Source organism: Phocoena sinus, chromosome 10 (assembly GCF_008692025.1).
Source record: "Phocoena sinus isolate mPhoSin1 chromosome 10, mPhoSin1.pri, whole genome shotgun sequence".
Taxonomy (NCBI): Eukaryota; Metazoa; Chordata; class Mammalia; order Artiodactyla; family Phocoenidae; genus Phocoena; species Phocoena sinus.
Window position 1 is genome coordinate 95841213 of NC_045772.1, and position 72089 is coordinate 95913301.

Below are 72089 nucleotides of genomic sequence, written 5' to 3' on the forward strand. Positions count from 1 at the left end.
GCAGTCACCATGTGTAGCCCAAACATAAGGAGTATGGACTTAAGTTTCCTCCTCCTTGATGGAGAAGAATCTACATAAATTATTTGGAAATCTTCTGCATGGGAGGTTTGTCTCTTCTCCTCCATTTATGAATTTACTCAATCATTGATTTATATCTTTATAGACTCATGGATATTTATTTTATACTTTGATATTTATTTTACTTTTTAATTTTTTAAACCATTTTTAATTTTTAAAATTATTTGTGTATGTATTTATTTATTTATTTGGCCTTGCCACATGGCATGCAGGATCTTAGTTCCCCAGCCAGGGATTGAACCCACACCCTCAGCAGTGAAAGCACAGAGTCCTAACCACTGAACCACCAAGGAATTCCCTTTGGTATTTATTTTGCAATCCAATACTACTTATTTATTGGTGCTCAGATTGTTGCACCTTTCAGTTGGGTCCTGTACTCCTTTTACATACCTCTAGTGATGTGTGTGTTATGGATTTTTTTTTTTAACACTTCCTTACTTTCTGGCCCTACAAAGTGCTCTGAATTTATCCTGTACATTCCCTGCCCCAGTCCTAGAATCAGCCATTTCCCAGAGGAGCTCTGGTTCCTTTTACTGGAAAAGGGCACTATAAACAAAGATCCAGGCGCAAGGCATGATCATTTGTACTGGGAGAGGGGGGTAATGTTTTTTAGGCCCTGTCGTCTGTCAGAGCAAACAAAATATGTGTTTATACTAATATATGTATATATCCTCGCAGGACATTTGGTCCTTTCCAAAACATCCATTGAGACATTTGGTCCATGATTCGTTAAATAATACAAATATTTAACTTTGTTAAAATTTTACTTACATTATTTTTATTATAAATCATGACACATTTTGGATTTCACATTTATTCTTGTTCCTCCTTGTCATTAAATTTGGTATGATTACTTTTTTTTTTTGGTATGATTACTTTTAAGTGGAAGAGCAATTGCTCTCAAGTATATATTGACCTGTTTATTGGCTTTATATTAATTATACCTGTTAACAATTTTAGTTACACAAATTTGATTTTGTCAATATTATTGTGAAGTTGGTAGCAGTATTGGAGTGTGACCACCAATAACCTGGGTGATAACTGTTCATTGCTTTGCTGTTCATCTTTTAACGTGTCAATAAATCTCCAAGTTGAAGTATGATGTATTACCATCAGCTCCCAAAATTTGCTATGTCAACCTTCCACCATGTTGTTTGTCCTGTGATCACTATTAAGTACTGATGTATAAACATTCAGTGTTTCTGGTGGAAATCTTGAGCTTCTGGTCTTCTGCCTCTGCCCACCTTCCACAGACAAACACTCTCTCAACATAATCTATTAGGTCATTTAAATTTTCTTCCGCAGGTTCCACAATATACTCAAAAGTTTAATTTATAGCTTCCAAAGGCACAGATTGAAGTCCCAACAACATGGTGTATATTTATGGTGTTACTTTCCATTGTCATATATCAGTACTTGAGTGTCAGACCCAAAGAAGATATTTCTTTTGGCCACAGTGATTGTGAAAGCGAAACAAGCATCTTTTTACTTGTTCATTTGTTAGAAGTAATTGAATCTCGAATTCACATTTGCAATCTCGAAATCCATCATGCACAAGGAAGGGTTAATGTCAAGATTTCTTTTTCATGCAGATGCAAGTACTTTCTCATTTATATCTGTGTCTTCTTACCTTTTTGTTTTTTTCACTCTCCCTCTTTTCATCTTTTCATTGTTAGTGCATGAATCAATGGCATAGGATAACCCGATACTACACGGTGCACAGTGAATTACTGAACTGTTTTGGTGTCATCTTGAAGGTGCCATCACTGAACAATGTGGTATTAGCACTGGAAGATCAAATACTGTCACACATTGTGTAAATAAGAGTACTCTCATCATTTTGACAGACTCTCCTTCTTCACAGCACCAGTTCATTTTACTCCTATCTCTGTTAAAGGAAGGGAAATGGTAACAAAAACTACTATAATGTAGCATTGGCTTTTCTTTTTTGTGAGTATACTATTTCTGCCATATTCAGCTGAGAATTTTCAAATAAAGATGTCATTCTGCCAAGCAACAGAAGGGTTACTTTTTTCTTTTGTCGCTCTCTGACTAATGGTTGGTGGTTTACTGGTAGGGAAAACCTTACTAATGTCTCATGGACATGAGTTTGGCTGGGCTGGATCAGCAAACAAGTAGGTTCCAGACAAAAGCATGGTAGTCCATGCCTAATGGCAGGTAAGTATAGGAACCACACCCACTAAAACCTTTACAAATAGTGGCAGACAGTTCTTGCAGTCTACTGCCATCATACCTCCATAGGACAAGGGAAACACTGCCCATTAACCCTGAGCAATGAGATAATTGTAGGGGGGTTAATTAGATGCCCAGTATTCCTCTCATGGTAGCTATTACACCTTACTTCTTTGTGGTAGAAGAGCCACACCCATTGTTACTCCTCCCGAACTAATGAGATGCACGTAAAATGTCTACATCAATGCCTTTGCCGCTACGTTACATAGTGACTGGACCAAACTGCTCCTTTCAAATTCTGCCCTTATTGAATGACCCAGACACATCCAACCAAATGCCCAGTGACATATTAATGCACCACACACTGAGAGATCCCATCCTCAACTTGTCATTCTCTGTGTATTTCTCTATCCGTAAGACTCTTCCTTGGCGCTCATAGCTAATATAATATAAACTCCACTCTTCTGCAAGATTTGAAACTCCACTCTTCTACCTAACCCCGTGTGCCAGCTGGGCTACCAAGGCAAAAAGGATTATTATTGGCAATACAGTTATACAAAATTATTGGACTAATAAAGCATGATAATATATATATTTTTTTTTAATCGTAAACCAAAAGTATAAATAAAACTTACGGGCTATTTGAACCCAGGTACATGTTTGAAGCATGGACGTTTTGCACAGGACCAAATATCTGCTAATCATATATATATATAAATTTTGAAATTAGGTTATTTTATGTCTTTTCAGTCTTTAGGGGTAGAAGATCAGAGGAAAAACAATGCATGGTCCCTGGATTTCCTTTCTAAAAATCAGACACCAAGGCAGAATGTCATTTGAACAATTTGTACAGGGGCATATGGCACTGCTCTGATCTCTGGCCGGGTTTTCGGAGTCCTCATTGGTTAATAGCCCCAATTATTATGCAACGCAATACCTCCTAGCTCTATTTTCACTTCCCTTTTCCAAACGATCTTCTATTTCAAATTGCTAATATTTTATTTCAATTTATTGACAGTAGGTGAATTCCCTGGCAGTCCAGTGGTTAGGAGGCAGCATTTTCACTGCCATGGGCCTGGGTTCGATCCCTGGTCAGGGAAATAGGGAAATAAGATCCCATAAGCCTTGTGGCGTGGCAAAAACAAAACAAAAACAAAACTCTGTGTAATTTATTGACACTAGAATTCTACAACAGTTGCATTCCACGAGACCTAGTGCTTCTTTCTGGGGCCAATAAATAAAATGGAATAAAAGCTAACTGAAATCAGAAAGGCATTCAAACTATATAGCTGGCTTATAAAATGGGGATAATGATGGAGGAAAGACAGAGAGCTGCAGGGAAAAAGACAACTGGCATCATGGAAACTGTGTTATGGAGGAGTTAAAAAGTACTGGTGTTTAATCTACTCACCCTGTTCTCCTTCTGGTGGAGGGGATGCTTGGTGGGTACCAGCCCTGAGGCCCTCTGTCAGCATTTGCAAGGAGCATAAGAAGCTGGTGGAAGAAGACAAAGTAAATAAGAACTATTAGGGGCTTCCCTGGTGGCGCAGTGGTTGAGAGTCCGCCTGCCGATGCAGGGGACACGGGTTCGTGCCCCGGTCCGGGAAGATCCCACATGCCGCGGAGCGGCTGGGCCCGTGAGGCATGGCCGCTGAGCCTGCGCGTCCGGAGCCTGTGCTCCACAGCAGGAGAGGCCCGCGTACCGCAAAAAAAAAAAGAACTATCAGGATGAACTGCATGGTCTAGAAGCCCCCGCCCCTCTCTCAAATCAGAAACCTTCTTTAATAAGTGAACAAAGGGCCGAACTGGAGGTCCTTCAGGGGCAGACAAAAGAAAGACCACAATCCTGTCTCTGGATTCCCTTTCTCCTAAGGAGAAGCCAAGGCAGGTCAGTGAAACAACAGGGACAAAGGCAAAGGCACTCCTTCGCTCTCTGGACTGAATTTCCAGAACTAAAATGCAAAGTGGAAACTTAAGACAGTGCCCCACCAGCATTACCTACTGCACGTTCCGTGGAAACCTATAAAGAAAGAAAACATGTCCTTCTGGAAATCTCATACTTAGGCAAACCTGGGAATGCCGACAGTATTTGCTACTCTCTTCTGATGGGCCTAATTGACTTCATGTTTCCAGATACCTCCATTCAAACTGCGAAGTTTGGGAAATTGATCACCCATACTTCTCTCTTCCCCTCTGAACCCCAGCTGGTTGTCATATTGTAAAGTCATTAAATGTTGCCCACTAAACTGTTAAAAAATTGATAACAGAGGCAGGATTCTACCCCTGGGAGTATTCTTTTCTTTTTCTTTAAAAAAATTTTTTAAAAAATATAGTTGAGGGACGTCCCTGGTGACGCAGTGGTTGAGAGTCTGCCTGCCAGTGCAGGGGGCACGGGTTCGAGCCCTGGTCCTGGAGGAACCCACGTGCTGCAAAGCAACTAAGCCCGTGCGCCACAACTACTAAGCCTGCCCTCTAGAGCCCACGAACCACAACTACTGAGGCCTGCGTCCCTAGAGGCCGTGCTCCACAGGAGGGAGGCCACCGCACTGGGAGGCCCTTGCAGTACAGTGAAGGGTGGCCCCCACTCACTGCAACTAGAGAAAGCCTGCTCCCAGCAACGAAGATCCAAGGCAGCCAAAACTAAATAAATAAATTTATTTTAAAAATATATAGTTGATTTACAACGTTGTGTTACTTTCAGGTGTACAGCAAAGTGATTCAGTTATAGGTATATTCTGTTTTTACATTCTCTTCCATTATAGGTTATTACAGATATTGAGTAGAGTTCCCTGTGCTATACAATAGGTCCTTGTTGCTTATCTACTTTATAGATAGTAGTGTGTATATTTTAATCCCAAACCCCTAATTTATACCCCCCTGGGAGTACTGATTCTTCATTGCATAATTTCAAGAAATAAATTGGATCCAGGGAAAGGCAGGCACCCGTGGGCGGTAGGGGCCAAGCAGAGGCAAAGCGAGGGGCAGTTCTGGGCCACAGTGTGTCGGGCTGCAGCCGACGGGGGCCCCATAGCAGCGCCGGTACCGGGGTGCCCACTGCAAGCCCGCACCCCGCCCTGAGCCTCAGCGGCTGGGATCCAGGGCGGATGCCTTGGAAAACTGGTGGAAACAGGCTTCCCTACACAAGGGGGGATGGAGAGTGAGCACAAAGAGAGCCCAGGGACAGGGTGGGCCTGAGGTTAGAAGGACCCAGGCCACAGGGGGCGGGGCGGCATGGGGAACCCAACAGGGCCCGAGAGAGTGCAGTAATTCATCAACTGTGTGTCTGGGAGAGTTTTCCCAAACCGCAGCCCTGGACTCTCCCTTAACCAGGCCACACCTCTCTTTGGAATACATTTCACTACCCCACCCTATATTTTGGATTCATGATTCATTGTCTGCTCCCTGAGGGCAAAAAGTTTATTTTGCCTGGGCTCTCTGGCCCGCCTGAAACCAGCCGGGCACAGCTGCATGGGAGGAAAAAAAAAATCATTCAACTGGAGAGAAAAGGTGGGCTCAACAGATAAGAGAGAAAGTGGAGCCGAGATTATCATCTGTATCCATCCTAGAGGCAGATTCGAATTTTAAAAGTATTCAATACTGTCTGGGGTCTGAAAGACTTTGCCCCTCCTCCAGCCTCTGGCAGATGAAGCCATTTCACTGTTTAACATTCCTAAAGGGTTAATTTGGTTATAAAGTCAATCTCACAGAGGCGAGTGAGACGTTAAGACGACTTCTAAATTCAGTTGAAGTTTTTTTGGGGTTTTGTTTGTTTTTGTTTTGGCCACAGCTGAGTGGCACGCGGGACCTTACTTTCCTGGACGGGGGATGGAACCTGCACCCCCTGCATTGGAAGCGAGGACTCTTAACCACTGGACCGCCAGGGAAGTCCCTCAGCTGAAGTTTTAAACTTGTATTTTGTTCCTTTCTCTCAACCTTGACATTTTTTGATGCAAAAAAATTGATGCAAAACTGGTGCAGTCTCCCAGGCCATCCTAGGTGGATTCTGAATGCCCCTTCCCAGAAATGAATGAGTCTGGAGACTCCAGGATTCCGTGCTAGTAAAGGATAAACTGAGGCATGTTAAAATGTTTGAGTTTATCTGAGCAAAAATCGATCTGAATAGGGCTGCATCCAATCTAGCAGGTAGGAAGAAATTTCACGGAGCTGTTTGGTTACGGCCAAAACGGAATGGGAACAAGGAACTTATACTAGGCAAGAAAGTGGGCTGGTTAGTACAAAGTTACATTCCTTTAGCGGGTGGCAGATCACCGAACTAGTGCCGATAAGGCGACTCCTGATTGACTGGTTCAAGATTTTATTTCCAGGAGAGCCAAAATTAATAGTTGCAGTTTGGTGACGTGGGGATTAGCCCAACCAATTCCATTTTGGACCTGTTGTCTTGTTTTTAACACTCTAAATCTGTTACTTTGCATTCCTTTTGCCTTGCTTTTTGCTGTGCATTTTAAATTTACTTTAAAAACTGAGTGAGATGAGCTTTTAAATATGGTCTGTTGGCCTTTCCTTTCAGAAACTTTGGAATAGCTTACCTGGTCATGTTCTTGTAATCAAGTTAATTTCCCACAAGACAAAGGAATCTATATGGGTGGCGATGTTTTGGACAAATTGAAAATGTTCTACACTTGCTCAATAATTTGGTTGAATACAGGATTCTAGGTTGGAAATAATTTTCCTTCAGAATTTGGAAGCTCCCTTATCTTCCAGCATCCGGTATTGTTGAAGAATCTGAAGCCATCATATTTCCTGATCTTAGATTCTCATTATCTTATATTTTCTCTTCTATTTTATATCTGCTTCTGGCTTTGCCTTACTTACTAAGGGAATAGCTTTGATTTTATCTCCAGACCCTTCTTTTCTGGTTTCTGATATCAAACTTCTGAATTCCAGGTAGTCTTGTTTTTTTATTCTCTTGAGTTTTCCTTTTATTAAAAGAGCATACTGTTTGTTTCAAAAATATTATATCTTCCCAGAAAAAAAAAAGGTATTATATGATTATTTTATCTCTGGAGAAATCAGTGATAGTTTTCATTATGAGTTCTTTTATAGTCTTTTTTCTAATTGCCTCATTCCACTTGGCTTTTTAATCTCATATATCATACTATAAAGATGTTAACTAAAATGGTGTTATAATTTTAAAACACGGATTGTGTTTTCTGAATGCTCAGCTTCCGTCAAGTTTAAGCAAAGAGAAACTCCACCATCATCTACATCCCATACCACCCTTGAGCTCCGGTTCCCTCACCATTTTCTTTTTTTTAACTTTTTATTTTATGTTGGAGTAGAGCCGATTAACAATGTTGTGATAGTTTCGGGTGCACAGCAAAGTGACTCAGCCATACACATACAGGTATCCATTCTAACCCCAAACTCCTCTCCCATCCAGGCTGCCACGTAACATTGAGCAGAGTTCCCTGTGCTATACAGTAGATCCTTGTTGGTTATCCATTTTAAATACAGCAGTGTCTCACCTTTTTCTTAAACCTGGATTTCTTGAGCGAGAGTCTATGTTGGCCCTTTTCACAATCTCACCTCTTAATCTGATTTTTGCCCTCACTTCTCCAAGGGCTCTCTGAGACTGCTGTAGGAGAGGTCCCCTGCCCCAAAGGGCATACAGCTGAGAGCAGAACCAAAGGAGTAGAACTTGCAGTCAGGAGTGCCAGGAAGAGTTGCTGCTACCGTTTTGAGCACAGGTGGAATCACTGGGGGTGGCGAGGACTTGTTAAGACAAGGGCGGCTGGGTCCCAGTCTTTAATTCACTAGGCCTGGGTTAGAGCTCAACCGTTTCTAATCATATCTAACAAGTTACCAGGTGCCGCTGATGCTGCCTGTCTGCAGGGCACACCTTTGACAACCCCTTAAAGTGTTGTGACCTGACACGCATCTACAGCTACCCCTCATCCCCTACAAAAGTAGTTATTGAGGGCTTCCCTGGTGGCGCAGTGGTTGGGAGTCTGCCTGCCGATGCAGGGGACGCGGGTTTGTGCCCCGGTCTGGGAGGATCCCACGTGCCGCGGAGCGGCTGGGCCCGTGAGCCATGGCCGCTGAGCCTGCGCGTCCGGAGCCTGTCCTCCGCAACGGGAGAGGCCACAACAGTGAGAGGCCCGCGTAACGCAAAAAAAAAAAAAAAAAAAAAAAAAAAAAAAAAAAAAAAAAAGTAGTTATTGATCCACACTTCAACTTTTGCTCTTTACTACAAACAAACAAGATTGCTTTTGGTATTTCTTCATAGTTTCCAGCTATGGGGGAGACAGGGAGGTTGCACATTGAATAGGAGACAGTAAAAAAGAAGAGTGGGGCTGCTGAGGACCTTCTCTCCCACCCTCAGCAGTTAATGTTAGGGCTCTTTGCCAGAATTCAATACAAGTTTATTTTGGGGGGTGGAGGAGAGGTGGGGGGGGTAGCAATTTATAGATGTAGTTAATTTCAGCTGCTCACCAATCTTAAAGGCAATGAAATTGATAGTCTAGAAAACAAACTAAAATTACAGATCCAAAATACACATTCATAAAATACCAAGCTATTAAACTGTTTATAACGGATCCTTTATTTCTCCTCTCCTTTGCCTTACTAGCATCCAAAGGTTTAAGATGAGTCAGGCAAAGAAAACTAAGGAAACTTGCCATTAACTTAATTGGCAGTTAATTTGCAGTTGGAGGGAAACTGCCCTCTCCTCCCTGTACTAGAACACTTAAAGCCCAGTTCACAAACCAGTAGCCATCTCCAGAAGGAGAGTTGGGGGGAAAAAAAGGATTTTTAAGGCAACCTCATGAAGACACAACCACAGAGGCTCTTTATAAAATTTCCAGCCTACTTGACAGAGGGCATGATTATTTTAATACAGAGCAGATGAAGGATTATCCTATTAGTCCACTAATTGGACTACGCCCACCAACTAGCCTTATCCTTTTACTCGTTAGTCATTTACATTACAACAGGCTGGCTGATTGGCTTATCTGTAGTTTTAAAGAGGAAACACGACCTAGACTTTTAGGTTGGATTCTTCTCTCACCACGGTGTTAGCTTGGATTTTTCTCCCTCTTTCTTAGCCCTATAGTTCTTCCAAGCTACTTTGTAGCAATTTGAGTCTAAAGCATCACCTTCCACTGGAACCCAAAGGTCTAGGGGAAGCTTCAAGCTGTGACAAGACTCCCAATGGATTCATCTGAGGTTAACCCAACCTGGACCCTGGACTCTCCTCAAATGTCCATTGATGAAAATTCCCAGGCAATTCCAGGTAAGCCAGACTTACCTGGGGTTCAGAAAGGTAAGAGGCTGCCTTCCTTTCTGTTATACTGACTTCAGTCTTTTACAGAGAAATGCAGTTAAGTAAACCTCTTCAGAGCAGAGGAGAGCCAGGGAGTGTAGGGCCCTCCTCTAAAGAAAGAGAGAGGAGAAAGAGACAGAGAAAGAAAAAAGAAAGGCAGGAAAAGAGGAGAAAAGTGGGAGGGGTGTGGAGCTGCATTGTTTGCTTACTATGCTCAGGAGTCTGTCAACCTTTTAAGGACATTTTCTGGGGAAGAGCAATCAGTTCTAGACGGTGGCTCACAGTGTCTTGTGCGATCAGTATTTCCGTCAGCGATAGATTCCAATCAGGAGTTGTAAAGGGAAAAGAATACAGGCAACCTAAACTTCAATTTGACCTAAAGGTTTTCTTAATTTCACCAACATTTCTGGGATTGGCTTTCCAGCTGAATTTACGCTTTGGGAATGTTAATAAAGAGGGAAATGGCTTTTCAGAAGAAATTGGAGGAAGGGGCGGGTTTATAAAAGCCAGTGATTGTGCTCTGTAATGTAAATAAGTAGTAGTAAAATTTACGATGGAGAGCTTAGAAACCGTGCTCCAGGAATACTGCTAATTAGGTTCCCTGCCTTCCAGTGTTCTTCCCAAATCATCTCTCCTCAGAGCCGCACACGATCCCAGGCGTGGCCTCCCAGGCTTGGCCTCGCATGAAATCTTATTACCCTAACCTCGGGCGGGGAATGGATGGTGTAGGGTGGCCGCAGATGACCTGGAGCCAACCAACACCCTCTGGGCAGCTAGGAAGTTGGGTGGGTCCTCACTGGCATTATATTCTGCCCTCTGCCTCCGAGATCTAAACTGCCTCCCCTGCATCTTGAGGATAAGAACCCTGGTCAAAGGGAAAAACATTAATGAAGAGTATATAATACCGCCAGTTTCTCCCATTCCTAGAATCTGCCTTAGTGCCTGACAGTTCCACAACTTGGAATCTTTATTTCCATATGCACAAGTCCCTAGAAGTTGAATGGATCCTGACTCAATATCTAATACTCTCACGTACAGGGAAAATTACTGCTAACTGCCTTGTTGTATGAGATGTTTATGAAATTTACATGATTGTTCGGATGGGAAGAGGCAGGAGTGGGTGGCTGTTTTTGTTTTTGTTTCGTTGGCGGCGCAGTGCAGAGGAGGGATCTTAGTTCCCCGACAGGGATGGAACTGGTGTCCCCTGCACTGGGAGCGCAGCGCTTTCATCACTGGACCCCCCCACCCCACCCTGGGGAAGCCCCAAGAGTGAATGATTTCTCAAAATACTGCATTTGAGTGGAAAGCTCTAGCAGCAAGAAAAAGCTGGGTAGAACTGGTGAGGGTAACAGCCACTTTGACATACTAGTTAAGGATAGGGGATTTCGCGAGAGGCTGTTATATTTGGGGTTTCTTTGTCTATTTCATAGATGTTCATTTTCCAGAAGAAAAAAGGTTTGTTTATAATTGTTATAAAGGTGAACTGCTGAAACTCGCTACACTGAAACATTTTGACTTGCATTAGTGCTTTATGTCCCTGCATTTATATTAAAAATCACACAAATGAAAATGGAAAAACTGTCAATACCTGGTTTCTGTTCCATGTTTTTCCACTTGGAATCATACTTAAGTACCTTTTGACCCCATGGGAAAACATCTACCATTCAGAACTACCCATAACGGAAAGAAACCACTTTTTTTTCCCCCTTTTGACACACCCCAGGGCATGTGGGATTTTAGTTCCCTGACCAGGGCTCTAACTGCGTCCCCTGCATTGGAAACCCGGAGTCTTAACCACTGGACCACCGGGGAAGTCCCATAAAGAAAACAACTTTTTATTGTGAGAAGTGTTTCCCATTACAGTGGATTCTTAGGCTGCTCTCAAGGCATGCGGCATGCTGGTTAATGCCCGAGGTATCTGGGATCTTCACCCTGAGGAAACTTCCAGGGTCCGTTGTTGAGCTGCTTAAGAGCAGACCTAGTTTGAGCAAGAGATAAGTGGCTTCTGGATATTGCACTTCACACTAATGGATCTTAAACTTTCTTTCTTTCAGTTGCCTCTGAACCTATGTCTGAAGTGTTAATAAAGAACCTCAGTAAATTGACGCTCAACCCTAGTATCAAATTGCCATTCATTCTACCAGAATGTCTACCTCAACCAACTGGGCGGTTACTTGGTGAAAACATACCCTATAGGAGAGGGGTGAGGACCGTGTTAACCGATCGGAGGGATAAGATGGAACGGTTGATTCAATCCATTAAAAAACGCTACGGCAAAGGAGTTCCTCGGGTGAGTTTATGTGGTCTGGGTAGGCAGCACTGCCCCACTCTAGGGGTTGGGGGGCACTCAACGTAAGTCAAGATGTAAATAGTGATGGGGTGGCAGGGAGGATTCCCCGGTGGTCCAGTGGTTAAGACTCCAAGCGCCCGCTTCCACTGCAGGGGGCAAGGGTTCGATCCCCGGTGGGGGACCGCGGCCCCTCCAAAACATTAAATAATATAAATAGCAACGAGCAGCAGTGGTCACTCATCCACTGTACTCATGAGTGCGGGGTGTGAATAACACTTAGGGTTTTAAGACTCACCAACTCTTCTTATGTTAGATGGGTAGCGTTAGTAATCCAAATTTTCCTTGATAGTTTGTAATATATGTATTTTTTTTCTTCCCACGAAGTCGGACTCTGAAAGAGAACCATGGCAGAATGATGATGAGGTAACTAGAAGTTCCCTTACTATACAAGTGGGTGGGTGTGTGGTTTGGGGAGGGAGGAGGAAAGGCAAATTGGCTTGGACTTTCTCAATCCTCAGAAACTCTGGAGCAATCAGTTCATATTTGTGCTTTTTTAAAAAAATATATAAAGTCATATTTTTCAAGCAGTTATAGGTCTCCAGCAAAATTAAGCAGAAAGGACATACACTTCCTGAACCCAGACATTCATAGCCTACTCTGCTGTCAACATCCTCCAGTTACGCGGTGTTAAAGCGATGAACCTGCATTGACACATTATCGCCTAAAGTCTGTAGTTTCCATTGAAGGTTCACTCTTGATGCTGTGCTGTATTCAATACCATGTAGTAAGAGGGCAAACACCTGAGCACAGAGTGTCCAGCAGCTGGTTGAGTGTCTCACGTTTAAGGCATTCAGAGAACTGACACTAGGTATATATTGATATATATGCATGTATGTGTGTGTGTGTGTGTGTGTGTGTAATTTTCCTTTTAAATTGAAGTATAGTTGATATATAGTATTATAAATTACAGGTGCATGACAGAGTGATTCCGTTTTTAAAAGTTATACTCCATTTATAGTTGTACAGGAATATATTATTGACAATCAGTAGCTGTTAGCATTACAAAATGGCAATCTGGTATTCTTTGGCAGCCATACATTTCAATCCATTTTTCGCAAAGTTTTTTGGTTTGGGCCTTTTTTTTAGTGTTCCATATTCCAAAGTCTCTTCTAATAACCAACATTAGATTTGAGGGTTGTTAACATCTCTTTGGTGTACAAGTGCTTTTATTATTTTAAATTATTAACCAATTAATCCAATTCATTCTTTTTTCCAGACTCAATCAAGAGGGCAAAGATTTAGATGTAGCTGTCGTTTTTGCCGGTTTCATAGAGATCCTTCTGAGGATAATTATGAGAATTATTACAACAACAAGTATTACAGTAATTATGACACGGAGTCGAAGGAACCATAAACCTTATTCTTGTACTATTTTTTCGTCCTGGTAATTTTAGGATCATTATGAAACTTGGGAAAGATTGTGTACCAATATTTTGATAACCTATAAGTTCTGTGTTGTCTTTTTCTCTTGCATCTCTTTTCTACCTTAATACAGTAACTTATAAGGAATCTATGTAGCTTGCATTTGAATGACTTGAATATATTTTAGTTCCACTCTGTGAAACAAATTAATTTGTGTGGAAGGAAAGTGAAGAATATAACATTGGGTGGCTTGGCCACAGCATTGTTAGAACAGCACGTTGAATTGCAATAAAAATTTTTGTGCTGTTTCGATTTTCAGTAGCAAATAAATGTCTTTATAGAGGATCTTATTAAAATTTGAGACTTATTTGAGTACCTTTTAAAAAATTCTTATTTTAGACTTGTTTTTGCTGGCGATGTATTAAATGAGTAATACTTATCCCCATCACATTCCCAGGGTGTAAATATCTGGCATTCTAATATTTTGTGATATTGTCCTGTTGGGAAGGAAGTTTATACATTTGGGTAAGGTTAGAAAACAAGGGCACAGATATTTGCACATATTAACCTCCTGTAAGAAGTTATCAGTTGGTCTTGGTTGGAGGGAATTGAAAGAATGATAGTGGTATATAATACTAAGGGAAGATGCAGCCCCAATGGTGTTTTAGTTCATTTATTTTCTTTCATAACCTAAGTGTACACAGACCTGGATTTATTTGTGGGATAAAAGAGATACATAAAACTCATCTTCTGCCCTCCAACTATCTTTTGTTCACTTTAGAAGGATATTAAAGAATTGGGTACATGGGACTTCCCTGGCGGTCCAGCGGTTAGGACTCATGCGCTTTCACTGCCCAGGGCCTGGGTTCGATCCCTGATTGGGGAACTAAGATCCCACAAGCTGCGTGGTGTGGCCAAAAAAAGAAAGAGAATCCAGTTGCAAAGCAACTAGAGACCTGGTGGTATTCAGAATGATGTAGAAACAGAACGAGCCCAAACCTGGAGGACTGTGCAAACAAATGGCAAAGAAGTTCAACAGTGATGTTAAAAAGGAATATTAAATATTAATATCCACCGAAGTAGGTCTTCAGAGGTTGTCCTACTTAGAACTACTCAAATCATCATGGTCTACAGCATGGGTGAATGTGGGTGGTCTTGAGGTTTTGTTAAACTTGCAAGATGTTCCTAGAGGCAAGGCCCTCTTGAGTACTGTATGCATTTGACAATCACTGACCAGTGAGAAAACTTATTTGTTGCAATCGTGTTTATACGCTTGTGAGGTCTAATAATGCGAAAACATGGGTGAACAAAATACATTCTACTTTAGCGTCCTTTTAAAGTTTTCATACTTTAAATCCTATGCGATGTTCTAAGTTTGTTTTATATGTATTAACCCTAATCCTCAAACAAATGAGGCATGTTATTTTTAATACCTTCGCTTTTTTTTTTTTAACTTTTTAAAAATAAATTTATTTTTTGGCTGCGTTGTGTCTTCATTGCTGCACGCAGGCCTTCTCTGGTTGTGAGCAGGGGATACTCTTCATTGTGGTGTGTGGGCTTCTCGTTGCAATGGCTTCTTGTTGCAGAGCACGGGCTCTAGGCGAGAGGGCTCAGTAGTTGTGGTGCACGGGCTTAGTTGCTCTGCGGCATGTGGGATCTTCCTGGACCAGGGCTCGAACTGCACTGGCAGGGAGATTCTTGACCACTGCACTACCAGGGAAGCCCTGAAGGCCTCATTTTAACTTAGTCACCTCTTTAAAGGCCCTATTCCCAATACAGTTACATTGTGAGGTACTGGGGGTCAGGGCTTCAACATATGAGTTTTGGGGGACACAAGGCCGCCCATAACGAGTACCTAACTCCTTCATAGAAATTAAGCATTGGAGGCCCATGACCCTTCCATCTGTCTGCAGAAGGACCTCTCCAGGACAGTTCCTGGCACATGGAAATAAACTTCCATTTTATGAATGAAACGATGAATGAGTGTGTGAACTGATTCTAGCATCAGTGGAATAGGTGACAGCCTCCTGAAAACGTTCTGCTGGCATCTCTTATGCAAGATTTACCCATAATGCAAAGAACTCATTTCTGTGGAGACTTCCATTCAGAAGTAGATTTTCATCACCTTGCAAATTGATTTGTGAGGAACATGACAAAAAGTATCGTTCCAGCCCCAGTTTCCTGGTGCAGGACGAAAACCTAGTGAAACACACCCACATTACTGGGTTCACCTGAGTGCCAAAATCTGTGAGGGAGAAAAATGATGAGGGAGTTTTTCCGGTGTTTTGGGAAGGGTTAGAGGCTGTGAAGGGGCTAGGGTTGGACAGTGTAAAAGTCAAAGTCACATGGACCCAAATTATCCCGTCCCCACTTCACCGAATGCAGGGGGTGCTGGTTCGATCCCTGGTCAGGGACCTAATATCTCACATGCTGTGGCACAGCCAAAAAATTTTAAAACAAAACCTGTGGATCTGCTGCTTACTCCCTGTTGTTTCGGGCAAGTAATTTATTCTCCCTGGTTCTCAGTTTTCCTATCTAAAAAAAAAAGAAAAAAAAAAGGGACTTCCCTGGAGGTCCAGTGGTTAGGACTCTGTGTTTCCAATGCAAGGGGTGCTGGTCGGGGAACTAGATCCCGTGCAGTGCACCCAAAAAAACAAAAATGGGGATCAATTTCCCCATATAGCTTACAGTTATATGTAAGTCAAAGGTGGTAATGTATATGAAAATGATTTAAGGTTTTTAAGTAACCACATAAGTAATAGTTATAAGACCATCAGAATTTAGCATTTTTGTTTTATGAAAAATATTGTTTTATTGGTTGATTATAGTCTTAATTGATGTGATTCCTTGTTTTGTTTTGAGATATAAATGTGCTTAAAAGCACAGACTCTGGCGTCAAAAAAATTTTTTTAAGAGCTGTGGGGTGTTTTTGGTTTAATAGCTGGTAACTGGAACATCCTGCAGGATCCAGGACCCAGGGTTCCTTAGTCTAATTCTATACTCACGTGGCACTTCCGCTGTATGGTGTCTGGTCAACCTATTGCCAATGTCTTTTCCCCTGTGGGTCTGACAGCCCCACATAATATACAGTATCTTTTTTTTTTTTTTTGGCCGCACCATGTGGCATGTGGGCTCTCAGTACCCCGACCAGGAACTGAACCCGCATCCCCTGCAGTGGCAGCAAGGAGTAACTTAACCACTGGACTGCCAGGGAAGTCCCAAGTCCAGAATATTTTACTCCTTCATGTTCCCTGGAGAAACAAAGTCTAACTCTCCCAGTACTCTATTTTTACACATTTAATACTATGATTAGAATGTGAACAGATAATCACCGAGGAGTAGATTTAGGAGAGATAAGGAAAAAAAGAAAGCATGTTTTTATTAGGAAAGGGTTGGGGAGACTCAGGGATATTGACACACTGTTAAGCTCATATATGCTCCAGAATTGCTTTCAGGTATTTGTCGTGAGTTTATGGTAGCACAGAAATTAAAATCTCCTCGAGAGCAGAGGAATAGGAATTATCACATATTTATATCCTGGTTTATTCACTGATTTGGGGAAAACAGACATAATTTCAGAATCCTTAAAGCAAACAAACAAACAAAAATCCCAAGAGAATGGAATCCAGAATTCGAGCACTGGAAGTGGCTTGGCAAGAAGTGGACACTCCCTCCAAAGTCACAGAGGGAAGATGAGGTGACTTGATTGCTTTCATTTTCAATCAATGGCACGTTTCCATAATATGGTTTTTGAGTACTGTAGCTGGGTTATCTGATAGGATGATCGGAAACTACCCTGTGATAGGTGACAACAAATATACCAGGACTCTGCCAGCCACTCTCTGTCACACTGATGCCAAATCAGGCCTAGCACCAAATTTAATCTTGGAGACAAGAGTTCTGGGTGAAGTGGAAAAAAATAGTTTTATTGCTTTGCCAGGCAAGGAGGGCCACAGCGGGCTGATGCCCTCAAAACTGAGTGTCCCAACCAGGGGGAGCCTGTGAGGAGTCTTATAGTCCAGGGGCCGGGTGCTGATAAGGATCAGTGTGTGTGCAAGGCCTGCATTCTTTCAATCCAGAGATCATCTGGCATCAGGTGGTGATGGGCAAACTGTGACCTTCTCTCTGGAATGAAGGGTGTGCTTCATCAAGCAGTTAACATCTCCCATTTGGTGGGAGTTTTAGTTCTGCAGAAGAGCTCAAAGATATTATTATGTATATCCCTTGAGGAGGAATCAGGACCCTGCCCCAAGGCTTGCACCATTGTTTCTTGACTCTTCCTCCCTTGTCTCTGCATCCCCTCCTTTCCCTAATTAGCAACTGTTTGAACCTGCCCTTTGGAACTCAGGGAAGGTCATGCAGGCTGAATGAAGCCTACTGCTTACACACAAGAAGTGGGGGACACAGAATGGCTTTTGTGCCCAGGAGCCCCACAGGGTCCTGCTCAGTTTCAATATCAAGAGTTCTGGGGCTTCCCTGATGGAGCAGTGGTTGAGAGTCCGCCTGCCGATGCAGGGGACACGGGTTCGTGCCCCGGTCCGGGAAGATCCCACATGCCGCGGAGCGGCTGGGCCCGTGAGCCATGGCCGCTGAGCCTGCGCGTCCGGAGCCTGTGCTCCGCAACGGGAGAGGCCACGACAGTGAGAGGCCCGCGTACCGCAAAAAAAAAAAAAAAAAAAAAAAAAAAGAGTTCTGCATCTGGCTTCTGTAAATCCGGAACACTATCTGACACTTCGGGAAAATCTAGCTTCATCTTCCGGTTCAATGCGTTTGGAGAGACCTCCCTGGAGCCATAGCAGAGTTCTGATCCGACTTTGATTTGGGAGTTTCTCTGGGTTCCGATTTGAAAACATTCACAGCAAGATTTAGTAAAGCCTAATGCCCACCTTGAAAGCTCTACCCCAGCGCTCCTCAAATTTTAACCTGCACACAAATCACCTGGGGATATTGTTAAAATGTCGATTCCGATTCAATAGGTTCGACAGTGGGTCTGCTTCCACATGACGCTAAATGCTGCGGGTCAGTGGACCACATTTGGGCTGACCTAGAGAAAAAATGTTAGGGCTGGAAAGAAAGGAAACCTGCTGAGTCACTGTTTTGACAATAATTCAAAAAAAAAAAAAATCTGGAGGACTCATTAAAAGATTACCTCTGAGACCATTCTGTACTAGAGTGTAGGGTCTTCCAGTGGGAACACGCTGAGGGACAAAAGGAAAGAAACCGAGGTGAGGATGCGCCACCTGCTGGGGCGAAGACTCCATTACTCCTAGAACATCTCGGAAGAGCAATCTCTATCCCCGACGTTGGTGTTGAGGCAAATCCTCCGTCTCTTGAAACTTCCCTTATCATCAATAAAACTCTAGGATGGTGGAAATGTTCAAATTTCAAGGTATGCAAAATTCTAACTAGCCTCGAAGTCCTATTTAAGTTTTTAGCCAACATTTTATTTCCTGTCCCAAACTCTCCTTAGCTGCCTCAGGTGCCAAAGAATAGTGAAATGGCTTAAATCACCCAAGGAAAGAGAGGAGGGAAGGATCTGGAAAACAGGATCCTGGTAAAGTGCTTTGAAAATGTCACTTCCTTCAGGAATGTAAAATGTAAATGTAAATGTAAATCAAATAATTATAGATGGTATTACTATAACTCCTGCCAAATTGCCTCTTTGGGTACTTGTGCTAACTTCTGATGCTTCGTTCCATTGTTCTCAATGTCTGCTACTGGGGATCCTATTGTCTTAAGAACTTTACCAAGTATTATGCTGTTAATATTGAACAATGGTATCTTTCAGTTTCAAAGCAAATTATATTGAAATTCTTTCCTGTTTTGAATTTTTTTTTTTTTTGGCGGTACGCGGGCCTCTCACCGTTGTGGCCTCTCCTGTTGCGGAGCACAGGCTCCGAACGCGCAGGCTCAGTGGCCATGGCTCAAGGGCCCAGCCGCTCCGCGGCATGTGGGATCTTCCCGGACCGGGGCACGAACCCGTGTCTCCTGCATCGGCAGGCGGACTCTCAACCACTGCGCCACCAAGGAAGCCCGGAATCGCAAAGTCTTAATTAACCACTGGACCACGAGGGAAGTCCCTCTATCAGTTCTAACTAAACAAGAGTCGTATAACTGAGCAGGACCCAATGGGGTCTTCCTGGGGACAGGTCCTCCCCCCATATCCTCTGCTTTAGCTCCTCTCTGAAGTACCTAGATAACAGTATTTGATACACATTTTCTGAGTTGTTTTATAGATGTGAACATCCCCCACCAAATGGAAGGTGTTAACTACTGGATGATCTGAGCACATCCCCCCAGGCCTCCTGGAGCCTAAGGACTGATCATGTGAACTCCTGTGACACCGCCCTGTTACCTCACCATCAGCCAATCAGAGAACTGTACATGAACTCATCACATACCCTGCAACACCCCTCCCTCACCTGGCTTTTTTTTTTTTTTTTTTTTTTTTGCCTCGCCTCGAGGCTTGCAGGATCTTAGTTCCCTGACCAGAGATTGAACTCAGGCCCTCAGCAGTGAAAGTCCTAACCACTGGACCGCCAGGGCACTCCCTCACCTGGCTTTTAAAAATGCTTGCCGATTCATCTGTACCAATTTTCCTAGACTGCACATATATGCGTTAATATACGATATTTGTTTTTGCACCTATTTGCAACGCAGAAATAGAGACATGGATATAGAGGACAAACGTATGGACACCACGGGGGAAAAGCGGGGGCCGGGGTGGGGTGGGATGAACTGGGAGATCGGGATTGACATGTATACACTAATATGTATAAAATAGATAACTAATAAGAACCTGCTGTATAGCACAGGGAACTCCACTTTGCTGTACAGTAGAGACTAACACAACATTGTAAAACAACTATATCCCAATAAAAAAAAAAAGAAAGAAAATGGTGAAAAAGAAAACGCTTTGCCGAAACCCTTCAGAGAGCTTGGGGGTTTTTTAGAGCGTGAGCCACCTGTCTCCTTGCACGGCCCTGCAATAAACCTTTCTCTGCTTCAAACTCCAATGTTTTGGCTTGTTTGGTCTCACTGGGTGTTGGGCACACAAACTTGTGCTAACGGGGGGGGGGGGGGGATATACTTTGGATTCTAGCAGTCAGTCATTCGTCCAGGGTGCGAGGTTTGCTAGGCAGATGGAATGGAAAGAACGGAATGCAAAATCTTTTTAAGCACTGATGAAAAATACAAAGAAGGGGTGTCTCTGGACCTCTTCAGCATCAAAGGAAAATCTTGCCAAAATGCTAATACCCAATTTTCTGAATTTTCTCTGAAACACATTGGTTCAGGGAACTAATCTGCTCAATACCTGTCTAGTAAGTGTGTCAGGTGAGTGAGCAGACATAGAGGTTTTTGAGTATGTTTTCCTTCCTTTGTCTTTCTTTTATTAGAGAAGACAGAGTAATATGGGAAGAGCCTAGTAACATGCCCTCTGGTAATACACATGCTCTTCCAGACCACTTCTCCACTTTACATGCCTGATAGGAGTTATATAAACGGATAGGCTGATTGTTTAGGGAGAGTGAGTCATGCTTTATTCAGAAGGTTCTACTTAGGCGAGCTGACTTCAGCTCCCAATAAGGCGCCATGGAGAGCTTGTCTGTGGCTTGAAGGCCATAGAATTATAACCTCTAGGGAACACAGAGGTTTTTCTGCATATGAACGTTCTAAAAAAGACACAGCACTCTGCTACAATTAGACAAATCTAATGAAAGATTTTAAAGGTCTGCACGTTAGTGACCTTCTCTGAAACATCCTGGTAAGCTCCTTAAATTCCGGTAAAAGTTGTTTGGTTCCGATCCATCCCCACCCTCAAGCTGCCTCCTTCTCCCAGTAGCAAGCAGAAATACCAGGTGATGTATTTTCACAGGGTGGTGAAAAGTGCCTAGTGAGATCTTACGGCAAAACACAAACAAGCTTTTGGGCCAACTCAATATTACCGATGCTGTTAGCTTCTGTTTGAGGAAGTACTACAACATGATCCTCCCTGAGATCACTTTATAGAGAGATGACGCCATGAGCTCTTTGATGACAGTGAGTGAGCTGTTTCCAATGGAAAAGGAAAACTTTGTAATAGCTTCAATCTCAGGTCTGAACGAGAAAAGGAGAAATTCTTTTAAAAACTTCATTCACTACAAAAAGCTCTTCATCTAGTTTCCTGAGAAAATGTCCTGATTTAGTAACGGAAAGGCACTGGGTTACCAGGCTGAGTGCAAACTATATACAAAACCCTGAGTACAAATGCATAATCTTACTTGACTCTGGAATGCACCCTTTTCGGTTAGAGGTGGATGGTGCAGCTCTATGGGTCAGCAGTGGTCCCTAGACCAGCAGCATCGCTCAACTTGGGAACTTGTCAGATGTGCAGATTCTCCTACTAAATCAGAACTCTGGGGAGGGTGGTGGAGGGAGCGTGGAGTCCAGCAATCTGTATTTTAACAAGCCTTCCAGGTGACTCTGATGCCCCCTGAAGTTTGGGAACTGCTGGTACAAAGCAGATCCTTTGGATGCACCTGGCAGAGTCTCTGCAATTTCTCTAAAGTTCCCACAATGTCTCTAAAGGGCATGTGGTCACGCAAGCATCATTTACATATATTGAGAGGAAATGGTTTTGTTTTCCCTTTTTTTTAAATACATTTATTTATTTGTTTGTTTGTTTATTTATGGCTGCGTTGGATCTTCTTTGCTACGCGCGGGCTTTCTGTAGTTGTTGCAAGCAGGGGCTACTCTTCATTGCGGTGCATGGGCTTCTCATTGCGGTGGCTTCTCTTTTTGCACAGCATGGGCTCTAGGCACATGGGCTTCAGTAGTTGTGGCTCGCGGGCTCTAGAGCACAGGCTCAGTAGTTGTGGTGCATGGGCTTAGTTGCTCTGTGGCATGTGGGATCTTCCCAGACCAGGGCTTGAACCCGTGTCCCTTACATTGGCAGGTGGATTCTTAACCACTGTGCCACCAGGGAAGGCATTGTTTTCTTTTTTATAAGAAAATTTTTTTTTGCTTGTTCCAGTCCAAGAATTTCACCTCTGGAGATGCAAGACAGATGCCCCCCTAGGGACATTTAGAGGGATGCTACTTAATCATGGCCTCAGTTCCCAAAACCAACAAAATAGATTCCTGGTCCTATTGCATTATTCCCAGAGGTCGTACCCAGGTGGTTCAGGCCTGCTTTGAACAGTCTTTTTTATTTTCTCCAAAGTAAATGCTTTGGGACATTCAGCTAAGAGTATGGAGGCAGGATGGAGAGGCAAGGGGTGGGACAGGCGGCCCCTCTGCCTCACTGCCCTACTCCCCACCCTGCCACTCCCAAGATCCAACTGCAGCAACTTTAATATATGCTGTTGGAGCTGGAATTACCTCGGCTGCAGTCACCAGACTTGCCCTCCAAAGGATTCTCGTTAAAGGATTTAACATGGGCTCATTTCAATTACAAGGTCTCTAAAAGAGTCCTGTATTGTTATTTTTTGTCACTACCTCCCTTCTATGAGGAGTGGGTAATTTGCCCACTGGCTCCTTCCTTGGATGTGGCATCCATTTCTCAGTTCTCCTGTCCCCAAACAAAACCTGATTTCCTATCACCTATGGTCTCCAGCGTAGGAGAGAACATTTTAAAAGGCTGGAGGGAAAGAAAACCTTCATGGTAACTCATTTCGTGTGGTTGGATATTTGTTTGTTTGTTTATTTATCTATTTTCTTCATTCTTTTTATATTTTTCAAACTTTCTACAAGGAAATAAAATACATTTACTTAAAAGGGAATGCAGGGCTTCCCTGGTGGTACAGTGGTTAAGAATCCGCCTGCCAATGCAGGGGACACAGGTTCGAGCCTTGGTCCGGGAAGATCCCACATGCCGCAGAGCAACTAAGCCCATGCGCCACAACTACTGAGCCCGCATACCACAACTACTGAAGCCCACGTGCCTATGCTCCACAATAAGAGAGGCCACTGCAATGAAAAGCCCGCGCATCACAATGAAGAGTAGCCCCTGCTCGTGGCAACTAGAGAAAGCCAGCGTGCAGCAATGAAGACCCAACGCAGCCAAAAATGAACAAATAAATTAGGGGAAAAAAAAAGAAACAGAGTAGAGCAGTGCTGCCAGGGGCTGAGGGGGTGGGGAATATGGTGAGATGTTGGTCAAGGGTGCAAACTGTAAGTTATAAGTTAAGTCCTGGGGATCTAATGTGCAGCATGGTGACTATAGTTAACAATACTCTGCTGTATACCTAAAGGTTGCTACAAGGATAGAGCTTAATGTTCTCGCCATAACAACAAGGGAATTCCTGGTGGTTCAGTGGCTAGGACTCTGCGGTCTCACTGCCAAGGGCCCAGGGAAACTAAGATCTCGTAAGCCATGTGGCGAGGCCAAAAAGCTAAAAATAAATAATTTTTCTGAAAAAAAAAAACAAAAAACGGTAATTTTGTGAGGTGAAGGATGTAACTAACCTTATTGTGGTAAACATTTTGCAATATGTGCATGTATTGAATCATCACACTTTAAACTTACACAACGTTATACGTCAATTATACCTCAGAAAAAGCTGGGAAAAAAAGAATTGAAAGCCCATATAAAAATGAAAAAATTCCTAGGAAATCACAACATACCAATAGTGTCTGAAGCAAAATATCTGAAGTTATGTATGTATTTTTCAGAACCATTTACTCCTTTAATAACAAATTCATTCATTAATGCATTCATTCAATAAATTCAGTGAATATGAACCGAGGATCTATTATATGTCAGACACTGTGCGTTGTAATGGGGACCCACAAATGAACAAAACACCATCGCTGATTGCCGTAGACTGAATGAGTTCCCCCCAAGTTCATAGGTTGAAATCTAATTCCCCATGTGATGGTATTTGGAGGTGGGGCCTTTGGGAGGTGATTGGGTCATGAGGATGGAGCCTCATCAATTAGATTAGTGCACTTATAAAAGAGACCCCAGCGAGCTCCCTTGCCCCTTCTGCTACGAGAGGATGAAGTGAGAGGATAACTGTCTAGCAGACTCTCATCAGACACTGAATCTGCTGGCATCTTGATCTTGAATTTCTCAGCCTCCATAGCTGCTGGTCTCAGAGAGTCTCCTGGGGGCAAGGGTGGTTGGTGGTGGCTGACTTCGGCTCAACCTGGGGACATAGACACTGGTGGCAGACACACTTAGGAACAGTCAACCGTGCAAACACTGCTGCAGGCTGCTGCCATCCTGGCCCATTAGCCTACGTATAGTATTTTTGTGTGTCTGAGGAGGGCCGCGCCCCGCGGCATGCGGAATCTTAGTTCCCCGACCAGGGATGGAACCCGTGCCCCCTGTAGTGGAAGCGCAGATTCCTAACCACTGGACCACCAGGGAATTCCTACATATGTATTTCTAACTGACTCTAAGTAAAACCTTGTCATGAGGGAAAAAGAAAATAGGTTGGAGTACCATTGATATAACAGCAGCTGCAGACTCAAAGTATAAACAAACAAACACTGAGCCACAAATGCTACTCACTCAGTCCTCAATCCAGGAGGATTCTGATTGAACAGCAGCAGAAGGAGGCAGGTAGCTCTTAATCATCACTGACTTTGCCCCGCCCCTCTGTCTAAAATGTGAAGGAAGAAGTGCTGTTCCTCTTCCTGGCAGCAGATGGCGCCATTGGGACATGTACAACTTGTTAAAGGTAAAACGCTAAATGCATCTCAGAGATTCTTCTATGATCGATTTAAAAGAGGAAGGCAAGGGGTCCTTCGTGATCGAAACTGGCAATCCTGACTCTAAGGCATCAAACCTGGTAGGAATTGTAAATCCTGGTATGTCCAGATCCCAGGCACACGAAAGCTTGGCTCAGCTGTGCGTACTGCGGAGAAGCAGGGATTTTATTTAGGTTTCAGGATTTGCACCCCAAGAGAACTTAAAAGTGAAGCCTTCTTCATGCCTGAGACATCTGTGACTAGAGATCATCTTTCACTCCTATCCAAGAGAAACACAAAGATGTTTACCAGGGAGCCTGTCCACAGGCAGGAAATGAGTTAGCCAAGAGGCTCAAACAACCTAGTGAAAATATGATTTTTAGGACTTCCTGGTGGTGCAGTGGTTAAGAATCCAGTTCTTCCTTGGGGCTTCCCTGGTGGCGCAGTGGTTGAGAACCCGCCTGCCAATGCAGGGGACACGGGTTCGATCCCTGGTCCGGGAAGATCCCACATGCCACAGAGCAACTAAGCCCATGTGCCACAACTACTGAGCCTGCACTCTAGAGCCCGCGAGCTACAACTACTGAGGCCGCGTGCCACAACTACTGAAGCCCGCGCACCTAGAGCCCGTGCTCCGCAACAAGAGAAGCCGCGATAGTGAGAGGCCCGCGCACCGCGATGAAGAGCGGCCCCCCGCTTGCTGCAACTAGAGAAAGCCCTCGCACAGAAACGAAGACCCAACACAGCCAAAAAATAAAAAATAAATAGAGAAAGCCCACACACAGAAGCGAAGACCCTATGCAGCCAAAAATAAATATTTTTTAAATATGATTTTTAATTAAGGAGAAATGTTTCCACCACTACTTCCACCAGTGCTGCAAACCATCCTTGGGATGAGGGCTACTTTGTGCAGAAGAGAATGAAAATATCTGCTTTAAGAGAAGGAAAATCATCCTCTGATCAAAATACCTGTGTTTGAATTGGGTAAGAATGCAAGACATGGGTCACTAAAGGTGTCATTCAGGTTTCGTTCTATGTTGTTGTTTCCCTTTTTATGAACCATCTCATCACTTCACTCATTATTAACAAAATATGTGATCTGATTATAGAACACCCTTACCCAACACACACACACTACTGACAAAGCAAAGTACAAAGTGATGGCCATGGGTGGTAATCATGATTCTCTGGTGCTAACTGTCCGGAAACAAAACATCCACAGCTTTATGATTTTTTTTTAAGTATAAGAGTCATTTGATAATGAACACGTTCTAGTGGAGTGGTGAGTCTAGAAAAGGTTTTTTTTTTTTTTTTTTTTTTTTTTTTTTTGCGGTACGCGGGCCTCTCACTGCTGTGACCCCTCCCGTTGCGGAGCACAGGCTCCGGACGCGCAGGCTCAGCGGCCATGGCTCACGGGCCCAGCCACTCCGCGCCATGTGGGATCCTCCCGGACCGGGCACAAACCCGCGTTCCCCCCATCGCAAGCGGACCCTCAACCACTGCGCCACCAGGGAAGCCCTAGAAAAGGTTTAAAAAAAAATTAAATGGCTTTTTCATATGTAACACTTTGTGCAGTAAATATTATGTTGCCTGTTACACAGAGGTAGAAATGAAGTCTTAGAAAAACTACAGTTTTGACTAAGTCACACAACGAGAGAGTGGAGAAACCGAAACCAGATCTGACTGTTAAGAATTATGCTGTATAGACTCATTCTCTGGGCCAACTCCTAAAGTACATGTTTGGAAGTCAGGAGATGGGGTGTGCAGGCAGGCACTCTCTTATCTAGGATGGGTACCTGCTGACATCGCCAGAGCTCTCATCTCATCCGTTCCCGCAACTAGGAGGCTCTGCCAACAATCCTCTTTCTCAGAAGTTAAAAGGCTTTGTCCATTATTCATCCTCCACCAGCTGAGAAATACATTCACTTTTTCTACTCCTGGGACCAAATAGAGAAGCAATTTATGGTGCTAAAAACCTGGTTGATCTGGTTGAAAGGGAGTAGAGGGGATGGTTGAGGGAATCAGAATTCCAGACAGAGATTCAGTTGCTGTGTGAACCAAGAAAGCAACATTTAATACCATTAGAGCAGTGGTTCTCAACTAAGGGCAATTTTCCCCCAGGGCATATTCAGCAATGTCTGGAGACATTTTTGGTAGTTATTGGGGGAGGGGTTGCTGCTACTGGGTATCTAGAGGGTAGAGGAAGGACAAGGAGTAGCATGGGGCAAGTAAGACCAGGGCAAATGGAGGAAGAACTTTAATTTTCAAAAAAGATTTTTTTGGATAAATTTATTTATTTATTTAGGCTGCATTGGGTCTTTTTTGCTGCGTGCGGGCTTTCTCTAGTTGTGGCAAGTGGGGGCTATTCTTTATTGTAGGTTGCAGAGCATGGGCTCCAGTAGTTGTGGCTCACGGGCTCTAGAGCGCAGGCTCAGTAGTCGTGGTTCATGGGCTTAGTTGCTCTGTTGCATGTGGGATCTTCCCGGACCAGGGCTCGAACCCCTGTCCCCTGCATTGGCAAGCGGATTCTCAACCACTGCGCCACCAGAGAAGTCCCAAGGAAGAACTTTAAAACCTCAGTATTCAAGATAAATGTTTTCAAACTTTATTTTTCTTCCACATTGATATAATCCACTAGCTTTATTCAGATTTCACCAGTGTTACATGTATTCAACTTGTGTTTATGTCTTTGCATGTGTGTTTAGTTATATGCAATTTTTTCCATGTGTGTAGATTCAGATTCAATCACAGTCAAGATTCAGAGTGATTCCATCACAAGCTTCCATTTTATTTCATTTAAATTTTTTTTAAATTTTATTTTATTTGGCTGCACGGATCTTAGTTGCCTGACCAGCCATCAAACCCATGTCCCCTGCACTGGGAGTGCGAAGTCTTAACCACTGGACCACCAGGGAAGTCCTTAATCTTTATTTTATATTGGAGTATAGTTGATTAACACAAGCATTTATTATTATTATTATTATTTTATTTGGCTGCACCGGGTCTTAGTTGCAGCACACGAGCTTCTCTCTAGTTGTGGTGAGCAGGCTCTAGAATGCACAGGCTTAGGTGCTCCACAGCACGTGGGATCTTAGTTCCCTGACCAGGGATCGAACCCGTGTCCACTGCATTGGATGGCAGATTCTTAACCACTGGACCACCAGGGAAGTCCCACAAGCATTATTTTTAAAAATCTAAATTAATGCAAAAAAATCCATGATGGACAAAATATCAAAATTTTAAATAAAGGCAGGATCAGTAAAAATGTTGAGCATTGGGTTAAATGGAGAGCACGTGTTGAAGAGGGGTGGGAGGTGTTGTGAGTAGATCAGTTAGGAGGATTTTAGAGCATTCCTTGCAAGAAGTAATGGTAGACTGGACCAGGGACGGGGTGGACATGGAGCAATGTGGACAAATTCAAGAGATGTTCACGAGGTTAAGTCCACATGACCTGGTGATAGACTGGCAACGGAAGATTGGGGGAAGTGAGGTTTCTAGGACAACTTCCAGGTTTCTGAATGCATGACCAGATGGCAGGGTTTGCCTTTTATAACAGAGAACACAAAATTGGGTAAATGACATATACAGTGGACACTAGAGTGTACAGTGAGAAGAAGAAAAGTTCAATGCTTTTATGTCGTTTTTTGGTTTTGGCCATGCCATGCAGCTTGCAGGCTCTTAGTTCCCTGACCGGCTATTGAGCCCGGGCCCTGGCAGTGAAAGGTCCTAACCACTGGACCACCAGGGAATTCCCAAAAAAGTTCAATGTTTAATTTTTAAAATTCCGACCTTAAATATATTGTTTTAGGAGGATTAGAGGAGACAAAACTTTCTGAGCTACATTGCAGAGGATAAGGCTACATACAAAGGAGACAAACAAGAAATGTTGAGAGAAGTAGGAGGAAAACCAAGCTTCAAGGAAGCCAAGAGCAAAACTAAGGTCTCACATCGATAAAAATGTTTCCATATTTGTATGAACAGCCATGTTCAAATATAGTAATATTTTTCAGCTAGTAAATTTTTTCTTCACTTAGGTGGTTGCCTTAAGTAAACCTGTATGCTGTGTTTCACAAAGAGCACCAAGACTTACAGATCTCTGCCATCCAAAACTATGCACATATAGTTTTTGTCTTAATGAAAATGAAATTTTATAATAAAGCATCATTAGTCTAATATACATATGCTGGTGGATATAATTACAGCATCTATTATTTTATAACTTAGAGAGGATTAATTAATGATGTCTTTTGGTGTTCCTGGACCGGATTCCAATGTCGGGGTGTACAGGATGCATTTCCTCACACCCACAACAAGCAAGTCTCAGGACATCCACTGGGTGTCTGACAATTCACCTCAGTTCTGACGCTATCCACCCCAATTCCACGATTTAAGAGCTCAGTCCTACAAGATCGCTCCCATGCCCCCGACTCTCCAATTTCAGAAGCCAGTTGTTACCTGGGCTTCTGATGGACCTGCTGTAGATTGGAGGTTCCCACAACCCCCTCCTTCGGTTTGATTAATTTGCTAGAGCAGCTCACAGAGCTCAGAGAGACATTTTACTTACTAGATTGCTGCTTTATTACAAAGGATATACCTCAGGACCAACCAGATGGAAGAGAGGCACAGGGCAAGGTCTGTGGGAAGAGGCTCCAAGCTTCTGCACCCTCTTCATGTGGCGATGCTCCCTGTGTTTCCACTTATTTACCAACCTGGAAGCTCTCAGAACCCCTTTCTTTGGGACTTTTGGCGGGGCTTCATAGCAGACATGATTAAATCCTTGGCCACTGGTGAGTAATTCATCCTCCAGCCCCTCTCCCCTCCCCAGAGTGTATGCATGTTCAGTGTGTGTGTGTGTGTGTGTGTAAATCATAATACACACACACACGGCCCATATCATAAATACAGGCTATTATTATAGGAGAATTTTTAGTAAATATTTTCCTCCTTTTAAGTGATGAGCAAACACAAGGAATATGGTTTCCATAGGAAAGAAGTAATAAAATTCATATAATATGGAAGAAATATATTTCGATGTTTTTTTTCTAATAAATTTATTTATTTTATTTTTGACTGTGTGGGGTCTTTGTTGCTGCAAGTGGGCTTTCTCTAGTTGTGGCGAGTGGGTTTCTCATTGTGCTGGCTTCTCTTGTTGTGGAGCACAGGCTCAGTAGTTGTGGCACACGGGCTTAGTTGCTCCATGGCATGTGGGATCTTCCCAGACCAGGGCTCGAACCCGTTGTCCCCTGAATTGGCAGGCGGATTCTTAACCACTGAGCCACCAGGGAAGCCTATTTTGATGTTTTTGTTTTACGTTTCTTTGTATGTCTCTAAAATGGGAATAGAAGAAAGAAGGAACATATTTCCAGGATTTTTATAACTAGTTGACCCCAGAGAAGAACTCTGCAGAAAGAATGTTTTTCTTTACACTTTTCCAAGTATTTGAACCCAATATCTTCCTAAGTGCTCCACATGTTAGAGGGAGCAGATACTACTAATCTTGTTTGAACACATGGGGTTAACAAAGAAAAAGTAATTGACTTCTTTTGGACCAGTTTGACTAAGTGAAAGGGATAGACAATATGTTCAGAGAACCTTTTCTCTGATATCTATTTTACCGTTATTTTGATTATAAGACACCAATCTGTCCCTTCTTAATTTAGTATAAAAATGAGAGAAGGGCTTCCCTGGTGGCGCAGTGGTTGAGAGTCCGCCTGCCGATGCAGGGGACACGGGTTCGTGCCCCGGTCCGGGAAGATCCCACATGCTGCGGAGCGGCTGGGCCTGTGAGCCATGGCCGCTGAGCCTGCGCGTCCGGAGCCTGTGCTCCGCAACGGGAGAGGCCACAACAGTGAGAGGCCCGCGTACCGCAAAAAAAAAAAAAAAAAAAAAGAGAGAGAGAAGATTACACAAAAAAGTTCTGAGAATAGTGCCAGACCCATAATAAACAATAAATGTTAACTAATACTATATAATTTAATATCTTATATGTTATTAATTATCATTTAATGGACCACTAAGAAAATAAAGATGAAAATAAACTCTGATGCTCCATCCAATTTCTGAGTTACTAAAACATGAAATATAGTACTATTTTTAATATTATTACTCACAAACTAAGTTACTTTGTTTAAAATATTGCTTTAAAGTTGTCTTATTTTGGACTTCCCTGGTGGTCAAGTGGTTAAGACTCCACGCTGCCACTGCAGGGGTCACAGGTTCGATCCCTGGTCAGGGAACGAAGATCCCATACGCCGCGCGGTGCGGCCAAAAAAACAAAAAAAATTGTCTTATTTTCCTCCTTTTTTTCCCTTGCCATATATTTCCTGTCTAAAGGAAACCCACCCAATGGCAGTTGGTTCCAAAACTGTCATAACCAAATTGAAACCTAATAAACAAATTAATCCACATGTCTCTTTTCCAGAATGGATCAATAAATAAAGGAATAAAATGTGAAAACGTATGTTGCCAATATAAGATGAATAATCCTGAAAGCAATGAAGAGGGAAACACTAAAAACTATGACTGATGGAATTAGAGAAAGTAAACACATCTGTGTTAGTTCTCATTTTAGTACTTTGTTTTCCTGCTCATACAGTTAGGATCATTATGGGATATGCCGAAAGGAATTTACTCTATCAGAATAAGTAGACTAGATACCAGTGCTTTTTTCCTTTCCCGTAATGTGATTTCGGTCATGTCATTTGTCTTTTTCCTATTTGGCTCTCTAACTGCTCCCTACCTAGTTCTTTATCATTTTTAGCATCTATGTAATTTTTTAATCTGATTGATGTTTAAAACGCTACCACTCAATTATTGGCTGGCCCTAAGGAGAAGCCCTGGGACTCGTGGAAAGCGTGAGTATTTCAGAATTTTGAAATCAATGAGGAATGGAAGGCAAATTCAAAAATGAGAAGCAGAAGCTTCAGGCTAAGATGAAGATGAGTTGCTTCGTCAGGCCAATCATCTGCTGAGGACAACTAGGAAAGCTGGATAAAACATAAAGACAACTATTTGAAAGCATCAGAGAGCTTTCACTGGAGCAAGGAATGTAAGGGACCGAGACCTCAGAGACAAGGGAAGTCTGAACATGGCATCTGCTGACTCTTAAACAGTGCCTGAGAGTCTGGATATCTGCAAAGAAAGGGGCAACCAGGAGACTGATAAACTGTCTTCAGAAGTCTCACGGGGCAACAGGGAAAAACTGGAGTTTCGGACCCAACAAACAGCACCCTAGGAATAAAAGAGAACTGAAAATAGACTCTTACTTCCTAAGGACTGACAGAAGCAAAAGTAAGTCTTTCTCTGGAAAAAGGTGAGACCATCTAGCACCTCATTTCTGCAATTTTTAAAAAGAAACTTAATTTTTTAGAATGGTTTTAGATTTACAGAAAAATTGAGAAGGTAGCACAGAGGATCCCCTGTATATATTATACATGCAGTTCCCCTTGTTATTAAGATCATATATTAGTGTGGTACATTTGCCACAGTGAATGAACCAATAGGGACCCATTTTTATTAACTAAGGCCAAATTGTATTCAAACTTCTTCAGTTTTGCCTAACGTTCTTTTTCTCTTCCAGGATTTAAGCAGGTCACGTCTAGTCCCCTTAGACTTCTCCAGATGATGACAGTTGATCAGACTTTCCTTGTTTCTGATGGCCTTGACGGAGAGACATTGGGCATGTATTCCATAGAATGTCCCTCTGTTGGAATCTGTTTGATGTTTTTCTCATGATAAATTGGGCTGTAGATTTTGGAAAGGAAAACCAGAGGTAACATGACATTTTCATTGCAACACATGAAGGGTACATATTATCCACTTGCTCATTGCTGTTAATGGTGACCTTGATCACCTGGCTGAGGAAGTGATGGTCAGGTTTCTCCACCATAAAGTTACTCTTTTCCTCATTTTTACTGCACCCTTGGAAGTAAGTCCCTATGCACAACCCACATTATTTTTTTTTAAGATATACAATTTTGGGGGGGCTTCCCTGGTGGTGCAGTGGTTGAGAATCTGCCTGCCAATGCAGGGGACACGGGTTCGCGCCCTGGTCTGGGAGGATCCCACATGCCATGGAGCAACTGGGCCCGTGAGCCACAACTACTGAGCCTGCACGTCTGGAGCCTGTGCTCCACAACAAGAGAGGCCACGATAGTGAGAGGCCCGCGCACCGCGATGAAGAGTGGCCCCCACTAGCCGCAACTAGAGAAAGCCTTCGCACAGAAACAAAGACCCAACACAGCCAAAATAAATAAATAAATAAATAAAATTTTAAAAAAGAAATACAAATTTTTTTTCTTTTTTTTGGCTGTGCCACGCACGGCATGTGGGATCTTAGTTCCCCGACCAGGGATCGAAACCATGCCCCCTGCAGTGGAAATGCGGAGTCCTAACCACTGGAGCGCCAGGGAAGGCCCGGATTTGGAGCTCTTGATGTTCCTTTGACAGATTTCTGTGGCCCTCTCACCCCTCCCCAACCACCACCTGTTGCCCCTGGGCAGAGACTATAAAAACCTGCATATGAATAAAGAGAAAAAGACACATACAGGTAATATCAATGAATCATTCCATGAACAAAACAGTTATCACTTCTGCCAGTGTACTGACTAGATTGCATTTACTCGGAGAATACACAGATTTTTCCCTTGTATAGGGCATTTCGAATTTTGATTCCCATCCTTAAAGAGACATGTCAAGAATGGAGGTAGTTGAAGAGGATTATGATTTGAACCCCTCGGGGAAAGCTACTGATGGGCGGGGAAATAGACAACAACATGGGAGAGGCTTGAAACATGGTCCAGGAGTGTTATACTCAAATTATTAAGTATGTGTTTATTACCCAGAACCACTGTTTCTATGTGGGATAATAAGTATTCTGAGATATTTGTCCTCAACAATCTTTCATTATCATGCAAAAGCTTTTAGCATTATCTTGAGACTAGCTCTGTCTTGATAGATTAGGAATATTTCCCAGAAGTGGAAAAGGGGAAAAGTGTGTATGGTTGAGCCTTGAAGATCATTAACTGAGAGGCAATAATATTTTACTCAGGAAAAGTATGAGAATTTTTGGATATGTTGGAAATACCCCTATTGATCTTCCTTGATGATGAATTTGATGATGAAGTAAATAACTATTAGGCTTGAGCTGAAAGCTTTGCTGGTGGTATTGAGGACTGACTAATTACAGAGGAATAAACCCTTTCAGACACCTAACCTTGACACCTAACATAACCCCAACCCAATCCCATCAAAGCCAAATACCTGGGCAACTGTGGTTCACACAGCGAGTGTTAGTTACTCTTCAAACAAAACTATTTTGGAGGACAGCTATACCTATCAAAATGTAAAACATGCCTGTCATTTGAGGAAATTATGCTCCTTCCATAAAACTATCTTAAACATGTGCAAAAAGGACTCATTTCAAGTATTTTCGTTTCAGCATACTTTGTAATAGGAGTATTATAAAGTGAATGTTTTAACAAGGTAAAGTATTTTTATATTGTGGAGTTACCTTCTGAACTTGTAGAAATGAGTTAGACTTTCCAGAACGAATTGGGCAGCGTACCCGTAACATTTGTATTTCTATTTTTTTAAAGTTATATATAAATGCTTTTAAGAAGTAAATCAAGCTGATTTACTTCTCTCTTTTTTTTATTTTATTATTATTTTTTTTGGCTGTGCCATGTGGCATGTGAGATCTTAATTCCCCTGCACTGGGAGCACGAAGTCTTAACCACTGGACCTCCAGGGAAGTCCCTCACATCTATCTATTGAATGGAGAAGACTCTTACAACCTAACTTATCAGCACTTCTACTGTACTTGTACTCTGACTTTTCTCCTGTTACAACAGACAACCTCTCTGGGCTCTTAATGCTAAATTCAGCATCTGTGCATTGGATCCCATCGCCTCCTGCTCAGTCAAGTATGTGGCTCTAACAATCCTCCCCTATCTCCTTCTTTATCAGTTTTTTCCTCTCTGTGGATTATAATCTATGAACATCAATTTTGTTCTCATTTCTTCCATTCTAAATAGGCCTTCTCTTAAAACTCTTTCATCATCAGCTACTGCCCTATGTCCTTGCTCCTTTTCACAGTAAATTCCTCAAAGACTTCAGTAGTCCTTGCCGCTATCACAGTCCAACAGGAGCACCCTCGGAGAGGTGGCTTTCCACATGCAAGACCTAGGCTTCTTCTAGCCTGTGTGCTGCCATTTTCTAGGTTGTAAGAGTCTTCTCCATTCAATGGATTGATGCAGAAAGAGAGAAAGGATCATGCATGGGAAGGTTTTTAGAGCCCAAAATGGAAGTGGTGTCCATCACTTCCGTTCACATTTCATTGGCCAGAATCAATCACATGATCATCTTTAACTTCAGGGAAGGCTAGGAAATGTACTGCAGCGATGTACCCCCAAAGAAGAAAACACAGATACTGGTGAAATTAGCAACAGGTGTCTTATCCCCATCATCCAGGTTGCTTTAAAAAGGGCAAGATCCTTGTGTTAGCAACAATTTTCCATACCTTTGCACAACCTCTAATCCCTCGACATTCTCTCTCTCCTTTAGGGCCATCTTGCTGCATTCCCCTCCTTAACCATGGCCTATAATTACAACCACTCTTGCAGACAGTTTAGCATCCTGGCCTTCCTCTTTCAGTCATTTCTACTGCATAAAAATCCATCCCTGGGACTTCTCTGGTTAAGACTGGTTAAGACTCCATGTTCCCAATGCAAGGGGCCTGGGTTTGATCCCTGGTCAGGGAACTAGATCCCACATGTGGCAACAAAGACCCTGCCACAACTAGGACCTGGCACAGCCAAATAAATGAATAAATAAATATTTTAAAAAATCCATCCCTCCAGATCAGTCTGTAATCCCACCAACCCAGGGGTCAACCTTAGCCATATTTATTGTGGGATGACTAGAAATTCCACTTGTCCTGATATGAAGCTATATAACACTGGCATTCATGATTTTACATTGTTGTCAATAAGATTATAATATTACCAAGCTTATTTAACTTCCAGTTTATAGAAAACATAGGGAATATAAGAATAAGCTATATGATATCAGGAGGAAATGACCAGAAAAAATCCAAACTATGAGACATTAAAGAGTATCCAGTCTCTTCAGCATGTCAGTGTCATACAAACACACTGTCCTAGATGACAAGAGACTTAAAAAGGATGTTACAGACAAATGTAATGCCTGGTTTTAGATGGGATACTGGATTGGATGGTGGAGCTGCTGGACCAGGGATTCTGAACGAGATCAAACTCCAAGAAATGGATGGAGATAACAATCTTCGTCAAGACTGAGGAGAAGTGGTCTGATTTCCATTGTTTCCTGACTCACTAAAACCAAATATTTCAGATGAGGTAGAAGCAGTAACTAGAATGATTGTTGAAAAACCACTGGACTCCTGCGGCTCCCATGAAGCACTTCATTTCTTGGTCAACTGAAACAGACATGGGCAGAACTGTCAACTATTAACCATTAAAAACGACCCTAGGAGATAGGTAGGTACTCATTTCCCTCTGCCAACCCCCTAGCCACCATCTACCCCAAGGTCTTTTTTTTTTCTTCCTCATCTGGTCATTTGTATCCCTGAATATTTCTTCCTTATTATTGCTGTATACTTAGGTGTTATGACTGCATATAGCAGTTAGTGTGGTTTGGTTTTTCAGCTTCTCATTCTTGAAATGAAGTCTCATTGGCCCTCCTCTGGGCCAATCTTAAGAAATATGTCTTGAAAGTCAGGACAGATCTTTTTTGTTTTTTTAATATTATTTATTAATTTTGCTGCACCGGTTCTTAGTTGTGGCATGCGGGATCTTCATTGCCACGTGCAGGATCTTTAGTTGCGGCACGCAGGATCTAGTTCCCTGACCAGGAATCGAACGCAGGCCCCCTGCATTGGGAGCATGAAGTCTTAACCACTGGACCACCAGGGAAGTCCCGGAAGTCAGGACAGACCTTGTCTAGCCAATGCTGATACCATGTAAGATACCAGCAAGTGTCTCTATCTTTTCCTGGGGTCAACATGACTTCAATCTTCTTTCTCTAGAGAGATTGCACAAATAGTCAGTCAGTGACACAGGAAAAGAAGGTCTATCTAGTCCAGTGGTTCTCAAATTTGGCTACACATTGGTGTCATCAGAAGGAGCTTTAAAAAACACAGACCCCTGGGACCTACACACCCCCCCAAATTCTGATTTAATTGGTCTCTGGACATCAGGATTTCTTAAAGTTACTCAAGTGATTCTGGTGTTGAGAACCACTGATCTAGTCTAGTGCTTTTCAAACTTTTATGAATCACCCAGGGATCTTGTTAAAATGCAGACGCTGATTCACTAGGCATGGGGTGGGACCCAATTTTGAGATTGTCTCATATGAACACAATTACATCAAGAATTTCAATTCTCTCATTTTCTAGAGCAACTGGGAAAAAAATTAACAGCGTAAGGAATTTTAATGCCTACTATCAGATATCCCCAGAGGGCTCAAGAATTCTGCGTTAATAGCTTGTTTGTATGCTGACGGGAAAGATCAAGTTCTGAGGGAAATAGTGATGATGCAACCGAGAGCAATGAGAATTCCCAGAGTTATGACCTTGAGCAGTTAGGGAGGATGAGATTAAGTGCAAAACACGAGGTTCTGGCCTTCCAAAGGAGTGTGGACATGTCATGCAAGGACCGTTTTATGATGCAGAACTGTACCGGCTTTTTAAAAATGTTTTATCAATAGATCAATCTATCAGTTGATCGGATAAATAGGTATATCAGAGAGTTTTTTTAACAGTTGGACTGGAGAAAGAAAATTTTTGATTCTCCAACTGAGAAATGAGCAAATGGTTGCTCTGCATTTTGTACTGAATGCTGAGATTCATAGATAATTGCTTGAGAAAAAAGATGATCCTGCACCTCTGTGTACAGAACTCTCCTTGACGCCATCGGTGCCTCTCTGCTAAAACAAGAACCCAGGCAGGGGGCTGCTTAGAACTGATCAATAGCCACAGATCTATTTGCTTACGGTTTGCTTCTCAGATACACTCATTGTTTCTGTTAACGGTATTTCTGGGAAGATCTTAAATTTAATTCATGTCAGTTAATAAAAACATGACCTTGGGCTTCCCTGGTGGCGCAGTGGTTGAGAGTCCGCCTGCTGATGCAGGGGACACGGGTTCATGCCCCGGTCCGGGAAGATCCCACATGCCGCGGAGCGGCTGGGCCCGTGAGCCATGGCTGCTGAGCCTGCGCGTCCGGAGCCTGTGCTCCGCAACGGGAGAGGCCACAACAGTGAGAGGCCCGCGTACCCCAAAAAAAAAAAAAAAAAAAAAAAAAGGTACCAGTTTCCAGAAAAAAAATCCTGCCTATGAATTTTTTTTTTTCTGCCTATGAATTTAAAAAGTATTTAGAAAATTCTCACCCATTCTAAAGGTTAACTGTGATTCCTATGCTTCTTGTTTTCTGGAGAAAGTTCACCAGTCTTGCAAGTATCTCTCTTTTCTCACTACAGTGTAAGCTCTACCAGTTCTGGTCCCTGTCTTCCTTGTTCACTAATGTATCCCAAAGACCTAGAAGATTGCCAAGCACATAATGGGCCTTTAGCAAGGACTTGATGAATTAATTAATCAATAATGACTTCTAATGCAGTCCTGTCCTCTTGCCAGATTTAGGAATTTGCAATAGTGACAGTATCGACCAATAGGTTTTCCCTGGAAGTTTCCTTCATTTTTTAGTGTCAGTATCATGTACATAAAAGCTCTCTTTTTCCTTTTACTTCTCTTTTTGATCCCTGGCTCCCCAAGGCTGAAATGAGCTTGGACTACTCCCCTCTCTCTTATGAACAATTATACTGCATTGAAAAACGCAAAGCTTCCAAGCTTTGCTTCCAAGCAAAGTCCTGCATGTGTGTTGCTCACAGGCCCGATGGTCCTTCCACACACGTGTTCATTTCCCTGCCTCACTGCTTCCTGTGTCCGTCTCCTATCCTGTCATTTCTTTTTTTAAATTAAATTTATAATTTAATTTAATTTTCCACTCTTTTTTAGATTCTTTTTCCATACAGGTCATTGCAGAGTATTGAGTAGAGTTCCCTGTGCTGTACAGTAGGTCCTTATTAGTTATCTATTTTATATACAGTAGTGTGTATATGTCAATCCCAGTCTCCCAGTTTATCCCTCCCCACTATCCTGCGGTTTCTTAGGAGAGTGACCCCCACCTGTCAGAGAGACATCCCCAACCTGTTCCCAAACGTACTCTGAGCAGAAAATCTTCCCCCAAACTATCAGAAAGGTACCTTGAATTGTTGGAATCTGTCCAGTAAATTCGCAGCTGAAGGAAATGTCTCCGAGTTGAAGCCAAAGAACTGAGTTAGACTAAGAAGTTGTTTTTTTTTTTTGTGGTAAGCGGGCCTCTCACTGCTGTGGCCTCTCCCGTTGCGGAGCACAGGCTCCAGACGCGCAGGCTCAGCGGCCATGGCTCACGGGCCCAGCCGCTCCGCGGCATGTGGGATCCTCCCGGACCGGGGCACGAACCTGCATCCCCTGCATCGGCAGGCGGACTCTCAACCACTGCGCCACCAGGGAAGCCCAATTTTTTTAAAAATTTCAATAAAAATGCTTATTAGAACAAACATAATTACAAAATATACGATAGTATTTTAAATTGAAAAAGCATTAATGACTGCAATGGATTGAAAAATATCAAATATATAAAATTCTTTTTTTCTTTTTGGTTGAAATGGTAAGTTTACTGTATATTTTACCACAATTTTTAAAAAAAGTTTTTAAAATAAGGCATTTGTTGAGTGTAAGGCCATCTCTAATTATCTTAGAAAGGACCTGGTATAGATTTGTTTCAAATACATAAAATTCTTGAGTTCATAATGATAACACTAGTAACAAAGCCCATTGATTGTTACTAGGGCACCAATATACTTTTAATGATTTGGATTAAATGAGGCAGACTTTCTACCACTTGCCACTGTGATACTCCTACTATGTGTTAGGGTCAGGCTAGGTCCAGGGGGTTCACTATATCCATCTTCTTAAGTTAGTTCAGCTTGGCAGCCTGCATAATATCTAGCTTTGGGGATCAAGATTCCTTGAAAGCTAGACTTTTTGGCTGGTGACTTCACCTCTTTTAGCCCTTCATCTAGGATTGCTGGACAGTTACCTTTTCTAATCTAACTAAAGCCAGTGAAGTTTGTAATTCACTGGACGTGTGAAATGACTTGTCACCTTTGAATACCCCACTGTAGATCCAATTTTAGGAATTCCTCAAGCCACTAATCACTGGCAGAGATGAAGGACTTCCATGGTAATTTGGTAACTTCCATGGTCAGTTAGCAGTGGGGCTGTCCATGGTGGCACAATTGATGCCCCTCACCCTTTAGTCTGTCCTTGTAACTCCTAGGAAGTGACATAAAGAAAGAAAGAGAAGAACAAGTTTTGAAGATGTGTGAAAAATTCTTGAGATGATTCATGAGGGCATTATGCTAAGTGAACTAAAAGTTAGACAGAGAAAGACAAACACTGTATGATGTCACTTATATGTGGAATCTAAAAAATACAACAAACTAGTGAATACAACAAAAAAGAAACAGACTTACAGATATAAAGGACAAACTAGTGGTCACCAGTGGGGGGATGGGGGAATGAGAGGTACAAATACTGGGTGTCAGATAGGCTCAAGGATGTATTGTACAACACGGGGAATATAGCGAATATTTTGTCATAACTATAAATGGAAAGTAACCTTTCAAAATTGTGTAAATGTTTTTAATTTTTTAAAAAAATAAAGGGGGGTTTGATAGGTCTAACCCCCCGACACACACAGTTCAGGTATTACTATACAATTTATACATGAGAAGACAAACAGATGGCATAAACTTATCCAAATTCACAAAAGTAAGTCAATAATATTTGAATCCATGGCTTTACCTCTTGACTGGGTTCTGGGCCATTATATAAATGGTAGAGTTTTTAAATTGTTAGAGGGTTGTTTGAAAGGACTAATAAAAATTAAGTAAGATTCTTCCTCTGAAAAACAAGTGAACAAAAAACCTAATCAAAAAATGGGCAGAAGATTTAAATAGATATTTCTCCAAAGAAGACATATAGATGGCCAAAATGCACATGAAAAGATGATCAACATGGCTAATTATTAGAGAAATGCAAATCAAAACTACAATGCAGTATTACCTCACACCAGTTAGAATGGCCATTATCAAAAAGCCTACAGGGACTTCCCTGGTGGCACAGTGGTTAAGACTGCGCTCCCACTGAAGGGACCCAGGTTCTATCTCTGGCCTGGGAACTAGATCCCACATGCATGCCACAACTAAGAGTTCACATGCCACAACTAAGGAGTCTGCCTGCTGCAACTAAGAACCTGTGCAACCAAATAAATAAATAATTTTTTAAAAAGTCTACAAACAATGAATGCGGGAGAGGGCATGGTGAAAAAGGAACCCTCCTACACTGTTGGTGGAAATGTAAATTGGTACAGCCACGATGGAAAACAGTATGGAGGTTCCTCAGAAAACTAAAAATAGGGCTACCATATGATCCTACAATCCAGTCCTGGGCATATATCCAAAGAAAACCATAATTCGAAAAGAGACATGCACCCCAATGTTCATTGCAGCAGCATTTACAATAGCTAAGACATGGCAGCAACCTAAATGTCCATATGTCCATTGACAGAGGAATGGATAAAGAAGATGTGATACACACACACACACACACACACACACACACACACACACACACACACAATGGAATATTACTCAGCCATAATAAAGAATGAAAAATGCCATTTGCAACATGGATGTACCTAGAGATTATCATACTGAGTGAAGTAAGCCAAACAGAAAGACAAATATCATATGATATTACTTATATTTGAAATCTAAAAAAAAAGATACAAATGAACTTATTTACAAAACAAATAGAGTCACAGACGTAGAAAACAAACATATGGTTACCAAAGGGAAATGGAAGGGAGGGATAAATTGGGAGTATGAGATTAACAGACGAACACTACAACAAGGTCCTTCTGTACAGCACAGGGAACTATATTCAATATCTTGTAATAACGCATAATGGAAAAGAATCTGAAAAGGAATGTGTATATATAGTGTGAATCACTTTACTGTTCACCTGAAACAAACATTCTAACCCTCCCCCGCACCCCAGCTTCTGATTAAATGGCTCTAAGATGTAGCCCAGGTGCCCACGGGCGATTCTAATGTGCATCAATGGTGGAGAACCACCGGTGTAAGGATGCTCTGTTGCTGTAGGTGTGGGTGTCTGGGGGTGGGGAGGATATGAGGGAGTGTCTGCTGCTCACGTTACCTAGGGAGTCATTAGATCCCTTGCACAATGCACACTAGATAATCTGTACCGTAGCTGCATGTCCAATCAATACACTTTCATAATCATCTGAGACAGAGATCAAATCATAAAGAGAATTTTCATACCACATTACAAAAACGATTTATAGTCTTTGTTTGCTGGGAACTTTTCTACTTAGCTGAGGAAAAATCTAACCCTTAATATCACCCTCATTTCTTCCTTTAAAATTCTCCCAGAATTGGGTAACTGGGTGTGCCAGATGCACCATACGCATAGCCTATGTTTTCCTATTTATTTGTACTACCCCAGTGGTCCTGTACATTACAAGCAAAACAATAAAAATTAAAAGAATCACTTCCAGGGCTTCCATTTTCATATTAAAAGTTAACTTGTGGGCTTCCCTGGTGGCGCAGTGGTTGAGAGTCCGCCTGCCGATGCAGGGGACACGGGTTCGTGCCCCGGTCCGGGAAGATCCCACATGCCGCGGAGCGGCTGGGCCCAAGAGCCATGGCCGCTGAGCCTGCGCGTCCGGAGCCTGTGCTCCGCAACGGGAGAGGCCACAACGGCGAGGGGCCCGCGTACCGCAAAAAAAAAAAATCACTTCCTGCAGAGACTTCCGGCTGTGTGTGTCTGAGGATCTGCTGTCGCCGGAGCTGCAGCCAGTTTGCCCGGGGGATAGTGTCCCTGCTGAGACTCATGCTGCAGTCATGTCCCGGTACCTGGGCCCCTCTCCCTCTCCCCCCCAACAAGTCTCTCTTTGTAAGGAACATGGCTGATGATACCAGGTCTGAAGATTTACAACATGAATTCGGTCGTTATGGTCCTGTAGTTGCCGTGTACGTTCCACTTGATTTCTACGCTCACCCCCAAGAGGATTTGCATATGTTCAATTTGAGGATGTTCGTGATGCCGAAGATGCTTTACATAATTTGGACAGAAAATGGATTTGTGGACACCAAATTGAAATACGGTATGCACAGGGGGATGGGAAGACTCCAAATCGGATGAAAGCCCGGGAAGGGAGGAAATGTGTATAGTTCATCGCTCTATGATAATTATGACAGATACAGACGTTCTAGAAGCCAAAGTTAGAAAAGAAGGCGATCAAGAAGTCAGTCCTTTGATTCCAACCATAGAAGATCTTATAGTCCTAGAAACAGACCGATTGGAAGACCACGGCGTAGCAGAATCTACTCCAACAGTGATAGAGGCCAAACTGCAGCAGGAGTACCCAGTACAGTTCTGCTTCAAGAAAGAGCTGAGAAAGCAGAAACAGAACCAAAAAAGAGCAGTTCAGGCGACCAAAGGGTGGGTGGAAAGTGTTCAGTATGAATACTGTGCGGATATTTGGACTCTGGTCTGGAAAGATAAAAGAATGTTATCGAAACTACATGGAATCATTGAAAGTAAGCATTTTAGGACAAATAAAAGGTAATTTGGGGTGGTGGTGGTGGTGGTGGGATGAATTGGGAGATTGGGATTGACATATATACACTAATATGTATAAAATAGATAACAAATAAGAAGCTGCTGTATAAAAAATAAATAAATAAAATTCAAATTTAAAAAAAAAAGGTAATTCAACTTTGTACTTGTGGAAACTAATCCTAAATCTGATTTGGTTTATATTGATTCATGGGTAGCAGGTCCATGTTAAATTATTGGAAACTAGGACGTCTGGGACTTCCCTGGTGGTCTAGTGGTTAAGACTCTGTACTTCCAATGCAAGGGGTGCGTGTTGGATCCCTGGTCAGGGAACTAAGATGCCACATGCCATTCCACATGCCATACAGCATGGCCAAAAAATTAAAAAAAAAAAAAAAAAAAAAAAGGAGACTAGGATGTCTGAAAATCAAGGAAGACATCCATAGTCTCTCACAGTGCCTCTACTGGTTTGTCTCAAACTGAATGCAGTGAGAAAAGGTATGGTCCAACATAAACTTTTCCTTGGGTATCTCTTAAAGTCAGTTCTACTTTCACTATTGGCAAATCTTGCCTTTGCTTATTCCAGTGCCAGTGTTTTCTGCTTAATGGTTTGCTTTGTTGGCATTTGTTTCCTTACTTGTGTGGCACATGTGGTTTACATCTTAAACATTCTCCCACTGTAAATTCCAACTATAATACTTGACATCCAGCTAAGAGGGTCCATCTCTTCTCCCCTCTCTCCTAGTCAGTATGTTCAGCAAACATTTACTGAGCCCTTACTGTGGGCAAAAATTGTACTGGGTAATTAGGGAGAAAAATAGATAAAATTCAGTTATTCAATAACTGTCGACAGAGCACAGTCTAGTGAATCATTACACTGTGGCCTCATTGTTTTGTTTGAGATATATTATTCATAACAATATTTTACACCATTTATATCCTATGTAATTATGAAACCCAATATATTATCACAGAAAAGTCACTTTGTGGTTATTTACCATTTAAAAGTATCCAGTATTTGCATCCCATTAATACAAATAATGAAAAAATGATCTGTTTTAATCTGTAATAAACTGATTTATTGTACAGTGACTGTAATATACTAGAGTTATATTAAATTGTTAACTCTGCCTCAAACACACATTAGGAAACAATTCTCACAATAAGTATTTAAGGACTTCCCTGGCGATCCAGTGGTTAAGACTCCGTGTCCCCAGTGCAAGGGGCACGGGTTCAATCCCATGTCGGGGGACTAAGATCCTGTGTGCTGCATAGCACAGCCAAAAAAAAAAAAAGGTCCCTGAGTCATCATTCTCATTTATTGATTCACTCAGCAATACTCCCATTAATTCAGTATTCTTTTTTTTTTTTTTTTTTTAAGTATTTAGGGACTTCCCTGGTGGCGCTGTAGTTAAGAATCCGCCTGTCAGCGCAGGGGACATGGGTTCGAGCCCCGGTCCGGGAAGATCCCACATGCTGCGGAGCAAGTAAGCCTATGCGCCACAACTACTGAGCCTGCGCTCTAGAGCCCGCGAGCCACAACTACTGAGCCCACGTGCCACTGCTGAAGCCTGCATGCCTAGAGCCTGTGCTCCGCAACAAGAGAAGCCACCGCAATGAGAGGCCCGTGCACCGCAACGAAGAGTAGCCCCTGCTCGCCGCAACTAGAGAAAGCCCGCGCACAGCAACAAAGACCCAACGCAGCCAAAAATAAATAAATAAATAAAGTATTTAATTTTGCATCAGATATAAAAGATACTCTGGGTACTATAATTAGATTATTTCGAGGCAGACAGAGAGCTGTTATCCCAACTGATTTAGTACGTTCTGTAATCAAGAAAATGTTCACCAAATTATACTTTTAGTGTTTTTTATGTACATTTTATAGGGGACATGTTCTGTGTATAGTGAATAAATAACTTTTATAGTATCACACACACACAAAAAGAATCACTTCCATATCTATCTGCCAGAAAAAGACCCTATTTTAATATTTTGGTATATAACCTAGACTTCCCAACACAGTTTGCTGATTACCTAAGTGGTAAATAAATATTTATGGAATTAATATATTTTTAAATAAAATTGCATCATAATGCAAATAATTTTTTTGTATATGTACATCTCATTATTTAAGATTTTGTTTCTTTGCACCTTAATTAAATTGAACATTTTTCATGTGCCAGTTGGAAACGTGTTCTTTTTGTGTTTTTTGTTGTTTATACACTTTGCCCACTTTACCACTGGGGCTCATTTTTGTGGCCCATTGACATCCAAGATTTGAATGACAGTTACCTTAGTTCTAGTCGCCATCATTTCTGTAACCTCCCCACCAGCAAATTATTGGTCTTTCCATCTCCTTCACCCAATCTGTCTCTACCCTAGAGTTCTCCCCATCATTTCCAGCCCTTTTAGTACAAAATCCATAGCCTGAATTGGAAAGTCTTCCGGCTGGTCTCCAGTTTAGAAGAACTCTCATCAATTCTCAAATCTAAATTTTACCTAATCAGGGCTTCCCTGGTGGCACAGTGGTTGAGTCCGCCTGCTGATGCAGGGGACGCGGGTCCCTGCTCCGGTCCGGGAAGATCCCACGTGCCGTGGAGCAGCTGGGCCCGTGAGCCATGGCCGCTGAGCCTGTGCGTCCGGAGCCTGTGCGTCCGGAGCCTGTGCTCCGCAACGGAAGAGGCCACAGCAGTGAGAGGCCCGCGTACCGAAAAAAAAAAAAAAAAAAAAAAATTTACCTAATCACAACCCAGAATAAACCCCCCAGGAGGTTCCATTAACTCTCATACTCTAATCCCAAATCCCTAACTGTCTTCTCTAACACTGACTGCAGCCTCATTTTTGGTCACTGCCTTGTCAATAAGTGTACTGGAAAAGAAACCAGAAGAAGGTAAGAGAACAAGTCTTACTTTTATCTGGAGAAATAACTTTCTAGGCAGAGCAAACAGCAAGTGCAAAGGGCTCAGTTGGGACCATGCTTGGCTTGTTAACTGAAAAGCAAGGTAACCAGAGGGGACGGAACAAAATGAGTGAAGGAAAGTGTTAATAGGAGTCAGAAACGTAGCAAGGGATCAAGCCAGATTTTTTTGACAGGTTGAGTTTAGACCAAGAGTAAAGAAGCAGAGTCACGATGTGAGGTTCTTGACTCAATCAACGGGACTAATGGAATTGGCTTTACTTGAATGGTGAGGAGTGAGAGTGGGGCAGGGGGTCAGTGCAGGGCATCATGGTTGGGGTTGGGAGTTTTAAGCTTGACTTATGACCTATCAGACGTCCAAGTAGGGATACTGAACTGGGAGTTTGGATATGTATAAACCTGGAGATTAAAATCCAGACCTAATCACTGTGTGGGTGGTAGCAAAATCCTTGTGATTAGATTTCCGTGCTTGGACAGTATATATAGGAGCTCAGAGCTCTCGGGCTTTAGCTTTGAGAGACATAGTAGGTCCAAAGTCAGGGAGAGGTAGAGAGAAGGAGAAGGAAGAAGCAAAGAAAACTCCCAAGGAGCAGCCATTGACATAGAAGGAATCTCGGGAAAGGATTGGGTCCTGGGAGCCACGAGAAAGCCTTTAAAGTGGAGAGATCTCCGGATACTTCAAGTAAGAGAGGGCTGGGAAATGATCACTAGAGTTTTGTAATGTTAAGATCATTAACTGGTGACTCTGACAAGAGGGGTGTCCATGGGATGTAAAAGCCTGACTGGAGTAAGTTCAAGAGACAATGAGCGAAATAAATCACCAACATGCAAACAGCAAAGAGAGAGAATGCTTTAAGAGGGTTTTCCTGTAAAAGAAAACTTAAAAATGGGGTGATAGCAATAGAGCCTTGTGGGATTCAAGGGACTTTTTTCTTTCCTAACCTGGTAATAATTACAGTATGTTTATATTGTGGATGGAAATGACAGAGGAGAGAGGGGGGGAAAGGATGTAACTAATGATTTGAACCTCACACATTTGAAGTTGCAAATTTTAAAATAGAATTAGTAACCTTGAATTTAAATTTTTTAAATTAGTTTATTTATTTTTGGCTGTGTTGGGTCTTCATTGCTGCCCGCAGGCTTTCTCTAGCTGTGGCGAGCGGGGGCTACTCTTCGTTGCAGTGCGTGGGCTTCTCATTGCAGTGGCTTCTCTTGTTGTGGAGCACGGGCTCTAGGCGAGCAGGCTTCAGTAGTTGTGGCACATGGGCTCCGGTAGTTGTGGCGCATGGGCTTAGTTGCTCCGCGGCATGTGGGATCTTCCCAGACCAGGGCTCAAACCCGTGTCCCCCGCATTGGCAGGTAGATTCTTAACCACTGCACCACCAGGGAAGTCCCTTAAGGTATTTTTTGATGTAATTAAAATCCATATCAATTGACTTGAAGTAATAAGATTATCCTAGATAATCCAATAAGCCTGATCTAATTAACTAAGGCTTTAAGAGTAGAGTTGAGGCTTCTCTGAAGAGAACAAATTCTGTCTGTGGAAAGCAGCTTCATCGGTGCCAAAGAGTGCCAGCCTGCCTTTTCTGACGGCTGCCCCAAGGACTTCAGACTTGCCTAGACAGTTCCCACAATCCTGTAAGCCAATTCCTTGCTGTAAATCTCTAATACACATCTCCTACTGGCTCAGTTTCTCTAGTTGATCCCTGATTGATAACACAGGGTAATTAATACTGGCCTCTTAGAGTGAGCTGGAAATGTTCCTTTCTCTTCTGTATTTGGGAAGGGTTTACTTATTATTTTCATGTTAGTAGAATTTCCCAGCAAAGCCGTCTGCTTATGTGAACACTTATCAGATATGCTTTTCAATCTAAGAAATTTATTCTGCTGTTAAGCGTTCATTTGATTTATCTCAAATATATCTGGGATGTCAGTTCACATCAGTATTTATTGACCTACTTCATAGTATTTTCATTGCTGCCTTATATTCCATGGCATAATACATGAAGTTTTTTAGCTTGGCAGAGCTGAGTGTAGATTCTAACGACAAATCTTACCAGCAGTGTGAGCGTGGGCTGCTCTTTTTCTTGTTTTTCAGGGACTGGGATAGACTGGATAAACCCAGGACTGAGGAGCTTGGGTTCTCTCTGTGGCCCTCCTGTTCTCCAAGGGCCACATCCCCTTGTAAGTTCTCAAGCCTCCTGTTTTTCCTTGGTTTTCTTCACTCTGTCTCACGTTATGTAAACCTTGACCTTTGGAATTTTGTTGAGGAAAAGCAAATGAAACAAACAAAACACAAATGCCGGGGACTGGAGTTGCCTGACCTATTGCAGTCAGTTACCACAGGCATCCTCAGTGAACAGTAAATTTTCTCTGCTAACACTTACGGATTTCAGTGATAACAGAGTAGGTTCAGCTGCAGCAGAACTGAACAGCTGAAGAGGAAGAGAGGCTTTATTATACAGAGAATATGTAATCTTCTGAGTCACAAATGGGGAATGAGCCTGTGTGTGTGTTATATATTTTTTTCTGTCTGCCAGCGCTTGGTAGGTGAAGTTAAGCAGGCTGTGTAGACTGTAGCTGATTCGGGAAACCAGATTCCATCTAAAGGGGGCAAGTCCTCCTCAGGTCCAGACAATGGCTGTTCACCTGGGGATTTAGGATTACTCATAACAGATTTTATTTTTCACGTCAAAATTTGAATTTTAACATTGAGCCTCTCGATTTTTTTTTTTTTTTTTTTTTTGCGGTACGCGGGCCTCTCACTGTTGTGGCCTCTCCCGTTGCGGAGCACAGGCTCCAGACGCTCAGGCTCAGTAGTTGTGGCTCACAGGCCCAGCCGCTCCGCGGCATGTGGGATCTTCACGGACCGAGGCACGAACCCGTGTCCCCTGCATCGGCAGGCGGACTCTCAACCACTGCACCACCAGGGAAGCCCAAGCCTCTTGATTTTTAAATGTTGGCTGTAATTCAAGATTTTGCTTGAAAAAGAACATTTTACAATATAAACAAACTATGTGTTTGCTGCCTTCTGCCCACAATGGCCAATTTTCAGCCTCTCACTTAGTGATCTCATTAATTTCCTGGCTTCAGTGGTCTTCAAAGGGCAGTAAATTCATCTCGTCCAGAGTAGACTTGGGATCTTATCCACTAAATCACTGTCTGCAGGGGACACTGCTCTGTCTCCCTGGATGGAGCCAGAAACCTGGTGGTCAGTGGCCTCACACCCTCCCTCCCCACCAGCCCCCAACCTTCAATGGACCCTCAGTATCTCTCGGTGATGCTCACTCCTCCACCCCTCCCCCTCCCTCCCCCTACAGCCCACATCCACCATCAGCCTAATACCTGTCTTCCTACTGCCCCCTTGTCCCCAGTGGCTCCCTTCTCAGCCATTCTCCCTCGGCAGCCACAATCTCTTTCAAAGAAAATCATTTTATGTTAATTCTCTGCTTAAACTATTAGAAAAACTGACCTTTGTTCTTAGCTCAAAAACCAAAACCTGTCACTGTACCTAGAGACAACTGCTTGGCCCATGTATAAGTGCTGAGATTATAGTTAAATGAATAAATATATAGCAGGAAAAAAATTAATAAAATCAAGAAAAAGAAAATTCTAACTTGAATGGAAGATTCAATGAATGAAGAGGCATAGCAATAGCATATAAAAATACAAGGCATTTGATCTTAGTCACTAATTTTGAGTCAAGATTTGTGTCAGAATTATTGCTTTTGATCTCTTGAGTGCCAAAGGTTAAAGGGACATGTGATTAGATTTTGACAGAATATATTAGTTGTCTGGAGAAAGTATAGTTTTTCCTAATTTTTAAAAAGAGTAATAATTTTATCTGAGTATACATGCAGCATGTGATCATTATAGAGAAGCATCTCAATTGGCCAATGAAATCACCTCTGGGACATAAGACTCAAATTACAACAAAAGTAGACAGTACAACTGTCCTATTATCTACGCAGGAAAATGCATATTCCTATCAAGAAAGATCAGTTTTAAGTACTAAAGCTTTGAAAAGAAGGGGGAACAGATCATAATCCTGTTTCTCTTCCTAAACAGGCAGCCAGGGTAGAGGACGGCGAGGGCCCTGACGGGCATCAGCATGGACCTGGACCAGGTCGACTTCGGGAGCGCGGCAGAGTTGGGCGGCCAGCAGGAGGGGGGCGATGCACAGGGAGAAGAGGACGCCCAGGTCCAGCAAGAATGCCTGCAGAAATTTTCTACCAGGGATTATATCATGGAACCCTCCATCTTTAACACTCTGATGAGGTATTTTCAGGCAGGAGGGTCTCCGGAGGAGGTGATCCGGCTCTTATCAGACAACTACACAGCTGTGGCCCAGACAGTCAACTTGCTGGCCCAGTGGCTCATTCAGACAGGGGTTGAACAAGTGCAGGTTCAGCAAACTGTGGAAAACCACTTGAAGACTTTACTGATGAAACAGTTCGACCCCCGCAAAGCAGATTCTATCTTTACTGAAGAAGGAGAGACCCCCGCTTGGCTTGAACAAATGATTGCACATTCCACGTGGAGAGATCTTGTTTACCAACTGACTGAAGCGCACCCAGACTGTTTGATGCTGAACTTCACGGTCAAGCTGATTTCCAATGCAGGATACCACGGGGAGATCACCGGCGTGGCGGCAGCCTGCCAGCAGCTGGAAGTGTTTTCTAGAGTTCTCTGTACCTCTCTGGCTACACTTTTGGATGGAGGAGAAGACAACCTTGCAGAAAATCTCCCTCAGTTTGCTAAGATGGTGTGCCACGGGGAGCACACGTACGTGGTGGCCCAGGTCCTGATGTCCGTGCTGGCCCAGGAAGGGCAGGGGGGCTGGGCCGTGCGCAGGATAGCACAGGAGGTGCAGCGGTTCGCCCAGGAGAGAGGCCGCGATGCCAGTCGGATCTCTCTCGCACTGGGCACAGCTGCCTCCTACCCCCGGCTGTGTCAGGCCCTTGGGGCAATGTTGTCCAAGGGGGCCCTGAATCCGGCCGACGTCACTGTCCTTTTCAACCTGTTTACCAGCGTGGACCCGCCTCCTGTTGAACTCATCCGGGTGCCGGCCTTCCTGGACCTCTTCGTGGACTCACTCTTTAAACCAGGGGCCAGGATCAACCCGGACCACAAGCACAAGTACATCCACATCTTGGCTTATGCAGTGAGCGTGGTGGAGACCTGGAAGAAGCACAGGCGTGTGAGCGTCAATCAAGGCGAGCTGAAGTCAACGGCCAAAGCTGTTGAAACTGTTCACAGTTTGTGTTGCGCTGAGAACAAAGGGGCTTCTGAACTCGTGGCTGAGCTGAGCACCCTCTACAAGTGTATCAGGTTTCCAGTGGTGGCCATGGGTGTGCTCAAGTGGGTGCACTGGAGCGTATCAGAGCCGAAGTACTTCCAGCTGCAGACCCACTGCACCCCCGTGCACCTGGCGCTGCTGGACCAGATCAGCACCTGCCACCAGCTCCTGCACCCCCAGGTCCTGCAGCTGCTGGTGAAGCTCTTGGAGACGCAGCATTCCCAGCTGGACGTGATGGAGCAGCTCAAGCTGAAGAAGACTCTCCTGGACAGGATGGTGCACCTGCTGAGCCAAGGCTACATACTCCCTGTGGTCACTTACATCCGCAGGTGTCTGGAGAAGGGGGACACCGACATTTCCCTCATTCGCTACTTTGTGACCGAGGTGCTGGATGTGATCGCGCCTCCCTACACCTCTGACTTTGTGCAGCTTTTCCTCCCCATCCTGGAAAACGACAGCATCGCTGGCACCATTAAAACAGAAGGTGAACAGCACCCTGTGACGGAGTTTGTAGCTCACTGCCGGTCTAACTTCATGCTGGTGGACTGATACACAGCGTCCTCCAGAGCTGGAGCAGAACATTCCAGGAGACCCATTGTGGAAAAACCCTTTCCAGAAGCTATCGATGAAGAGGCCCAGTCAGCATCCTGGCAATGGGCTCTGGAGGGAGGAGGTGGAGAACTTTTGTAAAAAGGAAAATGTTAGCAGTGCAAGTGGAGAACTGCAATTAGGAACAGTCCCCTTTCCTTGTAAATCCAGGGCTACCCCTAAAATCCTGTTTTCGGTATTCATTTCCCCCAATATTGGAACTAGGTTCCCGTTATCCTTCGTGATGTAGCCAACGGGCAGCCCCAGGGTGGTGGAAATTCAGAAAATGGGGCACTTAGGTGAACTATTTTCAAAGTTGATTTAAGTTTTCTCACAAGACCTGAACAGTCAGTTCGTATTGCTGTGAATGCTTTAATTCTCCAAGAACAGATAAAAGCCTTTCTGTGGGTGAAACATGTAGATTCCAGCGTTATGTTGTTCTCGTAAATTAGACACTCGTCCTCAAAATAAAAAAATAAATAACTAAACATTTTAAAGGCATATGACTTTCTAAGTTTTTATGGAATAGATGCCGTCACCCCAGAGTCAAGAGGCAGGATTAAGCGTAAGTCCATCACCAGCATGAGGAATTTTTCTGCGTGCGTAACTGAGCACACACCACTGAACCCACAAATGTACCCACACAGGCAAGTCTAAGTGTGAGACAGGCTGGGACCTGGGACCCTTTGCTGCAGGGCTCGCACCTGGACACACCTCTCCTCCAGCAACAAAATACAAAGAAACTATAAGGGGCTAAAAATCACTGCATGCGTGTATCGTTGGGGCAAATTATGGACAACAAGATACAAAAAGACCGAAACCCCAACTGCCACTTCTGAAGAGCTGGGAGCAAAAACGGTGTCCGGAGCAAAAGCGGGGTACTGCGCATGCTCCCTGCACTCAGCACCACCAAAGGGGCGAGCATACCCCTAAAGCAGCCCTCTGGCCTGACCCCTGGACACACCTCTACCTTCGCCCCATAGAAGGAACCATCTCGCCCCCTTGCGGAGCAAGCCAGTGAGCAGGGGAAACTTACTTGTTCTCACTCCCTCCTGCTGCAGCAGGGGCCCCCATAAAGCCTTGCCTGAATTTCTTGTTTAGGCTTATTCTCAGTGTCTATTGATTAAGGAAACCAAGAACCCCGGTCGGTAACAAGGGCAGGTGAACAAAGACTTTCAAGGAAATATTTACTGTCTCTATTGTGAATTATCAGGAGACAATTACTCTATTTGATACTTGGAGAGATCTAGATGATGGGAAACAATGACACATTGAAATTAGAGTCATTGTAACTAATCCAGTGCTGGACAGTGGTCATCGAAATTTTAGTAATAAACATATTCTTGGTACTTTACATTATTTATTTATTTTGCTGTAAGCATGTTACTTGGTAACATTTTTATTATAAATAATACTTATTATACTTGGAACTTCAGTAACTTTAATGTCCTTTTTTTTTCAAATCAGAGACTTTCTAGAAAATAGAAAATTCAGTCATTTATTTATAAGAGCTTTTGAATGTGTTTCTATAACAATAAACTATATTTTCAGGACTTTTCTTAGGTAAAACTGTCTGGTGCTGAGAAGTTTATCTCTGAAATTCAAGCAGAGCATCTGGGAGAGAAGACCTAGAGAAAGACAACCATGGACCTATGTCAACAAGGGCTGGAAGCTGGTGACAACATCACAAAGTCTGAAAGTTGGAGTCAGGGTGAATTAAGTAGAAATCAAATAATAAGCAAATTCAATGCCTCTTATCTTAGACTCTATTCTTACACCTATAACCAAATCACAGAAACTCATTACTAATTCACTCTTAATTTTTAGGCCACACAGGCACATCTAGTTCACCGAATAACTGGATTCCCCTGAACTACAATGCAAATCAGTCTTCGGAGGATGGTATCAAAGACCTGAGCTTGGAAGAAATCATGAATTCAATACTACAAATTTTCGCCCAAGATGCAGAATATATGGGCCATCTGCTACATCTTCAGGGCACAAAGAGGCATGAAAAAGGCTTCCTAAACAACTCAGATGCTTCTCAGTCTGCAGGTATTCCATGGAATCATTAATATGATACTTTTCACTAATGTATTTAAACATGCACTGCTATTGCATGAGGGTCAAAGAACATGGAAATATACAGCATAAAATGCAAAAGTCACACCCCCCCCTTCATGAGACATTTTATTTCATTCCCCTTTTGTAACCACAGTCACATTGTATGAGTGTCATTCAAACTCTCCTTCCATACCTGCACAATCATTTAAGTATATAATATTTTTTTCTTTTTTTAAGAAACTACATCTTGGGCTTCCCTGGTGGCACAGTGGTTGAGAGTCCGCCTGCCGATGCAGGGGACACGGGTTCGTGCCCCGGTCCGGGAAGATCCCACATGCCGTGGAGCGGCTGGGCCCGTGAGCCATGGCCGCTGAGCCTGCGCGTCCGGAGCCTGTGCTCCGCAACGGGAGAGGCCGCAGCAGCAAGAGGCCCGCGTACCAAAAAAAAAAAAAAAAAAAATCACAGACAATGCGCCACAACTACTGAAGCCCACGCGCCTAGACCTGTGCTCCACAGCGAGAGAAGCTACCGCAATGAGAAGCCCGCGCACCGCAACAAAGAGTAGCCCCCGCCCGCCACAACTAGAGAAAACCTGCGCACAGCAATGAAAACCCAAGGCAGCCATAAATTAATTAATTAAATTAAAAAAAATTTTTAAATCACAGAGAAAATAGGGCTTTCTGGTTGTCTGTATTGATGCCTCAGGAATGGGAGAGAGTCAAATGAGGTCAGGGTTTCTATTGTACATATAAATTGGTAATTTAGAAGAGTACTTTTGCAGTTTATATGAAAGGCTCTATCAAGGTTATGAATACATTATTCTTCCATCCCTTGGTTTCTATCCCATCTTACATCCTTTTATCAACTTATGCCTTCAAGTCAGGCTTCACCAAGGCATTTCTACTCATTCTTTCCTCTCAGTCTACAAATATATTCAAGTCTCTCTGGTCCTAAGAACAAAAACTCCTTGTCTTGCCTTGCCTGCTACCCTAACTCCTTGTATTCTCATATGACCTTCTTTTCCTTTTCACCTTTTTGTTCTTTAAATATATAAGTAAGACACTCCTTGTGGGGGGAAAAACACGAAGGTAGAGAAAACTCACCTGTGTGCATGTCATCCAGCTATAATCCCATTAAAGTTTGGTTGCATTTCCTTCTAGGCTACTTTTGGTGACTATTTCAAACAACTTACATACATAGTCTACGTATAATTTGTTCCTTTTCTTTCAGATAAACTACAAATGTGGGACATTTTCGAATCATATAGTGCTTAAGACATTTTTATGGCTGCATAATATATCACCTATAAATGCATATTTTTAACCTTTGTTTAAATCTCTAGATGGGATTTACTGAGCTCAAGAATAAATTGTTTAAAATTATTTTTCATGTAGCATTATAGAAAGTTTAAAAATTTGTCCTCTAACTAGTAATATATGAAATCAGTCTTTTGTTTACTTTGTTATAATTTTAATAATCATTGACAATAACAGCCAAACTTCTTAAAAGATCTTCCGCCAAATGTTTCCAACAATTAGGCAATAGGTACTTGTCTGGTTGCATCAAAATCACCTGAAAGGGGCCTCTTGCCTTCCAAGATGGCCCACACTCTGTCTATGGAGTGTGTACCTCCCTGAATAAGCCTTCTTTCACTTTACTACGTCTTGCTCTTGAATTCTTGCCTGCACAAAGCCAAGAACCCACGCTTGGCGGCCATCCCAGGGACGCAGACATGACTTGGGATGTGACCATCCTCTCGCACCCCACTCTCTTTCCTGCAACATCTTTTCTGGCACCCAATGCGGGGCCTCAAAGGCCATAATCTCGATCCGCGTACTGGGCTTATGGCTCCCCTCTGAAGGGTGGCTGGGCCTTATCCTGAGCCATGTAGATTCGAGTAGCCCGTTAAGTGGCAGCTGACGTCGCCTGCAGGATCTGGCAGAGACCGGTTCTCTGGCCGTGAAGAAGCGCACTGAGGCCAAGGCTTTTCCCCCTCAGTCTTTCTCATTCTCCTATTGCTCTCTTTGGACTTGAAAAGATCCACGCAGACGACCACCAAACATCCAAATTAAGACTGCCCGGCAAGTAACTGACAACTTGGTTGGGTCTAAAGAACTCCTGCCAGGGGGCTTATCTGGTGGCGTAGTGGTTGAGAATCTGCCTGCCAATGCAGAGGACACGGGCTTGAGCCCTTGTCCGGGAGGATCCCACATGCCGCGGAGCGGCTGGGCCCGTGAGCCATGGCCGCTGAGCCTGCGCGTCTGGAGCCTGTGCTCCGCAACAGGAGAGGCCGCGATAGTGAGAGGCCCGCGGACCGCGATGAAGAGTGGCCCCCGCTTGCCGCAACTAGAGAAAGCCCTCGCAGAGAAACGAAGACCCAGCACAGCCAAAAATAAAAAAATAAAATAAATTAAAAAAAAAAATCACCTGAGAGGGAATTCCCTGGTGGTCCAGTGGTTAGGATTCTGCGTTTTCACTGCTGAGGGCCCGGGAACTAAGATCCCCGCAAGCCGTGGGCGTGGCCCCCCCAAAATCACCCCAACTGAGTATGACGTGCAACAAGGTTGGGGAGCACCAGGTGACATTTACAATCCCTCCTTTCTCTTATCCCATTTTCTCCAATCTACTGAAGACCGATGTTGACTGCACTTCTGTTCTGAAATTGCAGTGGCACAGACACTCATTGACTTTCACATTGTCAAATCCAATGGACTCTTCCGTCCTTAACTTTGCAGCTCACTACCTCTAGTATTCCCACTCCGACAGTTCTTCAGTCCTCCTCTCACCTTCCATTCCCCGTGACACAAGTTTATATTCCATGCTCTCCTAACAGGACAATCATTTCCTTCCTTAGAGCTCCTTTTCATACTCACCTTGCAAAGCCACCACTCTCTAAGGCCTCCATTCATTTCATATTGCATCTGAGCAGCTGAAAAGCACAGCCACACTGGTTGGTCTCGTTTCAAAGTTATGATCATAATGCTTAAGTGAACTCTCGCTACTACACTACAAACCTACTATATTTCCCCAATCCATTCATCGTTCCATTCTCCTAGACACTGTCACCTCTTTTTTCTATCTTCCAACCACCAGCATCTCTTCCCTTTCTTCACTAGTGGCTAATGACCCTTTTAAAATCCTTTATAGAATAGAAGCAAAGAGAGGAAAAACTCTTCATTCTCCCGGCACCAATTATACCAACCTACCCACGTGTGTACCTGAATATCCTGCCTGCTTAAAGCAACCCCCCTCCCTTCCAGCTACTGCACATTTCTTGGCTTCACAGACCTCACATGACTTGATTTCTCAGTGTCATTGGAAAAACTGATCATTGCTTCTTTCTTGACATATTTTTTTCACTTACTTCTAGGAACCACTCTCTCCTAATTTGTTTCTTACTTCATTGCCCACACCTTGGTCCTCCTTAACCCTTCTCCTTCTTTCTCCCAGTCTATGGCTGGCACAACTCAGGCTCCTCCCTGGCTCTCTCGCTCTCTCTCTCTCTCTTTTTTTTTTTGGCCGTGTGGCATGGCATGCAAGATCTTAGTTCCCCGACCTGCGCCTCCTGCAGCGGAAGCGTGGAGTCTTTTTTTGTTTGTTTGTTTTCATTTTTGTTTTCTATTTGCAGTACGCGGGCCTCTCACTGTTGTGGCCTCTCCCGTCGCGGGGCACAGGCTCCGGACGCGCAGGCTCAGTGGCCATGGCTCACGGGCCCAGCCGCTCCGCGGCATGTGGGATCTTCCCGGACCGGGGCACGAACCCGTGTCCCCTGCATCGGCAGGCGGACTCTCAACCACTGTGCCACCAGGGAAGCCCAAGGAAGCGTGGAGTCTTAACCACTGGACCACCAGGGAAGTCCCTGTCTCTCTTTTTACCATGCACTCACACCTATGATTTTGGCTCTAAATACTACACATGAAAAGGAGGGATGATTTTATTTTTTTCAGATGATTGTTTACTGGAAGACCAAAAGAATCACTAGAAAAACTACTACAAAAAATTTTTTTAATTCAGTAAGTATAATAAAAAAAAAATTCAGTAAGTAAAAAGGATAAAATTATTATTCAATTTATTATTCCCTATATACAAAAAACTAGTTTGGTAAAACATTAAAAGCTTTCACTTTTAGACCGAGAATAATTCATAGCTCCCCATTATTCCCACTTCTAGTTAACACTGTACTGGAGATCTTAGCAAGTACAATAATACAAGAAAAATAAATACGAGGTATAAGAATTCAGAAAGGAAGAAATATTGTTCTTATTAAGTTATGAGCACTTCTCATTTAAGGATCTTCAACCTCTGTCATGCATGTTGCAAATCCTTTTTCCAGTCTATTATTTATCTTCTGACCTTTGCCATACAAAAATTCTGAATTCTTCTGTAGTCAAATCTTTCAATCTTTTCCATTATGGATTCTGAGTTTCTGTTTTGAAGGAAAAAGTTACTTCTACCTGTTTCAAATGTTTTTTTTAAAAAATACTTTTATTGTTCTATAGATTGTATGTTGAATATAAACCCATCCAGAATTTAGTGTCTCACTGAGATTTTTTTTTTCAGATGATTTTCCACGTATGCTAGTATCATTTTGGAACTAAATCATTTTTCCACTTTGGATTGTCTAGTAGGAAGTAGATAAATCAAAATTAAAACACATTGATAGGAACTTCCCTGGAGGTCCAGCAGTCAAGACTCCACGCTTCCACTGCAGGGGGCACGGGTTCAATCCCTGGTTCGGGAACTAAGATCCCACCTCCTGCTTGGTACGGCCAAGATAAAAGAAGTAAACAAATATATTACAAAAATAAGATCTTGGCATTTACGGTGTGCATTCTATTTTTCCCTACGGTTTTTTAAAATTGAGGTATAAGTAACATACAACATTATATTAGTTTCAAGTGTACAACATAATGATTCAATATTTCTATATATTGCAAAATAATCACCATAATAAGTCTAGTTAACGTCCATCACCATACATTTCCCTGATGATCAGTGATGTTGAGCATCTTTTCATGTACATGTTGATCATTTGTTCTTCTTTGGAAAAAATTTCTATTCAGAACCTCTGCCATTTTTAAATTAGATTGTTTGGTTTTTTGCTATTGAGATGTATGAGTTCTTTATATTTTTTTGGATAATAACCCCTTATCAGTTACATGATTTGCAAATATTTTCTCCTGTTTAGTAGGTTGCCTTTTCATCTTGTTGATGATTTTCTTTGCTGTGCAGAATGAAGCTTTTTAGTTTGATATAGTTCCATTTGTTTACTTTTGTTTTTGTTGCCTTTACCTTTTGGTGTGAAATCCAAAAAGTCATCTCCATGACTGATGTCAGGGAGATTACTGCCCATGTTTTCTTCTAGGAGTTTTATTGTTTCAGATCTTAAGAGTCAAGTCCTTAATCCATTTTGGGTTGATTTTTGTGTATAGTATAAGATGGTGGTCCAGTTTCATTCTTCTGCATGTAGCTATCCAGTTTTCCTAACACCATTTATTGAAGAGACTGTCCCTTCCGCATTGTATATTCTTGACTCCTTTGTCAAAAATTAATTGGCATAAATTAATTAATATATGCATGGGTATATTTCTGGGCTCTCTACTCAGTTCCACTAATCCGTTTTTATGCCAATACCATACTGATTTGATTACTTCTACAATTTGACCTTCACTTCTACTTAATGGTTTTCTGCATCCTGGTATTGTTATATTTTTCTATATAATATGCACCTTGCAGCTACCTCAAATCCCATGTAAAAAAAAAAGGTTGATAAATCTCTCTCCCTGGATAAACATATTTCATTATTACTCTACTTCCTACAACATAAAATTTAATCTTTTTTTCTGATGTAACCTGCAGCCTGAAAAGGGTGTAAATTTGCCTATTTAGGGGGCTGAGGACATTGGAGAAACAAATGGAGACTTCGGGCATGAGATGTGGGAGATATTTCAAAAGATAAAATTTGAGTCCCAAAAGTAAAAAGGAAGTTGTAAGGTAGGTGAAAAGATCTGGAAAAAAATGTTAGTGTGGTGAGTGAGATGGGCTAGGGACAGATCTTGAAGGTTCTTTTATGGCCTGTTAAAGGGTTTAAATTTAATCTGTAAGTAATGGGTGGCAGACATTAAAAAGTTTAAGTAGGAGAGTGATAGGCTTAGATAGACATTTTAGATCTATTACTCTAATATCCATATAGAGGATGAATTGGAGATAAAAGTGGAAGACAGAGATAAACTAGAAGTCTCTTAAGTAGTCCAGTAACAATACGATTAGGGCCCCCCTAAAAAATCAGAAGTCAGTAGCAGGAGGATGATAATAATAATAATGAGTAGTGAAGGGTGGAAGAATATGCCACTCCAAAATAAGGCTTGTGGAGTTGAGGACATGTCACCCCAAAATATGCTGCTTTGCCATATTGGCTTTAAGCTGAAGCCACTTAAAAAGCAACAAATGCAGGGAGTGACTTTCTCTGCACTTCCCTTTTCTCCCTAAAGACAGATCCTCCAAAAGGAACCCAATTATCATAAATCCCCTCGCCAGGAATTTCAACAACAAGGGAAGCTTTTTTTTGTTTTTGTTTTTTGTTCTTGGCTGTGCAGCGAGGCATGCAGGATCCCTGACCAGGGATGGAACCCGAACCCCCTGCAGTGGAAGTGCGGAGTCTCAACCACTGGACTGCCAGGGAAGTTCCAAGATGGACTCATCACAGGAGAGAGACTAGAAGTTGACACTACACCCTGACAAACTTTGTCACAAACTGTCATCGCTCCCATCTATTCTTCTAAGGGCCCATTCATCTTTCCTAAAAATCTCTTCCCATAAGAAGTCTACATTCCCCTTCTCCTTTACCTATTTTTTAAATGAACTTATTTGTCTGCACCGGGTCTTAGTTGCGGCACTCCGGATGTTCATTGCTGCGTGCTGATCTTCACTGCTGTGTGCAGGATCTTCACTGCGGCATGCGAACTCTTAGTTGCGGCATGTGGGATCTAGTTCCCTGACCAGGGGTCAAACCTGGGCCCCCTGCATTGGGAGCTCGGAGTCTTAACCACTGGGCCACCAGGGAAGTCCCTCCATTACCTATTAAAATGGTATTTAATCCTGGATTTTAAAGCCACCTCTTTAAGTTACTCACTTTTCCTAGGTATCTCCCCAGGTATCCATGGGGTATACATGTTCATAAATTTGTTTGCTTTTCTCTTGTTAATCTGTCTTTTATTACAAGAGTCTCAGCTAAGAAATCAGAAAGGTAGAGGGAACATCATTTCCCCTTTTCCACAATAGTAAATAACAGCTAACATTTATTGAGTGCTTCCTCAATAAATGATACAGATACAGAAACTGAGGCCCTACATCAACTAGTAGGATTTGAACAGTCCTCTAGTCAGAAACTTCCGATTGAACTCAAAATGTGGGTAAAAAACTAACCTGAAAAAAGAAAAAAAAACCCTGAGATGCTTGTTATATGTACAAAATTCTAGTCACCACCTCCTCTTTTTCCAAAATTCTAACTTACAGAGTTTGGAATTGGGTTATGGCATCTCAAATCGAATATTTAAAACAGCTTTATTGAGATATAATCCATGGACATACAATTTACCAATTTAAAGTGTACAATTCAATGATGTGGAATATATTACATCATTACTTTTTTTGGAATTTACATTTTTTACAGGCATCCTAGTTAATTCTATGTAAGTGTCCAAAGTGCAATATTTTGAGAAAAATTATCTTAACCACTATGCTCAGTGCCTCTTAAAAAAAGTACATGTGGGGAATTCCCTGGTAGTCCAGTGGTTAGGACTCTGCGCTCCACTGCAGAGGGCATGGGTTTGATCCCTGGTCAGGAAACTAAGATACCACATGCCACGAGGTTCAGCCAAAAAAAAGTTCATGTGAACAAGCCCAGCACAGTACCTACACAGTAAAATTTAGACACTCAGTACACATCGAATATGAATGTGCAGGGTGCAAACAACCATAAAAAGGAATGCAAACACCGAACTTCTACTTCATGTGAGACATTATGTTGAAAGATTAAAATCTGATATTCAGTGGAATCTAATATCCAATTTCTTTTGATGACGTGACAGCATTTTATAGCAGAAAAATATTTTCTTCATAGTAGGGCTTGCTTTTATGTAGTGTAATTTTTAAATTCTTTCAATTTGCAATATTATGTAGTTCATGGCCCCCTTCATCAAAATCTGTATTAAAATATTTTTATTCATTTAGCATTTATTAAAATATTTACTGAGCATCTTCCTATATAAGTGGCATGATGCTAGGTGCTAGATGAGCAAGTAGACAGAAATCTTATTATCATGGCTTTCTCATGATTGAAGAGTCTATGGGGGGACTTCCCTGGTGGTCTAGTGGGTAAGAGTCCCCGCTCCCAATGCAGGGTGCCCTTGCTTGATCCCTGGTCGGGGAACTAGATCCCGCATGCCACAACTAAGAGTCTGCATGCAGCAACTAAAAGATCCCGCGTGCCGCAACTAAGACCCGAACAGCCTAAGTAATTTTTTTTTTAAAGGGTTTATGGGGAGTACTTAATGTTAATCATTTGTACAGTTTTGTTTTTTTTTTTCCTTTTTGGCCATGCCCTGTGGCTTGGCTCTCAGCAATGAAATCACTGGACTGCCAGGGATTTCCTGTCCAGTTTCTTAATTTTCAACTTATCCTAGGCAATTATTATTTATCTCTACATTTTGGTCATAATCAGATGCCACAATTATATTAGCAACCTATGTTAGAAGATAAGTGGTCATCACAGAAAATTAAGCCATAAAAATGATATACTAACTGCTTTTTGAGTCTTCATTTTCCTGTGAAGAATCACATATGTAAAAATATTAAGATGAAATGCTTTTTATAGCAGAAAATATTAAGTAAGATGAAATGCTTTTCTCTTGTTAATCTGTTTTATGTCGACTTAATTCTGGGACCCAGTCAGAGACCATAGGGTAGACGTAAAGTTTTCCCTTCCCTATAGCTATTTTATAGATAATGGAACTAGAAATCAGGTTAAATGAACTTGCCCAAGATCCAAATAGCTGGAATTATGGTAGATCTGGAATTCAACCTCAAAACTAAAATCTGCCTCTCCAACTTCCCCAAAACCATACCGCATTACCTATAATTTGTAGAAGTGAGTATGGAAGAATGTGATCAATCTGAATTTTGTAAGAGGAAAACAGAATCCTAAAAACACTAGCTATCTACCGTGACCATAGAATCTTCATCTTTTTTAGTTATAACCTTTGACGTTTTGGAGAACACCCGCCATCCTTAACATAAAGATCTTAAGGAAAAATAATAATGCCTTTAAAAGCAGTGAGTATGAAACAAATTATGTGTTCAAGGAGTAGGCAATAAATACAAGTAGAGAAAAAATGCAAGTAGAGGAAAAGTGTAGAAAAAAGAGAAATAGAATCTAGAATAGATGAGGACATGGGTGAAATGGGAGTCCTTAAAACAAAATAGACCAACTGTCACAGCCAAGAGGAGCCTCGGGAGGCATAATGACTAAATGCAATGTGGTATCCTGGACGGGATTCTGAAAGAGAAAAGGAAAATAGAGTTGAGCCCTCCTGACCCTAGGCAGCCGGCAGCCGGAAAGCGGAACCTAGACACGGGAGCCCCTGCTTCCGGCCGGCGCGCCGGTACAGCACCAGCGGCGCAAGGCTCTGCGGGGCTCGGGAGAGCCTACGATTGGTAGGCGCCCCCCCCAGGCTGGCTGCCGCGGCTTGAGGAGGCGTTTTCGCCTCGATGGCGACCACTCGTGGGCTCCCGAGGACGCCTGGATGGGCACCCACCCTAAATACTTAAAAATGATGGAATTAGATGTAGGCGATGCCATCCAAGTGTATAGCATTCTTTGTTTACTAGGACCCCATGGAGAGTAAACACTGGCACAAAGTAAACGGTGTTTAATTACCCGACCGCCAGTTCAATCTGACTTGTCGGTACCGAGACAGGAGGTTACAGACTGTGGTGCCTACACCCATCAGTGCTATGCTCAACCATTACAGATTCTTTCTCTTAGAAGATGGCATCTGTACTTACGATGCTTAATTTATTCATAAAAGGTGGAATTTGAGACCCATCAGGCTGCTTTGCTTCATCTTTTACCTGGAAGATAGTCAGGGTTGACTTAGCTGCTCCCATTCCCTAAGTTTTCTTGCTGAAAAATAAAACTTTTCCAGATAGAAGTGGGGTTTTTTCTTTTTTCTTTTTTTTAATAAAAAATATAGGGTAGTTGCTCTAGAATGTTCTCAGCTGGAGACAGTTTAATTACAGTTGTATACAAATTTATGCCTAGGATATGTTCGGAGGGGTGGAAGACACATGTTTCTTCTATCAACCCACACTCATAGCTTTCTCTTTGTTCATTGCTGCCACTGCTACGTCATTGTTGAGACTGCTGTTTCCCTTACTTAACCCTCCCAGTGCCTTTTGGCCCTTCAGCTAGCCTGGAATGGCATTACATATACACTTTGACACCTGGAGGGTTTACTTCAGCTGCTTTTTCATCTCCAGGAGAAAGTAAAGCTTTTCTTTCAGTTGGTTTTCATTCCAATTACTGTTACATCCCTCTTTAGTTGACTTTAAGTCAAAACTAAAAATATGCTCTTCCAGAGTGTAAACTTACAAGTCTAGATTAATAGGAACCAAAGAAGTTCTACCTACCAGAGCACTGGGCCTTCCTTTCCATGCTTATTACCACCACCCTTATTATATTGTAGGTAGGATATTATGAGAGATAATGAAGGACAGTATAAGCCTTGAAAACAGCTTTATTAAGTAGATCCAGTGACGCAAGTTTTGTCAATTCCTCGCAATTAAGTAAGTTGTCTAAAGTATAAAAAAATTACATGCACAAAGATGTTCCAAGTGGCATTGGTTGGAAGAGCCTGAATTACAGGCCACTTAAAAGTTTAGGGCAGGTTTCAGCAAATTTTTTCTGTAAGGGGCCAGAAAGTAAATATTTTAGCCTTTGCAGGCTATATAGTCTCTGTCACAACTTTTATTTTTAAATAAATTTATTTATTTATGGCTGTGTTGGGTCTTCATTGCTGCGCGTGGGCTTTCTCTAGTTGCAGAGAGTGGGGTTTGCTCTTCATTGTGGTGCACGGGCTTCTCATTGCGGTGGCTTCTCTTGTTGCAGAGCACAACTCTAGGCCTGCAGGCTTCAGTAGTTGTGGCTCACAGACTTTGCTGCTCCACGGCATGTGGGATCCTCCTAGACCAGGTCTCGAACCCATGTCCCCTGCACTGGCAGGCGGATTCTTTTTTTTTAGAAATTTTTTCTTTTTACAAAAATTTATATATTTATTTATGGCTGCACTGGGTCTTCGTTGCTGCACGCGGGCTTTCTCTAGTTGCGGAGCGGGGGCTGCTCTTCCTCGCGGTGCACGGGATTCTCATTGCGGTGGCTTCTCTTGTTTCAGAGCACTGGCTCTAGGTGTGCGGCCTCAGTAGTTATGGCTCACGGGCTCTAGAGCGCAGGCTCAGTAGTTGTGGCTCACGGGCTTAGTTACTCCACAGCATGTGGGATCCTCCCGGACCAGGGCTCGAACCCGTGTCCACTGCATTGGCAGGCGGATTCTTAACCGCTGCACCACCAGGGAAGCCCTCACAACTTAATTCTGCTGTTGTTGCACAAAAATAACCACAGTAAGTATGTAAACAAATGGGCATAGCTGTGTTCTGATGAAACTTTATTTACAAATGGGCACTGGTGGGAGGACCCAAACTGGGCGCTGGAGGAAGGATCTCCATCTTTTTTAGCTTTAACCTTTGACATTTCAGAGAACACCCGCCATCCTTAAGATAAAGATCTTGGGGAAAAATTATAATGCTTTTAAAAGTGAGTATGAAACAAATTATGTGTTCAGGGAGTAGGCAATAAATACAAGTAGAGAAAAAGTGTAGGAAAAAGGGAAATAGAACCTAGAATAGATGAGGACATGGGTGAAATGGGAGTCCCTAAAACAAAACAGACCAACTGTCACAGCCAAGAGAAGTCTTGTAAGGCATAATGACTAAATGTAATGTGGTATCCTGGACGGGACTCTGGAAGAGAAAAGGAAAATAGAGTTGAGCCCTTCTGCCCCTAGGCAGCCGGCAGCCGGAAAGCGGAACCTAAACACGGGCGCCCCTGTTTCCGGCCGGCGCGCAGGTGCATCACCAGCTTCGCCCCAGAGATTGGGAGCCTGCCCCACCCCGGCTCCGGGGCTCTGGAGGCGGTGTTTTCAGTTCGGTGGCGTCCGCTCGTCGTTTCCCCGATGGGTACCCACTCTAAGTACCTAAAACTGATGGTATTAGATATAGGAGATGCCACCGAAGTGTATAACATTCTTTGTTTACGAGGACCTCGTGAAGAGTAACAGTGGCATAAAGTAGTGTGCCAACCCTGGTCTAAGGAAATAGTCCCTAAGCAGAAATATATAGCCAATGAATGGTACATTATGTACTCATTAAAACTTAGTAATAACTATAATGAAAGGCATAAGAAAATGCTATATTAAGTTTAAAAAGCAAGATACAGGAATGTGTGAATGGGTATGATCATGGCTGTAAATAACACACCAAGCATATAATAAAAAGCTAAAATAAATTACTAACTATGGCAGGGCAGTAAATGAGTGACTTTGTCTTTCTTCAATAGTTCAGGGTGTTTTGTTTTTTTTTTTTTGCGGTACGCGGGCCTCTCACCGTTGTGGCCTCTCCCGTTGCGGAGCACAGGCTCTGGACGCACAGGCCCAGCGGCCATGGCTCACGGGCCCAGCCGCTCCACGGCATTGGGATCCTCCCGGACCGGGGCACGAACCCGTGTCCCCTGCATTGGCAGGCGGACTCTCAACCACTGCGCCACCAGGGAAGCCCAGGGTTTTTTTTTTTTAATTTGCATTACTTTTACAATAAAGTGTTTTAAAATAAAAAGGAAAGATAAGGGAATTGCCTGGTGGTCCAGTGGTTAGGACTCCACGCTCTCACTGCCAAGGGCCCGGGTTCCATCCTTGGTGGGGGAACTAAGATCCTTTATGCCGCACAGCGCCGCCCAAAAAAAGATAAAAACTTAGAAATATGAAGAAAGTATGGGCTTTTGTTAATGACGGTGTATCAGTATTGGTTCACTAGTAGTGACCATTGTACCATACTAATCTAAGATTTAATAATGGGGGAAATTAGGTATGGAGTATATGAGAACTTCATGTACTGTCTTCTTAATTTTTCTGTAAATCTTATTCTAAAATAGCTTATTTTTTAAATTACCCCCAAATGAATAAAATATACCTAGAATATTATTTTATTTTTTTACTCAATATATGTTTGCTAATATCGTTCAAATTATGTCAAAGGCGAGTGAGTTTTTAATGTATTTTTTTAAAGATCAAGAAATATTTATATACGCCAAATGAAAAGAACTTTGTTAGTAACGAACGCCAAATTCAACAAACCAAATATGTCAACTGCCACTTTCAACACCTAGGTGTTAACTTTGAGTTTATTCATAGGTAACATACAAAACAGCTGAATCAGTCAGGATTCTACCGGTAAGTTATACATATACATATATTGGGGTGGCCAAAAAGTTTGTTCGGGTTTCTGCACTATCTTACGGAAAAGTCCGAACGAACTTTTTGGCCAACCTAATATATAGATATCTATTTCAAGGAATTGGTTATGTGGCTCTGTGGATCCAATAAACCCAAAATCCAGAGGGTAGTCCAGCTGGCTAGAAGCTCTCAGGTAGGAGCTGAAGCTTCAGTCCACAGGTGGAATTTCTTCTTCAGGAAAACCTCTGTTTTGCTTAAGCCTTTTCAACTGATTGGATGAAGCCCACCCACATTAATAAGGATAATGTTCTTTTACATAACGTCAGCTAATGGTAGATGTTAACTGCATCTACAAAATACTTTCACAGCAACACCCAGAGTAATGTTTAATTGAATAACTGGGTACTATTTTGACTAGCCAAGTTGACACATAAAATTAAGCGTCACAGCTCATCCCTTGTCAACACCACACCCATACACATCTCCTTAAACCATATTTAATCTCCAAGTAAAGAAAATAGCAAAGTCATATTTCTACCTAACGTAACACAACTATCCTGTGTACAACCAAAAACATGCCCTTTCCCAGTAAGAAAATGCAAAGTGTGGGTGATGTTTACTCTTCTTGATACACTGTATCTTAAACACTATGATGTACAGTTAATTATTATCGGACTTGCCTGGCTGTCCAGTGGTTAAGACTCCGTGCTACCACTGCAGGGGCATGGGTTCAATCCCGGGTCTGGGGAAGTTCCGCATGCTTTGCGGTGTGGCTAAAAAATAAAATAAAATAAAGTTAATTATTATCAATACATCTATGTTAGATGATACGGGGATCAGAGAAGGATGCAAACAAAAATATTTGCTACACACACACACATTTGTAACTGTTATGGAATGAATTATGTTCTCCTCAACCTCTTGCATTGTAGCCCTAACTCACAATGTGACTATGTGTGCAAATAGGTTTTTTTTTTTCTTTTTTTTGCTGCACCGTGCAGCATGCAGGATCTTAGTTCCCCGACCAGTGATGGAACCCATACCCATTGTAGTAGAAGCTCAGAGTCTTAAACACTGGACCACCAGGAAAGTCTCCAGAAAGGTCCTTTAAGGAAGTAAATAAGGTTAAATGAGATCATAAGGTAGGGTGCGAATCTAATAGGACTAATGTCCTTGTAAGAGGAAGAGATACCATGAGTGCACACACACAGAGGAAAGGCCATGTGAGGGCACACCAAGAAGGCAGCTATCTTCACGCCCAAAGAGATCAAGATCTTGGACTTCCAGCCTCCAGAACTGTGAGAAAATGAATCTTTGTGGTCTAAGTGACCAAATCTGTGGTATTCTGTTATGACAGCCTGAGCAGATTAATACAGTAACCAAAAAGGGAAGAAATATTCATGACAATTACAGTCTGTTTCTGCAACTGGTCACATGGTCACATGGTCATAAGAAGTAGGGATAAATACTACTTTCTTCCACTACGCATTCCATATTTCCTTTGCATGCCAATAGTAGTATACAGGGGGCTTCCCTGGTGGCACAGTGGTTAAGAATCCGCCTGCCAATGCAGGGGACATGGGTTCGAGCCCTGGTCCAGGAAGATCCCACATGCCGCAAAGCAACTAAGCCCATGTGCCACAACTACTGAGCCTGCGCTCTAGAGCCCGCGAACCACAACTACTGAACCCACGTGCCACAACTACTGGAGCCCATGCGCCTAGAGCCCATGCTCCACAACAAGAGAAGCCACTGCAATGAGAAGGCCATGCACCGCTACGAAAAGTAGCCCCCGCTCACCGCAACTAGAGAAAGCCTGCTTGCAGCAACGAAGACCCAACGCAGCTAAAAATAAATTTAAAAAAAAGTAGTATACAGAGATCTAATGCATACTATAGTGATTATAGACAACAATATTGTATTTTAATCATCAAGCTTGCTAAAAGACTAGAAGATATTCCCTTTGCCCTTCAGCAAGCACTTCAGCTCTAGTGATTCTCTGCCTAATGGAATGACTCAAACCTTCATTCCTGAAGAAGAGTCTGGGCCAGTAGTAGTCCTGTTTAGCTTGGGCTGTTGCAGTTTTCTATTGACTTTAACCACAGGGCATGACTTCTAGATCAGCAGAGCATAAGGTCTTGGTGACTGGAAGCAAAAATTTTGCTAGTGTATCAATACGATAAGAGTAGGTGATGCCACTCCCATTTCTAACCCCTGGATTCCTGGACTTGTAAATCCTGGCTATGGGAGAAACATTACCATGTATTGGATGCCATTTAGAGCACATACAGCCCTCCTGGAGGACGACGTTGCCCCAGACCTGAAAGGTACTGCCACCTAGCTGGCACTATAACTAAGTCTTCTAAAACGCCCCCCCCCCCCCTTTTTTTCTGGCCGCACCACATGGCATGTGGGATCTTAGTTCCCCAACCAGGGATCGAACCCGTGCCCCCTGCAGTAGAAGAGCAAAGTCTTGACCACTGGACCACCAGGGAAGTCCCGAGGCTGTTCCCCCTACAGTAGTAATATCAAGCCAACTACTTTAGGATGATGGGAAGCATTGTGAGTTCAGTCAATTCCATAAGCCTGGGCTCACTGCAGCACTTCATTTGCAATGAATTGAGCTCCTCAGACAGGAGCAATGCCGTGTAGATACCATGATGGTGCATAATGCATTCTATAAGTCCACAGATGATAGTTTTGGAAGAATCATTGCATACAAGGAAGGTAGATCCATATCCAGAGTTAAGTGTCTATTCCAATAAGAACAAAGTGCTGTCTCTTCCAAAACAGAAGTGGTCCAATGTAATCAACCTGCCACCAGGTAGATGGCTGACCACCCACGCCGGGGAATGGTGCCATACTGGGGACAAAGTATTGGTCTTTGCTGCTGGCAGATGGGGCACACAGCAGTGGCTATAGCCAAGTCAGTCTTGGTGGATGGAAGCCCATGTTGCTAAGCCCATCCATAACCTCCGTCCCTGACATCATTCTACTCCCCACTACACCCTGTTGTCTCCTGGACTCCCTATCTCCCCTCCAATCCAAGAGAAATTTGCCAAGTATCTTTGCTATTGAAATGTTTATTTTGCCATTATATAAAATTTAAGGGGAAAGTGAGTTATTTTTAACACTTAAATCTCTGTCAAGTTTTCGCTATCAAATTTTTTCTTACACCCTGTCTGCTTGGTCCCTAAGATGTCTGAGTCTACAGCCCTGTTCTACCTGTTCGCTCTGGTTGATTTCACAGCTTCAACTACCAGTGGAACACTATGAACACACTAATCTCTATGAGATGAGACCTCTCTCAAGAGTTTCATCCCTTATCCTAACAACATCTAGATGTATTTCAGGTACATCAGTCTAAATATACCTGGAGAACAAAATAATGCCATTTGCAGCAACATGGATGGACTTAGAGGTTGTCATACTGAGTGAAGTAAGTCAGACAGAGAAAGACAAATACCATATGATATCACTTATATGTGGAATCTAAAAAAAAAAAAAGAACAAATGAAATTATTTACAAAACAGAAATAGAGTCACAGATGTAGAAAGCAAACTTATGGTTACAGGGGGTGGGGAGAGGGATAAATTGGGAGATTGGGATTGACACATACACACTACCATATATAAAATAGATAACTAATAAGGACCTACTGTACAGCACAGGGAACTCTGCTCAGTACTCTGTAATGGCCTCTATGGGAAAAGAATCTAAAAAAGAGTGGACACGTGCCGCGGAGCGGCTGGGCCCGTGAGCCATGGCTGCTGAGCCTGTGCTCCGCGACGGGAGAGGCCACAACAGTGAGAGGCCCATGTAACGCAAAAAAAAAAAAAAAAAAAAAAAAAAAAAAAAAAAAAAAAGAGTGGACATATGTATATGTATAACTGATTCACTTTGCTGTGCACCTGAAACTAGCACGTTATA

General features: G+C 42.7%; 2 protein-coding genes and 1 pseudogene across 2 annotated transcripts; all 3 read left to right on the top strand.

Moving 5' to 3' along the window:
- The first annotated feature begins 9441 nt into the window (after nt 1-9441).
- On the top strand, nt 9442-13257 carry DPPA3 (developmental pluripotency associated 3). The gene is made up of 4 exons (XM_032646983.1): nt 9442-9523; nt 11608-11843; nt 12228-12266; nt 13120-13257. Exons 1-4 carry the CDS (start codon nt 9442-9444, stop codon nt 13255-13257), a joined length of 495 nt encoding a protein of 164 aa, XP_032502874.1.
- Nucleotides 13258-42996: 29739 nt separating this feature from the next.
- LOC116761240 lies at nt 42997-43562 on the top strand (annotated as a pseudogene).
- Nucleotides 43563-50756: 7194 nt separating this feature from the next.
- LOC116761241 (negative elongation factor D-like) lies at nt 50757-52493 on the top strand. The gene has a single exon (XM_032646984.1). It carries the CDS (start codon nt 50757-50759, stop codon nt 52491-52493), a length of 1737 nt encoding a protein of 578 aa, XP_032502875.1.
- The last annotated feature ends 19596 nt before the right edge of the window (nt 52494-72089 follow it).

What these genes read in the sequence shown, in the direction of transcription:
- DPPA3 (XM_032646983.1), top strand. Translation starts at nt 9,442, where the DNA reads ATGGATTCATCTGAGGTTAACCCAACCTGGACCCTGGACTCTCCTCAA. An exon ending in ACGGCAAAGGAGTTCCTCGG is followed by an intron (nt 11,844 to 12,227) that starts GTGAGTTTATGT and finishes CTTCCCACGAAG; the next exon opens with TCGGACTCTGAAAGAGAACC. An exon ending in CATGGCAGAATGATGATGAG is followed by an intron (nt 12,267 to 13,119) that starts GTAACTAGAAGT and finishes TCTTTTTTCCAG; the next exon opens with ACTCAATCAAGAGGGCAAAG.
- LOC116761241 (XM_032646984.1), top strand. Translation starts at nt 50,757, where the DNA reads ATGGACCTGGACCAGGTCGACTTCGGGAGCGCGGCAGAGTTGGGCGGC.